Source organism: Ursus americanus, chromosome 22, assembly GCF_024610735.1.
Source record: "Ursus americanus isolate L20-20 chromosome 22, mUrsAme1.1.p, whole genome shotgun sequence".
NCBI lineage: Eukaryota > Metazoa > Chordata > Mammalia > Carnivora > Ursidae > Ursus > Ursus americanus.
Window position 1 is genome coordinate 9,536,965 of NC_142148.1, and position 72,089 is coordinate 9,609,053.

Below are 72,089 nucleotides of genomic sequence, written 5' to 3' on the forward strand. Positions count from 1 at the left end.
GAGCACATGCCTCATTCACACGCACACAGGATCATCGATTGAGAAGTCCAGAATCCCCTTACTACCACCACCAGCTGCGGCACCTGCCCTAACACTTCCACAAATCAGTAGGCTACTTTGCATTTTCAATATCCATTTGCTCAGACCCCAAATACGCCATCTGTCCCCACGGTTCCCTCTGTTCATTGCCTTGTTCCTTTTCCTCTGATTTCTCCCAGCAACACGAAACAATGAAAGAGACGCGTGCAAAGCCATATTTCTAGTAAAGAATCCTGTTTTCCTGTATGGTGTATCTTTCCCATCGGAGGCACGCGGGGAGCAGGAATGGGCTTAATATTTTTGTATTAACAAAACTCATAGTAGTAACATCCCTCTGCAGCCTTCGCAGTCACAACAAAATAAATCACCATCTTATCAACCCATCCAAGCACGCCAGATTCCGTCGGCCTGTACAACACTCCTCATCTATTGTTCCAGAAAAAGTTTCAGAACTACAACAAAAGCCCCTCGTTTTTCTTCCCCAGGTTCTAGAGATGAATGGATCGACTTCTCTTCTGTCCTTCTCTAAAGGTAAGGATACCTGTGAACAAGGGGTCAAAATCCTGGCATCCAGACCCTCTCTTTACAGTGTTTACTGTTGACGGGAACACAAGCGGGTACGACCACGTTAGTGCTGACTTAAGGACACGATGATTTTTGCGTCAAGCCCTGATGTAACACTGACTTTAGACCCTGGTGCACATGTTAGATGTAATCTCACTGTAAGGTAAAAGGTCAGGAGAGCAATACCGGGGCAAAAGAATAAAGGGAATGGAGCAGGAAGTGCCAATGAGGCACCAGGGAGCCACCATTGTTGTTCAAAGAACATACGTCAACTTGAGCGTCAAGCAAAGAGAATCTGTGTTGAGTCCCTGCAATGTGCCAGGCTCCGTGCTAGGTTGCTTTCACCTGTGTTATTGCCTATGTTATCCCCTCACTCCTCAGAGCAAACCAATCCATTAGCACATGGTATGTCCACAGAGCAGCAGAAACCAGGGGGCAGCAAATCGCTGCCTGTTTTGCAAATGAGTTGTGTTGGAATAGGGCCATGCGATGGACTGAGCTGTGTCCTTCCAAAATTCTTATGTTGAAGCCCTAACCCCCCATATGACTGTATCTGGGGAAAGTATATTCAGGAGGTAATTAAGGTTAAACGAAGTCCTAAGAGTGGGGCCCTGAAATGACAGGACTGTGGCCCAGTAAGAAGAGAAAGAGGTCTTTTCCTCTCTGTCCTTCTCTGCCCTCCACCCCTGTCCCTCATGTGAGGACCCAGTGACAAGGCCATCATCAGCAAGTCAGGAAGAGGGTTCTCACCAGAACCTGACCACACGGGCTCTCTGACCTCACACTTCCAGCCCCCACAGCTACAAGAAGATTAATTCCTGTTGTTTAAACCGCCCCCTCCCCTGCTCTATGGTATTTTGTTATGCAGCCTGAGCTGACTACTACAGCCCCCGAAACCTAAAATATTTACTATTTAGCCCTTTACAGAAAAGGTTTGCAGAAGTATGGAGACGTTCGAGGCCAGACAGAAAACCCCAAAAATCTTCTACCCACTCTCTACTCACCATAGGGAGACCTGTAGTTCTTGCCAAGTAGGATGGTTTGGTTTGAAGGCCCAGAAAGGTGCTCATGCATTTTCCTTCTGCTTCTGTCTTTAGTCCACAGCAGTTCCAAAAATGTGGCGAGCAGAGCAGAAATCTGAAACATAACATGTCCCCAAGTGAACTCCAGGTTCCCAACCCCTCCCTAAACCTGCTCCCCCACCTCAGCCAACTGCTTCGGCCCTCCAGTTCTTGCCCTGAATCCCTTGGTGCCTTCCCAGACTCCTCTTTCTCTCTCAACCTCCCACCACCTAATCCACCCGCAGCCAGGCCTCCCTTCCAAGTCAGTCCAGAATCCAAGCCCTCACCCACGGCCACTGCCACTACTCTGTCTCCATCGGGCTCTGTGGCCAACCTTCACCCTCTCAGCCAGTACCTCACAGGGAGCTGGTGTTTTCTGTTAAACCATAAGGCAGACTGTTCCCCTGTTCTCCTCAAGGCCTTCCCCGGAACTCAGGTCCTGCTCCACGTAAGAAGTTGGAGCCCAGCCTGACCTGCCCCATCCACTCCCCTCTCCCACGTCGGATCCAGCCACTCTCCCTCACACTCATTCTACGGACCTCTTGCTGTTCCTTAGACATGGGAAGCATGTTGCTTTTGTAAGAATGCTTGTCCTCACGTGACACATGGCTCTCTCATCACTGTATCAAGTCTCCATCACCTCTATGACTTCTCCCACAAGGACCCCGTTTACAGCCACAGACTCTCCAAAAAGCCCATCACCATGAACTGCTGAGGAGATGTGAGCAACTCATCCAAGCTCTCAAACTCTCACCTACGAAATGACGGAGCGGACAACAGTAATAACATGGGACTACTCTGGGAAAGAAACAAGGTCATGTGTGCCTAGACATCCTGTCAACTATAAATCTCTAAAGAAGGAATTGGCAAATGTCTTCTGCAAAGGGCCAGATAGTAAATATTTTACGTTTCGAGGGCCATACGGTTTGTCCCAACTATGCGATTCTGTCGTTGTAGTACAAAAACAGCCATAGACAATACCTACATAAATGGGTGTGGCTATGTACCAATAAATCTTTATTTAACAAAAACAAGCGGTGGACCAGATTTGTCCTAGGGACCGTAGTGTGCAGATCCTGTTCCAACCCACTGCTTACTGGGATTATTAGTAATGATAAAGAAGATACATCAAGATGGAAAATGCCCCAGGATATAAGACATACTATATATATTTGTATTTTATTTCCTGCTTGTTTTCTCCTGGTAGAACATAAGCTCCGGGGGGGGCAGGGATTTTTATCTGTTTTTGTGGGACTTGTACGCTGCACCATTTCTAGCATCAAGAATAGCACACGGCACATGGTAGCCCTTCAATAAATATTTTTGAAGGAATGAATGAATCCTGTATTTTATCAGTGATTAAGTGTATTTTTGGAGTCCATGCGATTTTTGCTTATACTCTGATTTTAGAGCAGTGCTTCTCAACCAAGAGATATTTGGCAATATCTGGAGATATTTTTGCTTCCCATAATTGAGCAGAGGTGGTGCTACTGGCATCTAATGGGTGGAGGCCAGGGATGCCGCTAAATACCCTATATCATGCACAAGCTAGACCCCCACACCATAAAATCATCATGCCCCAAATATCAAGAGTATTGAGGTTGAAAGACCCTGCCTAATGTTCCATGAAATCCAACTTCACAGTATGAACCAACATTTAAATGTACATACTCTGTATCCATTAGAAGCTTAAACAAATAAGGCATATTTTTCCTTCCTATAAATAGAAGCCAGTGTTGGAGAGTCCAGGGCTGCTAAACGTTCTATGTAATATTCCACAATGTCTCCTGCTCAGACAACTGACGACCTGTCACCTCATGTCCACAAGATGGCTGCACCACCTCCAGCATCACATCTCTGTTCTAGGTAGAAAAAGGAGAGGGTCAGGAGGCAAAGGACATGTTCCAGGTGAATGTGGCTGCCCCTGCCTCCCACTCCTATGGAGCTCCATCCAATGACTTTCACTTACATTTTGTTGATCAAAACTGTGTCTCTCTCTTCAAACTCATAGTTCACAGAATGTCTACCATGCATTATTCCATCTTTAAAAGTATGACTTTTAAACTAGGAATGTTGATGCAACCAACAAATTGTGGTTCTGTCAGTAAAGAGAATGGAAAATGGACACTGTATTGGCATCTAGCATTCTCTGCCACATCCTCTGGTTTAGAATGTTCCCATCTTAAAAGAATCTCTCACATCACACAATGACATGAGAATGTTCATCACAATAAGTAAACTAAAAAAAAAAAGAAAACTGGCAACCACAAAAATATAGGGAGCCAACGCTGTTGGTGTCCCACCCAGATCCCTTTAAGGGTCTAGTGTCCCTCCCTCCAAACAAAAGTAAAGATCGTCCACTCATGATTCAAATGTGAATCTTCTCTGGAGGATTGCCTGGGTTCCTCTCCACTGATTAATCATGTGTGTACAAATGCTTATCTTAAGCACTGCTTCTAGGAAACCCAGGCTAAGACAACATTCATCAATAGAAGACTGATCATTTAAATTAAGAGATAAGCATATAATCATGAATGCCAGTCAGAATTAAGCAAAGCCATATACAATGATATTGACAAGATGTCTACGATTGTTCATCAAAAAAAGCAGGCTGAAGAACATTATATATAATCTGCTCTCATTTTTCTAAAATAAAAAAAAGAATATGCTTCAATATGTTTAACTACATTTAAATTTTTTTCTATTAGAACATAAAATAAACTGTTAGTGTTTGTTTTCTGCAGTATCTTTTTTATCTTTTATTCCTCTGTATTGTTTAAATCAAGAAAAGTATGCTTTTCTATTATGACTTGAAATTTTTCACTTAAAACATCTCCATGATCCAACATGAGCAGAGGTGGCAATTTTTGGTTAGCATAGTCTTTGCTACCAAAAGATTTCAAACTTTAAAAGAATTAAATTAAAGGCTGAGGTTTCAGTCCTGCTCTGCTATTTACTAGTTAACTTAAGTAAATCATTCTACCTCTCAGATGCTAACCTACAAAATAAGAGTGAAAATCAGTATATTAACCCACAGTGTTATTCGAGAAACAGATGGAATAATGCCTGTGTAGGCATTCTGTGAACTATGAGTTTTTAAATGTTAGTTACGGTTGTTATTGGTAATGATACTGAAAATACGTCAACACCTTAAATGTTCACAGATACAAATTAAATATTCTACTGCTACGCAGTAGCCCCAACCATGATTCTGGGATGCAAGCAAGAAAAATTGACTACGACTGAGTCACACGGGAAGGGTGCCTGAGAAGCTCACAGAAACATGGAGGAAGGCTGGAGGGAAAGCTTATAAAGACGCAAGTGCAAGAGGTGGTTTTTCATCCAGAATTACAGAAAATGCATATGACAGCTTTCTCAATAGTGTAATGAGGACGTGCTGTGGCCACGCATGGCTGGGACTGCAACTTGTCAGGCTAGCACCACAGACCCTGCAGCCTCGAAGTCTTGGGGAGAGGCTGTTCCCGTGAACTTGGCTGTGGCTCTTCAGCCCTGCTATTCCAGAAACAGGAATGCAGCTGTAGCATCACAGAAAGATATTCCTCTGCCACTGTTTCTTGACCATCACTGGCCACTGAGGTGAAGAAGGAGTTTTCCCATAGAGAAGTTCAGGACATGCTAGCTGCAACGGAGTCTGGGAAAGTGAGTGGTTGACATGTTCAGTTTTGAATGAAAAGTTCTGCTTCTAGCCAAGATTTATATGATGGGGAAATTCTTTTAGAAAGAAATTCAGATACAATAAACAAGCAAAATAATCCATGTTACCTATTTTGTGTAAACATAGATGTCCTTGTGAGTAGCCAAAATCCACATCATTTCTATTTCTATATTTACAAACATATTCTTATAGATTGGGTTCCCAGGGAGGCTGACTTTGAGACAGAAACCAATATCTGGGCTTTTCTTAGGAAGTGCTCTGGAGATCAACATGGGGGCGGGGGGAGAGGAGGGAAGAAGGATGGGCCAGAGGGAGAAATTGTGCTGTGATGTAAGTTCAATGCAGGATTTGTAGCATTTTGGTGAAAAGAGAGCTGCCACAATCCCAGTCATCACAACCACATGCAAAGGCAGGAATTGGAGGTATAAACACGGAAGGGACAGGGGGCTTTCTCTCAAGTGGCTCTTTCCTTTCCCAGATCCCACATTTTCCCCAGAAGTCCCTGGAAGGCTACACCTTACATCTCATTGGCCAGAACTAAGTCATGTGACAATCCTTAGCTGAAAGAGAGGCTGGAAAAGTGAGTTCCTGGCCAAGAAGAAAGAGTCAACCGTATTTGACTTACTAGCAAAATGACAAAACAGCGTGCCCATCCTCACATTGCTTACAACCTTGTGGAGATTTCGGCGAGCACCTGCTTGGGGCCAACCACGGAGCTAAGACTTTTTACAAGTTAATGTATAAAAAGAAAACTGGCAACCACAAAAATATGGAGAGCCAATGCTGTTGGTGTCCCACCCTGATCCCTTTAAGGGTCTGGTGTCCCTCCCTCCAAACAAAAGTGAATCTCATCTGTGTCTCACAATAGACCTATTAGGTGAGTTCTGTTATCATGCCCATTTTACAGATGAGAAAACTCAAGTTCCGGAAGTTATAGGTCCAAGGTCACACAACTAGCAGGTAGCAGAGCTTCAACTCAAACCCAAGCTCGCACGACCCCAGAGTCTGTGTCCATAACTGCTTCCCTATGTTGCTTCCCAGCATGTGATAAGATGTGTGCCTATACAAGAAAAGTGGAAAGGGGACACATCCAAGGGACCCAAGAGACCAGAAAGACTTCGTGAAAGTCTGGGACCTGGGTTGTACCATATATGGCAAAGAAGAGCAGACAGAAAGCATCAGTTTTTGGAACCTGCTTCTAGATGCAAGGAGAAATTTAAGCTGAAATGAAACTGTGTGACCCAAACCACTTAGTGCCTTGCTACTCCACATGTGGTCCACAAGTCCGCAGCACAAACATCACCCAGGAACTTACTAGAAGTACAAAACCTCAGCCCTGTCCTAGACCTACTGAGTCAAAATCCGCTCTTCAGCGAGGTCCTTAGGTGATTCTCATGTACTTAGAAGTTTGAGGAGCACTGTTCTATAGGGTCCATTGACAGCTCAGGCTATGGAGTAAGCAGAGTAAGCCCTGAATTCTGATTTTGGAGCTAACTCTCTCTGCAGAATGGACTGGACATCATAATAATAAGCCAATCACCATGCTTATACAGATGATCTCATTCAGTCATCATGGGCCATCAACACAGCGATGGGTGACCCACCATTATTACCGGCCGATGAGAAAACTTATCTGATTTAGTAACTTGAACCAATTTCATATCACTAATAACTTGGCAGAAACGAAGGTGGGAAACCACCACAGTTTGGTTCTAAAAGTTTCATTCTTCAACCAAACAATCTCCCCTCATTATAGATAATTGGAGGAAGGCATGAGATCATCTTCTTAAAGGGCTTAATACAGTGCCTGGTGCTTAACATACATGAACAATGAAGAGAAATAATCTGCCTCACTGTAATGAGATTTGAGCCAGTGAACTCTCAATCACCTAAGTGTGGCTATCCGTCGAAAACTTCTAACGCCAGCTTCTACCGACACCCAGAATACATTTCAACAACTTTCCTCTCCCATCAGTCCTTGGCTTTATCAAATGAACAGGAATTTTCCTACTAGCCGAAAACAAAATGTAATTAGAAAGGTGAGTCTGCAGCCCTGAGTCAAATATGGACCGCCAAAGTCTCACATAAATGATTTTGGGTTTTCCACTGTTTTGAATTATCCATGCTGCTGCTCCCCTTATTGGCGCTGATAACTGAGTGTTAACTACATTACATGCAATTAAATTCAAAATATTTGTGCAGCAATTATATGGATTCATCAAACCTAATGGCGCAGTCACAGTTTCGTGGGTACTCATCAGTACTGCTCAGAAAGAAAAAAAATTGGCATATAGAAATATATTCCCACAAGCTGATAATTATAAAACAAACATTGTGTCTAATGTCCTCGTATGTGCTGGTATCTATCAATAGTAAACAAATTAGAAGATTCTAACAATACTGACCCTCCTACTTGGAGTATTTTTATGCATTCTTCGTTAGCGACCAGATACGTCAAAGAGGGCATTTGTTCAGCTATCAGTGCATAAACCACACTTGTGTTTACTCTTTTGTTTAGAAGGTTATTTCTTTTCTTTCTTCTTCTGAGGTCTTCTCAGCCCCCCCTTTTGGGTTATCAGCCTACAAACCCATTGTAGCAGACTTTAGGGATTCCCGCCGCCATATCCATGCCCAATTCCAAGTTTACCAGAAACCAAGAGGGACATTTCCTGTACACAGCGACAGCTCCCCACCTCAAGTGTCTATGGCTCTTTCTCTCCTGGGAGCTTTCTCGGTACCAGGAGAGCTCACTCAGCTCTCAGGGGGCAGTTAGGACCCCATAAGTACCACCCTCAACCAGTGAAGAATAGGAGTTGGTCCAGCTTTCCCACCACTTGGTGGGGTAATTCTGAAGCTTGTTCTACATCTACACAATTCCTCAGGCTTGAGGCCCAGACACTCCCAGTGGAAAGGCACTCATTAATGCATCCGCCATTGATGTTCCTCTTCCCTGTCACATTTCCCCACCCCTTCTTGTGGGCTTCCTGAGATCATCTTCCAAATATACTCCCTGCACCCAAGCTCTTGGAAAAGGGTCTGCTTTAGAGAGAAACCCAGCCAACCCACCCCCTTTTGTTTAGGGACTTGACCCTCTTATGAAACTGGGTGACAGCAGAGACCCCAAGGTAGAAGATTTCTTCTCACTTCCATTGTAGTTAGGATGCATAGTATAGGTTCCAACAATCAGGTGAGTCTTTAGGAGTTTACAGCACAAAGGAGCAGGGCTTGTGCATAACCAACCTGGCAAACGCACCAGCAGCTGTGGCAGAGCTGCAACTGGTTTCCAGAAATGGTGGTGGCAGTGGTTCCCACTGAAGTTCCCGTCTCCGGGGAGCGCCATGGTGGAGGCGGCAGCATCTGGGCCCGGCAGCGTTGGCAGCCATGTCTGGGCGGTACCACTTCCTCCCACAGACTGATTCTGACCCTTTTCCTGGCTTCTCTGGTCCTCTGGCCCTCTGGCGATCCTCTAATAAATTCCTTTTCTATCTCAAGAAGCCAGAGTTCATTTTCTGTGGCTTGAAACTAAAAAGACCAACTGATAGGGGTTATGTTCTTCTACGTAAAAATAACAAGGATACCCATCGTGACATTGTCTGTCAGGGGCAAATATTGGAGACCACCTGAATAGCCACCAGTAGGAGACTGATCAGTCATGAAGTATCAAGTCAATGGCTAAAAGCTAACAAGATAGCTCCGAATGCACATACATGGAATTATTCCAGGATTAAGTTTTAAAGATTAGAACCACATAATGATATATATAGCACAATACAATAAATGTGAAGTTTACAATTAAAAAAAAAAAGAACTACATATATGGTGTGCTACCCTTTCTGTTATAAATATCTGTACTTACAGACATACATGTGTATATACATGTATATGTAGGTATGTGTAGTCATATATTGTCAAGAGAGAGGGAAAGAGAGAAAGAAATTGCCCTATATGCTAACACAAGCATCAAATGTCTGCAGAAGAGTCTGGTAATAGGGTTTGCACCTTGGAGGCAAACAAGGATCCTGAAAACCAGATATAGGCCCAAGTCTTATATTTTCCTATATATTCTTTTAAATCTTTTGAGTTTATGATTGGGAACATATATCATCTATGCAAAAATAAATAAAATTTCAACTTAAAACAAACTCAACAGTCTGAACAAGAAGAAAAGGACAGATTCCCAGACTCTGACACACTTGGTCTTAGGCGGGGCCCAATACTCTGCATTCTTAGGAAAGAGCTCAAGTGGCTCCAACACCAGGACATGCTTCTAAAACCCTGGTCTAACCTTACACCAGTTAGAATGGCAAAAATTGACAAGGCAAGAAACAACAAATGTTGGAGAGGATATGGAGAAAGGGGATCCCTCTTACACTGTTGGTGGGAATGCAAGTTGGTTCAGCCACTGTGGAAAACAGTGTGGAGGTCCCTTAAAAAGTTAAAAATAGAGCTACCCTATGATCCACCAATTGCACTACTGGGTATTTACCCCAAAGATACAGACGTAGTGAAGAGAAGGGCCATATGCACCCCAATGTTCATAGCAGCATTGTCCACAATGGCTAAATTGTGGAAGGAGCCGAGATGCCCCTCAACAGATGACTGGATTAAGAAGTTGTGGTCCATATATACAATGGAATATTACTCAGCCATCAGAACGAACAATTACACAACATTTGCAGCAACATGGACGGGACTGGAGGAGATTATGCTAAGTAAAATAAGTCAAGCAGAGAAAAACAATTATCATATGGTTTCACTCATTTATGGAACATAAGAAATAGCAGGAAGATCGGTAGGAGAAGGAAGGGAAGAATGAAGGGGGGTAAACAGAAGGGGAATGAACCACGAGAGACTATGGACTCTGGGAAACAAACTGAGGGCTTCGGAGGGGAACGGGGTGGGGGACTGGGATAGGCCAGTGATGGGTATTAAGGAGGGCACGTATTGCATGGAGCACTGGGTGTCATACGCAAGTAACGAATCATGGAACACTACATCAAAAACTAAGGATGTACTGTATGGTGACTAACACAACATAATTAAAAGTTATTATAAAAAAATAAATAAATAATAAAAAATAAAGTATATTCAAAATTAAAAAATTAAAAAATAAAATAAATAAAATAAAACCCTGGTCTACATTCCCAGGGATCAGGAGTGGCTTCTGTAACATGCTGCTCCTTACTGTCCAGGTCTCTGTACTGAGCCCAAATTAATATCGTATTTTTAAGTCAATATTTAAAAAAAAAAAAAAGAGTTCATGCCGGAAAGAGCCACATTTGTTGACATCCAAAGATTTCACCAGGTGTGCAAAGGGAAGCATCAATATATTGACAACCTGCAGAGTTTCCTAGACCAGCACCAACTGGCCAAGGGCAGATGTTCTTATTTTTACCGCGTCTCCCATCTTTCCTGGAATATTAAGCAAAGAAGATCATATACTCCTAATGTGGTTTTTATTTCTACATCAGTGTGTACACACACACACACACACATGCACACGCACATCTGCACACTCAGCTTATCTCTCAAAAACCTGAAAGTTCTTGGAGTGGTTTCGAGCATGAGGACAAAGGTCAGTCTTTGAAAGTTGAAAGGTCGCTCTTGTCACTGAATATTGTTGTGGTCGCCCTGCTCAGGGAAAACTCTTCCTGCTCTATCCCAATTTTGGTCTCTTTCCTACTTTTTCACTCTCTTTCTCTGGGCATGATGCCAAACATGGAAGGAGGTGACCCACTTTATCAATCTATTATAATCTTTTAAAGCCTCTGCCATTTCAAACCAATTTATTTTTATGTGGCATCTTCCATAAAAATTAACTCAAAATACTTTGTTGAGACCAAGTAAAATTATGATAAAACGGTTTAAGCATTTTAAAAATTCTTGGTTGTGAAGATCAAGAGTTAAGCACATTTCAATAATTTCCTGTAAGTTCACAGCTCTTAATGTAAGAGTTTTATTATTCTTAGCAATTCCTGTTTTAGAGAACAGTGGCTGGCAAAAACTTACACTTAAGTCTAGATTATTCAGAGTGTAAGAAATGTGGAAGAGCTGAACTGGGAAAACATAACCGCATTCACTTCAGACCTGCGGCCATTGTGTGAGGCCGGCGTCCCACCCCGCTCCCCATCGCTCATGGTTGTCCTCTCTGATCCCTCTAGTCCTCTCTTTGGTCTCTTCTTGCAACCCTTTCCTGCTCTGGCCTCTGTGACTCCAAACGCTACAAGTTCTTCCTATATCTTGGCCGTCTCTTGTCCCTCATTTTTTTCCGGAATCTTCCACCTGTCCCTCAGTTGTCCCCCAAACTTTGTTTTGAGGGATTTGTGGGAGATCTAAATTTACATCAGTGCTATTCCTGATTCCCTGTCCTCTCCTTCTCTCATTTGCACCTTCAAGTTTTGGGGGTTCTCTTCCCCCAGTGGAGACATTCATTCTGCTGACCAGCATGTGGTTAGTGTATTACTCTTCTTTTTTCTGCTCAGAATTTATTCTCTTCTGTTTTGGTAATTGCCCCCCAAGGTCCCTTTTAGAAAACAAGCGTCTGCCATTTGTGGTCCATGTGTTTTAAGTGGGGTTTACCCCAGGTCCAGGTTGTAGAGGTTAACAGGATCCTGGCTAACCCAAACAGACGTCTCCGTCCCCCTGGCCAAGACTAGTTCAAGGATGAGTATATAGCAGTAGTTCGTTTTGTATGGGACCCAGGAAACACCAATAGGGAAATGGGAACGTGAGACAGGAAATGGAAGCAGCCCATACAGAATTTGTTATCAATGTGGTTACCATGTTGGGCCCTTCTCAGCAACTCTGCCATCCAGCATAAAACAGGCCAAAGAAAGACCTTTGACAAGGAAACATAGGCCTTGGCTATTGGGATTTGGGCCAGGGTCCAAGAAGTGATGAGGGCAAGGGGTTAGGGATGGAAGAATGAGCATACAGCTGCTACAGCTTATAAGATGCAGTGACCGCCTGCCATGCTTCTTTGCCTGTCCCAAATATGAACCCTCTTCCATACACCTGGGTGAATTCCTACTAATGAGTCTTGATGAGAAATAACAACCACCTCCAACCGTAAAGGCTGAAATCCTTTAAATTCACATAACAAGCCTTCCTAGTAGTTAGGGTACAAGCATGTGACCCATCTCCAATCAATCGAATGCACCCATTTAAATAGTGAGCTTTGGCACTCAGCAGCAGAAATCTGTTTTAGCAAGGTTATCTAGGTCATGGTAAATGCTCAACAAATGTTAGCTGTTATTATGATTAACAGGAATATTTGTAAGTATTTTCTTATATTTTAAGTATAGGAGCCCTCCCTTTAACAACAACAACAAAGTAATATGCCCTCTAAAAATGTTATTTAATATTCAAAAAGAATTTAAATATTGTGAAAAATAAACCAAAACAATTAAACAAAGCACTACACTGTTGGCAAAAAAACACGCACAGCCAATCCTTACTGATGTGCCTGCCTCTGGAGGCTCTCCCCCACTAAAAAGTAGAAGCATTTGGAAGACAACTTACTATGCAGACTAGAATATCTACTTGGGCCTCACCATGTTCTAGACTCTGCTGGTTGCTGGAGATAATGAGATGAAAGACAAAATCTCTGCTCTTCAAACAAAAAATAGATTAGATGGGGAGGTGCGCTGGTGGAATAATAATTACCAACATGTCACCACAGAACAATTTCTGGGGGGCAATGAGAATGCCAAATGTGGGGGCACCAAAAATCAGCCTTGGGATGACTGATGGCCAGTTGCTTCAGCTGTGTCTTGAAATTCAAGTAGGATTTAGCCGGAGGGAGAGAGAATGCAGAAATGTATTCCAAGAGGAGGAAACGGCCTGAGCAAAGTCAAGGAGATTTGAGAGGGAGATGTAAGAATCTGCTTATGACCGGAGGGCAAGTGAGTGTGGAAGTGTGCAGAACTGCCCAGGAGGGCCCTGTATCCAGCCCATGGTAGACAAATGCCACCACGGCTTTCTTCTTCCAGAAATTAAAGGGAGGAAAGAAAGAAAGGAGGAAGGGAGAGATGTCAGAGAAAAGATCAAGGCTGTTGCTTGCTGGTCTCGTGAGAACAAACATTATTCAATACTAAACACTGCCTCTGAATCAACATGTATGGCCCATGTGACTGAAAGGTGACTGAACAAATGGATTCCATTCATCAGGAAGTAGAGGAAAAGTGTGTGTGTGTGTGTGTGTGTGTGTGTGTGTGTGTGTGTGTGTGTTTCTAAAGAAGGGTTCCTGGGGTGCCTAGGTGGCTCAGTTGGTTGCATCCCTCTCTTGTTTTTGACTCAGGTCACGATCTCAGGGTCGTGAGATGGAGCCCTGCGTGGGGCTCCGCGTTCAGTGGGGAGTCTGCTTGAGATTCTTTCCCTCCGCCCCTCCCCCCACTCATGCTCGCTCTTTCTCTCTCACAAATAAATAAATAAAATCTTTTAAAAAGTAAAATAAAATAGTTCTTAATTATAATTAATTTTTAAGGGAAACCAACATAAAAATGTATGGATTACAAAGTTATTCTTCAAACTAGTCCATTACTTCACAAATGGAAACCACCATCATTAGAAACACAGTATTCGTCAAGATGACTTCAGCTTTCTAAGAAATACCTAAGCACCACCTGGAATCATACTTTATTCTAGTACATGTGTAAGCGAGTTATTATTAAAGAGATGAGGCGGCAATTTCCGTGTCATAGATGGGTACTCCCCGTATCGTATTTGGAACACTGCTGGTCGCATGACTTCAAAATTCTGAAGTTTGACCTTTATTCGCCTGCATCAGAAATTTAATTTTGGTCTTCACAGTAGTCACCAATATAAGAGATGCCAATTATTCGTTTCTCTTCTCAATTTACATCAAATCCACAAGGCTTATTGAATCCTGCTGCCTCGTACCGCACTTAGTACTGAGAAACTAAATTTCCTTCCTGTCTTTTTGTATTTACCACTACTTTTTTAGCTGTGAAATCCACTTGGGAGTAAAAATGAATTCTATCCAATTTCTTATGATTTGAAGTAGGTAAATAATAGATGGATGTTTTAATTCTGAAATGCCTGGTATGGTTCAGCAAAGAGATCATACGCAAGATTTTGTTACTGAACAAAACACATTCTGTTTGGAATCTACTTAGGATCAAAACTTACACGGGGTATTCGGTTCAAAATCAAATTTGGCCAAAATATTCAAGCCAACACATAAATGAATTAAAATGGAGTCGATGCCTCTATAATAACCCTTGTTCTGCAACTAATTTAAAATTAGTCTTCTCCTTCCAGACTTGTGCGACAATTTATCGGGATGAAAGTCTAATTTAAACTCCTAGGTAATTTTGGGTTTGTTTGCAAGTGGGAAACCCAGATGTTAAGGGACCGAGAGATTCATCCGGGAGAGGCAGAACGGATGATCCAGATGTCAAACACACAATCCACGTTATTTCTACTCTACGGACACAATGCTAGAAACCGTCAGAAACTTGGGATTTGCCGAGATTATTAGAGCAGGAAGAGGTAAAATGATGAAATGGGAGGATGATTTGGTCTGGAAACCGCAGGAAACACACAGGACCTTAAGAAGAGAAGCCTTTTGCGTGATTTTAGGATGACTCTCATTTTCCTAGAAGGCAGCTTTGCAAGAGTCTTCACAGTTAAGCTGTGCTCATTACCGGGTACAAGATGCAAACACAATGACGTGGCAACTGGCCCAGGAGTTGGATTCTAAAGGCAGCACGAAAAGTACAAATTATATATAGTCAAATTATCCTTAAAAGGGTGTGATGTCTACGCCTACACGCCATCTACACCTATCCACCTTCTCCCAGCAAGCCCAACACAGACCGTTTTTCCCATGGAATTAGAACAGATGGTGGCTTCTCTGGTTCACCCTATAGCTCACTTACATTTAAAGGCTGTGTCATATGACCAATCTGCCTCTTTAAATGCTAGAACCACAACAAACAGGGTGAGCTGCCCACTCTTGGAGCAAAATGCAGAAACTGAAGGAACCGCAAATTCCCATTTCCCATGTCAAGCTCCACGGGGAGCATGAAGTGTTAAGCAGACTGGAGACTGTATTCACCAGCTTTATTTAGATTGTTGTTTTCTCTTGTTCCCCTTTGTTTTGTAGAGCTTTAATTGATAGATGTTAGAGGTATACATGACAGACCCCACTCGTCCCTATCTAAGACCGCCCTGTGATTCAACGGTCCACGAAACACACAAGCAGCATGGAGTACATCTAAGACCGCAGTCAGCTGGTATACCCCGCAAGGCAGTGCCAACGAGTTCATTTCTAGCATCTGTTCTCATTGGCTAGGCTTGTCTTCTGATCAGTTGGTGCCTTTGGTTTAGTGGTTTTATTACCGCCACTAGATATAGGTCCCTAAATCCAAGAGTACAAAAATTTCGACGGACAGAATTTTCAGGAGAAGTCTAAGTATGTTCCAGCCTAGCCAGTATACAAACCATTGAAACTTAAAGAAGTCAGGACTTTGAAAATAAAAGGGATTTTCTGCCCTGACTATAAGGTGTGGTCATGTGGGTCCCTGTTTCCCAGCTCTCCCCACCCTCAGAAAGCCATAAGCTAAGGACACCTGCTGCTCGTCAGGTGGGGCTTCCACAGGCCTTGTGACATGGCCTGACGAAGAGCTGTGTGGTGGGAACCTCCAACAGTGGGGACATGCCCCTCACTAGCCGCAAACAGCCCCTTTGGTCAGGGAATGCATAAAGTAAATGTCGCGTGCAAGGTGACAGATCCCTCTCCTCCCATTGAAAGCTCAAGTCTGCTTTGGCAGCCACACAAAGGAGCAGCTGGGGAGGAAACAGATAGAAGGGAACTCAAAAACTGAAAGAAAAAGGCTGGAGCGAAATGAGAGAATAGAGAAAGGTAGAAGGTAGGGAAAAAATTGCCAGATACTTTCCAACTGGTCCCATCAAATTTGGCAGGAAAACAATGGGGCCATTATCTCAGGGGCTTCAAGCTGTGAGGAGCACACTTCACCCACGCATTTCTGATGTTCGGAGGAACAGACAGGTTCCTCCTATCTCCGTGGTCATGCCGAGTTTCCGGAGTTTCCAGAATGTTACAGACCTGGTCTGGGGCAGAAGGCACAGGCTGGGTCTCCAGCCTCAATCTGAGCATGGAGGCCGGAGGAGGTGCTGCCATTATCATATTCAATAGGCTTCTGGTGCAACAGCGATCTTTTTCACTTGTTCTTGCTAATGAGAAATTATTAGCTGGCTTCCAGAGGGAGGCATGCACACGTGATACCTCTGCTTCTGTTGTGCTGTCTGCGTCCCAGGGCTGTATTTATTTAGAATCTAGGAACCAGCACCGGAAGTAAAGAATACTTAAGTTTAAACTTCAGTTAACTTTTCTTTTTGTTTTCTTTTTTTTTTTAAGATTTTTTAAATTTATTTGACAAAGATAGAGACAGCCAGCGAGAGAGGGAACACAAGCAGGGGGAGTGGGAGAGGAAGAAGCAGGCTCCCAGCGGAGGAGCCTGATGTGGGGCTCGATCCCAGAACGCCAGGATCACGCCCTGAGCCGAAGGCAGACGCTTAATGACTGAGCCACCCAGGCACCCCTTCAGTTAACTTTTCTTCCCAACCACCAAAAGCACCCTGCACGCTCTTCTCTGAGCTAAGAGGATGGTCCAGGGAAGAGCCTGCAGTGGGGATTTCCTGACTCCCCACCCCCACCCCCGTGTCACAGACCTATGAAGCCATCCTGGGCGATTCATGAAGCCACATCCTACGTGCCTTAAACTCCTGCCAAATCAACGGTATATGCTAGGCGGAGAGAGAGAGAAGGGAAGAAATCCATGCATGCTGGCGAGCCTGGTCCCTGTTTCCCTCAGGGAGTGTGTGCCCAGACGATGTGAGAATGGGATTTAAATCTGAGCCTCCCTCTGTCATTCACCCCTGTGTCCTTCCCACAGGTAAGCACCTCATCTTGCTGAGCATAGATTCGGTGCACATTTTTCCTCCAACATGGCCCCTAAATGCAAGCCAACTCTTTCATCTGGAGTCCCCCAGAGAAGTTAGGATCCATACTAACCTGGTAGAGGGCCTGGCTCACTTGCACTTAAATAAATACGCCATGTTTTTATATGATAGTTTGGAAATTTTGTGGGGGTAGTTTCGACTCTATGAGAAGTTTCCCTCTGGTGAGGACTTTAGAACCAACTCCTGTATGAGACAAGAGTCCTCCTAGCAGCCGATGAGAATGTAAAGTGTGGAGCGCGGGACCTCCACTGGTAATGCTTCCAAAGCAAGACCCAGGACCCATCCCGTGCAGTCCCCGATCTGTGTCACAGTTAAAAGGAACGTGCTTCACTCAAGCAAAAGAGATTCTAGAATCATGCCAGCCCTTCACTTGTATTTCTTAGCTAACCATCTAAATATTTGTCCTGTCTCCCTCACTGCCTGGTGCAGCCCTGCTTCACGCTCCAGACCACGCTGGGACGCTTCTGCCGTTCAAGCGCTCAGACACCTGTTCTTACCTCCCTCCTTTTTCCCTCTTTATTCTCCACCGCAAAGATCCACGTGACACAAGGCACTCTTCAAAGGGCAGGAAAGGGGAAAAGAGAGAAGTGAACCAAGCCAGGGTCTTCTTTAGCAGGCAAGGAACGTGGAAAGGAAGAGGAACATTCCAAAATTAATATCACACTTTCCTGTCACACATTTGTGGGCTCTTGAAAATTACAATTTTTTAGGCTCTGAAAACTTCAGCTATGACGGTGGAATGCCAGGTGGCAGAAGTTTCAACCTGGTGCCTCCCCGAGCTTTCACTCCAGAAGCTACTGAATATTCCATCTCATCAATGCAGTTGGTTTGTTAAGTCCCAGTTCCTTAGTGTGGCATGTGAGGCTCCCCAGAATCTACCCACTTGACCTCATCAGCCTTCTCTCTCACTGTCCCTGCTATGCTCTCTCATTCACACCTGCAAAACTCCCTACTTGCTGTTTCCCACACACACTCAAGCTCTCCTCCCACCACCTCTCTGCCTGTGCTGTTCCCTCCACCCAAATGCTCTTTCCCTCATTCCCACATGTTGAAAATCTGCCCAGTCTTCAATACTCCATCCAAATGCCACCTCCCTCATGAAGCCATTCTTGGACTCCCAAGGCCCTTTTCGTCCACCTATTTGACGGCATTTACCACTGTCTGGCTTGTGGTTTGGGGGATTTGTTATTACTGAATGAATATGGCTGAACCCCAGCACAGACCTAGACAATTAATGGGCATCTGTTAATGGGACAAAGAATATAGAAATAAATGTAAAGGGAGAAAATAAAACATGCACCCCGCAAAGACAAGCAGAGAATGTATTTAAGCCATCACGATGCCGTGCTTCTAAATTAGAGTTTGCTACCATATAACACATGTGCTTTCCTGTATAACTCCTACCCCCTTAAGAGATATTAACAAGTCACGACTCAGGGATGGTACATATGTAGCATGCGTGCCGGCTTGCATAGCTTCCACGCTCATGGCAGACGTTACCAATAAATCAGGACTCCTTCTCCCTAAATCTTCACACAACCTCAACACCCCTCCAACACAGAGCTCCTAGCAGACGCTACAAAATAATTTGGATTACCATGAGCTGAAGCCCATGGCCCTACCAGCTTTCCTTCTCTAGGTCAGAATCGCTTACTCCAATTACTTTATACAACAAGCCATTCTTCCCTCACTCCCACTGGCTTGCAGAATTGCGCTCATCCCAGCCTTAGCTTCCATACTTTAGCACTGGGCATTGTTTCCCATGCAACACGCTCACCAAGGCACTGACCACAGTTCTAGCTTCCCAGGGAAGCGAGTGGCCTCAGGTAAGCTGACCTCTGAGTTCAACCACTTGGAGGATCTTCGCCCCCAGTTTGGAACTGTTCCTGCCCTAGAAAAAGAAACTCCTCCTTTGTGCCCATCGCAGAAGCAGGAAACAGACACCTTCATTCAGGAAGGTCACATCCACAGCTTATAAACTGCAACTACCCTTTTCCGTGCCCACGGCAAACATTGCTGATTGAATATGGTACTCTCTTAGAGATACTAATAAGGTCCTACCTTAAAGGCACCCTCAGAAGTTTTCTTTTTTTTAATATTTTTTATTATATTATGTTAGTCACCATACAGTACATCCCTGGTTTTTGATGTAAAGTTCGATGATTCATTAGTTGCGTATAACACCCAGTGCACCATGCAATACGTGCCCTCCCCACCACCCATCAGCAGCCTATCCCATTCCCCCACCCCCCTCCCCTCTGTAGCCCTCAGTTTGTTTCTCATAGTCCATAGTCTCTCATGCTTCATTCCCCCTTCTGATTACCCCCCTTTCTTTATCCCTTTCTTCTCCTACCGATCTTCCTAGTTCTTATGTTCCATAGATGAGAGAAACCATATAATTGTCTTTCTCTGCTTGACTTATTTCACTTAGCATTATCTCCTCCAGTGCTGTCCATGTTGCAGCAAATGTTGAGAACTCGTTCTTTTGATAGCTGAGTAATATTCCATTGTATATATGGACCACAACTTCTTAATCCAGTCATCTGTTGAAGGGCATCTCGGCTCGTTCCACGATTTGGCTATTGTGGACAATGCTGCTATGAACATTGGGGTGCATATGGCCCTTCTCTTCACTACGTCTGTATCTTTGGGGTAAATACCCAGTAGTGCAATGGCTGGATCATAGAATAGCTCAATTTTTAACTTTTTAAGGGACCTCCACACTGTTTTCCAGAGTGGCTGTACCAACTTGAATTCCCACCAACAATGTAGGAGGGATCCCCTTTCTCCACATCCTCTCCAACAATTGTTGTTTCCTGCCTTGTCAATTTTTGCCATTCTAACTGGTGTAAAGTGGTATCTTAGTGTGGTTTTGATTTGAATTTCCCTGATGGCTAATGATTTTGAGCATTTTTTCATGTATCTGTTAGCCATTTGTATGTCTTCATTGGAAAAGTGTCTGTTCATATCTTCTTCCCATTTTATGATTTGTTTATTTGTTTCTCACGTATTGAGTTTGAGAAGTTCTTTGTAGATCTTGGACACCAGTCTTTTATTTGTAGTATCATTTGCAAATATCTTCTCCCATTCTGTGGGCTGCCTCTTAGTTTTTTTGACTATTTCCTTGGCTGTGCAGAAGCTTTTTATCTTGATGAAGTCCCACAAGTTCATTTTATCTTTTGTTTCTCTTGCCTTTGGAGATGTGTCTTGAAAAAGGTTGCTGTGGCCGATGTCGTAGAGGTTGCTGCCTATGCTCTCCTCTAGGATTTTGATGGATTCCTGTCTCACATCGAGGTCTTTCATCCATTTAGAGTTTATCTTTGTGTATGGTGTGAGAGAGTGGTCAAGTTTCATTCTTTTGCATGTAGCTGTCCAATTTTCCCAGCACCATTTATTGAAGAGACTGAGAAGTTTTCTTAACACAGGACCCCAAACAACCATGAAAAACCAATCTCAGTTTGCATTTGAGGTGAAATTTATTTGCCAGTCATGACACATGAACCAATGAGGACTCCAGTTTCAAAAAGATATAACCCCATAGAGTGGATTAGACTGCAAAGACCTCTCTCCATTTTCCTCTTAATCCCAGGGACATTCTTAGAATGAATCTAGAATCCAAATGGACCATCCAAGGGCCACGCAAATAGGACTAAGGCCTCAGCCGGAAACTGCTACCTCTTCCTATGAGCAGTGACACACCACGGTGGCCAACTGAAACGTGGCCAGGATTCTGAGCTCCTGGGCAGCGAAAATTCACTTCTTGTTTTACATGGAGGAAATCTTACAAAAATAAAAATTACAACCTGTCACATTACATTACATCAAAGCATGATGTAACATCATAATTTTTTAAAAGCATTTGTTTTAATTTATGGTGTTGCATTATGCCGCAGAAAGCTTGATTTTCCCCTGAGTACCAATAAATTTTGGTAGTGATGGTTTATCCCAAAACTTTGGCAGACTAAAACACAATGAAGGTTGGCCAAAATCAGGTGTTTAGCTGCTCCTGAAGCACTGCTATGAGTCACTGGGGCGCTATTCTGTCTCATGTCCTGAACTCAACATTATGGTCCCGTGCTGTCCAACATAGCAGCCGAGAACCAATATGGCGAGCGAGGATGTCACATGTGACTTTATCCAACTGGAGAATCACTGCGAGTAGGAATGCACAGTGGATTTTAGTACCAAAGACTTAGTATCCAAAACGGTGAATAATATCTCATAAATAACTTTGTTATATTGATTACATTTTGATATTATATTTTAGATCTATTCAGTTAAATAAAATACATCCTTAAAATTAATTTCCCTTTTTTCTTTTTACTCTTTTAATATGGCTGCCGGGAAATCTCAAGTTGCATTTGTGGCTTGTGTTACATTGCCATTGTTACTGTTACCACAGAACGTCCCCCTGCCTCCCCGAGCAGAAAGACCAAACAGGTGAACATTTTAAACAAAAGAAAATTTAAATCCCCTCTGTGGGTTAAGACAAGAGATTGCGATCTGATTCCAAAGAGCAAAACAGTAAATATTCTTATTATTTGCTGAGCACCTACTGTATATCAGGCACTTTTCTAAGCACTGGATACGATAGCAGTGGAAAAAAAATTAAGAAGTCCCTTCCCTCATGGAACTCTCATCCTAGGGGAGAGGTTGAAATTAAAAACACATGACAAGAAATGCCATGAAGAATAACAAAGCAGGGTGTGGGAATGGTGTGTACCAGGACGAAGGTCCTTGCTGTCAGGTAGACTAGTTAACAAAGACATCTCTGAGGAGCAACAGATGAACCTGAACACAGGGAGAGGTGAGCCATGGGGACGGCTGGGGAAGAGGTGTCCAAGCCATTGCAGTAACAAGTGGCAAGCCCCGAGACAGGTGCATGTTTGGCATGCCTGGGGAGCAGCAGAAGTCCTGTAGGGACAGAACAAATTAGAAGAAGAGGTAGAAGATACATCAGAAATGGGGGAGATGGCATGCTTATATTGTGTAAGGCAGAGGCCAGCAAACCAGGACCAGTGGGCCACATCTGCCTCTCTTTATAAATAAAGTTTTATTGGGACACAGCTATGCCCATTCATTTATGTGCTGTCCACAGCTGTTTTCAAAAGGCAGGGCTGAAGAAAAGGGGGGGCAGGGCTGAGTAGGAGCAACAGAGATGGTGTAGCCAAGAAGTCAGGTATTAGCAGACCAATTCCTGTAGTGATGATCAAGTTCTCAAGTCTTCGGGATGATATGTTTCATCTTAAAGACAGAAAAATGGGAATTTGTGGGATTCCTTTTGGAGAGGATAGGGTTTCCCTCTCGTAATATTCTATGTAAGGGGTAGACAGAAATCAAGCCCACTGCCTGTTCTTGCATAGTTCAGGAGCTAACAAAGCTTTGTATATTTTTAAAAGGCTGAAAATAATTAGGAAAGAATAATAACTTATGGTATGAAAATTACATGAAATTCACCATCCATAGGTGAAGTTTAATTGGAAGGTGGTCATGCCCCTTTGTCTCTATACTGTTTCAACCTATAACAGCAGCATTGAGTGGTAGCCACAGACACCATATGACCCCTAAAGTAAAAAACACTTGCTCTCTGGCCCCTCACGGACAAAGGCTGCCAACTCTGGGCAGGGCATCACTCAGACTATCGTGTTTATTTGGAGTGAGATAACGATGCAGTGCAGACCCATGATGTGACCAGACATGGTTTAAAGGGGGCTACAGGGGGCGCCTGGGTGGCTCAGTCATTAAGCGTCTGCCTTTGGCTCAGGGAGTGATCCCAGAGTCCTGGGATTGAGCCCCGCATCGGGTTCCCTGCTCCACTGGGAGCCTGCTTCTTCCTCTTCCACTCCCCCTGCTTGTGTTCCCTCTCTCGCTGGCTGTCTCTCTCTGTCAAATAAATAAATAAAATCTTTAAAAAGGGGGGGGCTACTGATAGAAGCAGGGAGTCCTGCTGGTCACGTGATATTTCTGGGACTTCCCACCCATCTGCAGTCATCTCGAGGACAAATTTCCTGTCTGACTAACCTCCAAGCCTCAACAAGCCCTTGCCTTATTCATGAGACATCCTCAGTGTTTGCGGAGCAGCTGAATGACTGAATGAGACACTACTCCCCCTATTAGCCTTCGGACACCATGAGCTGGGCTACCCTAGTGTGGCTTTTCCAAGGACAGAAACACTCTGCATGTGTGCCTGTGGGGAAAGTTCCCCCCCCCACTTGCCACACAGCTGTTCACAGCGTGGACAGGTCCTGTCCCACACACCTGCCATGTGGACTGGCCTAGGGATTAATGTCTCCTAGACGAGATTTAGCCTCCTGGTATCTGGTTCAAATGAGAGCAGCCTCCCTTGCCACAACAGGCCTGGCCCATGACGAAAAGTAGAAAGCAGCTCAGGATGAAGCAAACACCCTTCAGGCAACTCCCGACGGCAAGTTTTTTTTACCCCGGTTTCTTGTGGTCTTTATTCTTCCTGCCTGTCTGTTGACAGGTTATCACGTTCATTCTTTCTTGATATTTCTGTCAAGACATGTCGCCTTCCGGTTCTTGCAAAGACTGGCCCTGGGCCTTCTAAAAATTAAGTGAGTTACAAAGACCACTGTCCTCAACCTGCTTCTTCCTCTAACTGCCCACCTCTGGGCACAGAGTTGTCCCTTTCAATGCCTGACCACCACACGTGACTCCGCCTTACAAACTCCAGGCATGCGACTCCCACACTTGGCCCCTCCAACCAGATCCTCTGCGGAATGTTTGAGGACAGGACATTTTCACAACAGTGAGACTCTGGAGTCTGGGGTAGGAAAGAAAGGCGAATGTTTGATGAGATGTTGCATGGGGCCAGGAACCATAAAGCAAGCTTCGTCCTCCTTGGCGCTATGGAGACTGTGGGCCCGCAAATTCTGTACTGGGGGGAGTGGAGGCCTTTGTCCTGTGTGTCGTGGGGTCTTCAGCGTCCTTGGCCTCCTACCCAAGAGATGTCAGTAGCACCATCCCGACTTGTGACAACAAAAAATGTCTCCAGACATTGTCAAATGTTCCCCTCGGGACAAAGTCACCCCTGGTTCGGAACTATGGCTGTAGAAACACCCAACCAGGGTCTGCCATTTGCAGAAGATCCATTTGGAGGATCTCCTTCCCACTGGCTCATCAGCTGAACCTGCCGTGCAAAACACACGCGTGTCTGAAGGCCCTGCTTCTAGGGAACGGCAGCGAAGACCCACCCCATGTTCACAGCAGCACAAAAAAGGGCTTTTTCCACCGCTCGGCAAATCCCCCGAAATGTCCCCTCTTGCCAAGTGTGCTCAGATTTGCTTGGGTCTCAGAACTTAACGCTTTCATTAGGAAGCGCGCGCATACACACACACACACACACACACAAAACAGTTCTGAATATGACAGACTTCCTGGCTTTTCATCTTCAGAGCCTAACACACTGAAAATAAAACTCGCTTTTCCTTAGCTCCCTGTGATCGGTTTTCACATTTCCTTCCTGGCTACCCGATTGTCTCTCTCCGGAGCCCCAACCCTCCACACTATTGACATTTGGGGCCAAATAACTCTTTGTTGTAGGAGCTGTCCTGAGCCCTGCAGCCTCTTCGGCAGCATTCCTGGCCTCTACCCACAGATGCCAGCAGCATCCCCCAGCTGTAGCAATCAAAAATGTCTTCAAATGTCCCCTGCAAGCAACGCTGCCCCTGGCTGGGGACCCCTGGGTCATCGGGATTTCTCTTTCCCAGGTATGCCGTCTGGATGAACGATTCCCGGCTTTACCCAGCCCGCAAGTCATCATCCCAGGAGCCATTTAATTTTTAAGACCATTAATACATGTATGTTGTAGGCGTAGCTATCTATTAACAAATCCAGACATTTCTTCTTGAAAAGCAGGAAATTGTCACAAAATATCGTCTTGGAGGACATAACAGGACGCAGCGGTGGCTCCTTTCTGGAGTGCTCGGCAGCTTGCTCTGGCCAGGAGCTTGTGCTCCCCCCCAACGTTGCAGCTGCACAGCGATGATCCGTCATTTCAGAAAAATACGCAGAGAACCTCGAATCCTTACTGCCCTCTAGAGAAATTCTGGCAGAAGAGCTCAATCTGTCGCAGTCAGCAGAAAAACAACGCTGCCAGCCACAGCCATGCTTGGCAGTTGTAAAGCAAACAATTTATTTGCTGAATTTTTTGAAAGACAAGTCTACCAGACCCTTCCTTCCCAGTCTCTCGCCTGAACGGGAGTGGGGGGGGGGGGGCAGGTTGGCTGCTGTGTTGACACAATCGTAATTTCGCCAATTCCAGGTCCACTTCCCAACAGGATGATTTTATGCCCACGGATGAATCAAATTCTAGTATTCTACAAAGTAACAGGGGACCATATTTTAAATGCGAAAACTCAGGTTTGTACAAATGTGTTCTCTGGCCTTTGTCTACTGGCCTACCAACAGTCACATACACAGAGATTTCTTTTCTTATGCATCTCAGAAAAACCAGGCCTGAAAAGGTAATCCACTAATTCCCCATCTTTGCATTAGGTTTTGGCAGGTGTTGACAGAACCTTCCAGCACTTTTTTTTCTTTTACAATTTTTTTTTCAATGTTCGATAAAGACTTCCCTATTACTTAGTGATCATCTATATTCTAATGAGAGCTTCAATGCCAACATTCAAGTGAGCTTTCCTTGCCAAAGTCCGGAAAAAGTTATCCCAGGTCTAACTCATGTCTCTTTAGCACCACTGGAAATAAAAAAAAATAAAAATAAATAAATTTTTTTAAAAACTTTGAAAAACACATGCTTGAAGACATACACTAGACTGGAAATCTTGCAGGTTTAATCAGAACTTTCAAGTCATTGTTTCCCTTGTGACAAGCAAGAGAAAAAAAAAATGCTGCATGTTTATGCCTAATGGGTTTGCCCTTTGCCAGACAAATCCTTTTAGCTATGGCAGCGAAACATATAATTTTATGGGCTCTTGGAAAGAGTGCACACTGCCCTCTGATGGTTACACATGCTCATAATTTTATGGGGTCCCTTGATCAGGTTCCAGAAGGCTGTAGAATGTTAGTACCAAAGGTAGGTCAATAATCCTATAGATTAATGGGTGCCAATGGTTACCTTTACCTTTCCGGTTTTTCAACCCTCTTGACAAGGAAGTAACATATCTGAACCTTTCCTTTGTTATCAATAGCTGTGAGAACTACTTTGTCAAGACAGAAATATGTCAAAAGGTAATACTTAGACTATTTGAACACTATCAGACACAAGGTAATATGCACATACATACCATAGACATGAAGCCTCAACCAAATAATGGATTACTGCTGAACAAAAGAGGTTGTTCTCTGAATTTGAACTATCAATAAGTAGGTCCCCTATGGTATCAGAAATTCAGATTCAAAATTAGCACACACACACACACCCAAAATTAGAAAGATTCTGAGGGCTGGAGGATGCTTTCGCTGGAGTCTCTAAAGGTATTTTTTTCTAATGATCGAGACAGAAAATGAAATGTAGGGTAAATTTTCCCCCAAGCCCTTTTGAAAGTCAAGATACTGCACTGTGACCTCTTTAAAAGTGTACGAATTAATCATATTCGACTATTTTCGCCTAGCAAATTAGAGATGCCTCCTCATTTCACTAATTCCCAACAGCTAAGAAAGGGGAGCAGGGAGAAATAAAAGCCAGCATATTCACTGCCGCACAAAGCTCTTGGAACTGTATCCAAACGGAGCTGTTGATCTGTGGAAATGTAAATGTCACTTCTAAATATAGCATTAGGGAGCCAGAGAATCAGCATTTCTGTTGACGAAACACCTTTTCGGGAAGTAGCATGTGCAAGGCAACGCTTCTCTCCGACACCTGGGAGCGTCACGAATCTTCCGCCCAGCCCTCCATCCCGGAGGGGCCCTGAGCCGCTGGTTCGTGCGCAGAGCTGAGCGCGTTCTCGCCCGTTTCCTTAACCTGCTACTGCACCAGATTGTGATTCAAAGCAAATAATTTCCTGTTCCTCTCTTCTCTTGTCTTAAAAATAAAAAGTAGAATTTCATTCTGCCTCATAAGGATTCCTTATGGTTAGGGATGCTTGTGAACTCAAAAAATGGGTCCATGGGCTGAACCATGAAAGTGAGCTTATCCTGAGATGTGGGGTTGACAACCGGGCACCAGCTGCAAGGACTCTATCATGACCAGCTGTTCAGCTGTGCCTCGCACTGTTCATCCCTCCCTCAATCCTTCTGGAATGCTTTCGGGTTCTTGAATAGGCCGTCCTCTTGCCCACCTTGGGTCCTTCATACAGGCTCTTCCCTTTGCTCAAAATCTTCTGCCCACTTTGCATTTCCAGCTCTTGCTCATCTTTTCCCCAGATCATCACTGTCTGGCAGAAGCATTTGTGACATCCTTCACCACCACCCCCCCCCCTTGGTTTTAGTCTACGATAGTCGGGCTGAGTGTGCATCTTTTGCACAGAAGGGCCCTACAGTAGTTTAACAAGTGAGGGCCCTGCATTTTCATTTCCCACCCGGCCCCACAAATCATGGAACCAGTCCTGATCACAGCCCTTGCTTTCCTTCATAAAACAGAATTTGTAGTTGTTTACTTATCATTTATGGGGTGGGGGGCAGTAGGAGCTGATCGCTGATCTGTTTGCTCTATGAGGGTGGAAATGGCATCTGTTTTGTTTACTGCCTAACCCAGTGCTGTCCAAAAGAATTGTGAATTAGCAAAATGTGGAGGCATCTCTAATTTGGTAGGCGAAAATAGTTGAATACAATTAATTCGTACACTTTTAGAAATTAAATTAAATTTAAATTTAAATAACTTCATGTCCCCAGTGGCTAATATACTGGGCAGGTGTAACCCCTAAATCCTAGTACAGCTGGTAAATTCATCTAAGATATTATTAGGGCTTTCTCAAAGAAGCTCTATAGAGGTAATATGACACATTGGTAGAATGCATCAGAATCCCCTTAGGAGCTTGTTAAATATACAGGTATCACTGCTCTACCCTCTAAGACTCTGATTAAGCAAGTATATAGAAGGTCCAGGCATCTGGTATACCCCCAAATTTGAGAAGCACTGTTATAGTTTATGGAAGAAGCTTGTCCTTACATCAAGTATTTAAATCTCTTTAGTTTTTCCAGGTCAAATAATGTTAACACAAATACCATCTCTAGAAGAATTTTATTGCCCCGAAAATATCCCAGCAGCAACCCATGGCTATTGCAAGCAGTGTCTAACCCAGTAAAATTTTAGTGGAGAAAATAGGTTGACCATCCCTTCTGGTTTTGTTGCAATGAACTTTGACCTATTATTTTGACTTTTGGGGTCCAGGAATGATGGATAGCTTTTTTTTTTTCCAAGTCTCAAAAATTATTGGTTTAAATGTGTGTGTGACACCCAGTATCAGGTGAGTGGTAGGACTTTATCAAGGAGATATGTAGATCTCAATTAGGAATTATTCAAGGTGGGAAGGTGGAAGGGGAAATAGCAAAATCTTTTTTCACAAATGGGGAATATCTCCTTTTTTTAATGAGTTGATCTAATCGTATTCCTCCTTCTCACACACAGACACACAAAAATGCAAAGGCTGTTAATGTCCAACCCTCTCTTTATGTACCTTTGTCTTTAACCATTATTGTAATTCAGCCCTCCAACACGAGCGTTTTTTCCTCCACTGAGCTATCAAAGACACCTTCCTAATCAACATTACACACAGTAGCATAATAGATAGCACCACAGTGAATACAAGGATAAGCTGTAATTCACTCTGGGGCTCTGCTGATGTCATAAACCGCACAACCAGCTTTATGGAGAGTGGCTGAGCCCAGAAAGCGAATTCTGATCTCGGCTCACTCTGGGAGCCATCTGTTAAGGAAACAGATTTAAATGCCGACCTTTTCATCTCTGTCGTTTACAGAGATTTCAAACTTTTGCTGTAAAATTTAAACTTTTCAGCCATGAACAGATTAAAATTCCTTTCTGGAGTCACATTTGGTTTTGTGTTCCCTCTTTTAACTGACAAATAGACTAGTGGTCTTACCACCCATTGCTACAAAACTATGTTTAAAAAAGAAAAATGCATCCTGCTACAGTCTATGTTGTAACTATGCGTGGCTGTTCCCAATGCCAGACCCATCTCCCATCCCAGAGGCTGAAAATCAGTGATTCACCTTCCCAGCCTCCTTTGAGGAAGTGCGGGCCATGTGATCCAACTGTACCCAATGAGACATAAAGGGGCGCCTTCCGGGATTTATGTTTTTCTTATTTCAAGGACAGACACATGCTGTTCCTTCCCAGCACTTCAAACTTCTGATGCTCAGGTGAGGGTGAATTATTTGAAGTGGCAGTGGCCATCTTGCAATCATGAAGGACATAACAGAAGATGAAAAGCTGGGGCGCCTGGGTGGCTCAGTTGTTAAGCGTCTGCCTTCAGCTCAGGGCGTGATCCCAGAGGCCTGGGATCGAGCCCCACATCAGGCTCTTCCACTGGGAGCCTGCTTCTTCCTCTCGCACTCCCCCTGCCTGTGTTCCCTCTCTCACTGGCTGTCTCTCTGTCAAATAAATAAATAAAATCTTTAAAAAAAAAAAAAAAGAAGAAGATGAAAAGCCACCTGCTGAGGAGGGAGGAATGAAAGGATAGAAAATTCTGGGTGCTTGATGGCCTTGCTGAGATGAGGAATTGACCAGCCCTAGCACTGTCTACCTCAAGCCTTCTCATTAAGTAAATACAGTTGGGCGCCTGGGTGACTCAGTCACGTAAGTGTCTGCCTTCGGCTCAGGTCATGATCTCAGGGTCCTGGGATCAAGTCCCACATCAGGCTCTCTACTTATCGGAGACTCTGCTTCTCCCTCTCACTCTCCCTCTGTGCTCTCCCTCTCTCTCAAATAATAAATAAATAGATAGATAAATAACTTAAGAAAAAATAAGTAAATACTTAAGAAAAAATAAGTGAAAACAATGCAGGTTTGAACTGCGTGAGTCCAGTAACACGGATTTTTTTTTTTTTTGACAAATGAAATACATCCTATAAATGTATTTTCTATTATGATTTTCTTAATCACATTTTCTTTTCTCTAGATTACTTTATTGCAAGAATACAGTATATAATACATGTAACACAAAATACATGTTAATCGACTTTATGTTATCAGTAAGGCTTCCTGTCAACAGTAGGCTACTAATTCTTAAGTGTTGGGGGAATCAAAAGTTATACATGGATTTTCAACTGTGCAGGGGTTTGGCATCCTTAACCCCCACGCTATTCAAGGGTCAACTGTATATTGGGCTCTGGTATATATCCCAGGGCAAAGCCTGAGCTAAGCATTGGGTGCAAATAATTTACACGGCAGGCGATCCCAGGAGGCACGAGCAGGGCAGCGGAAAGTGAGACAGGCAAGGGAAGGAAACCAGTGCAGAGTGTGTTCACGAACAGGGAATCCCCGTGGGCGGGCATTCGAGACCCAATGGAGAGAAGACCCTGAGGCAGAGAACCTGCTTTGAGTAACAAGCCAGTGGCCTGCATGAGAACACTGTGTATGTGGGAGGTTGAAGGGATGGGGTGATGCCACTTCGAATTCCAACAGCTCAACAGCTCCTTCTACAGTCAACCATAAAGGTCTTACATGTGGAGTCACTCCTTGTCGAGAGTCTGGTACGGTTGCAGACGTGTACCTACCTGACATCACTGTGGAACTGTGCCCCTAAGTCACTTGCACCCCTGAAATTTCTAATTCCACACCAGTGAGATGACATGAACGAGAATTCGTTTGGCAGGTTCCTCCAGAGCACTGGTTCTGAGTCAGATACCAGCAGTGCAGCGGTGAGCCCATTAGATGCGGTCCCTGGCCATGTAGGGTTTACTCTCCAATGGAGGAGATGGGCACGGGACAAATGAGCCCTCTCATGCTCCCAACCGGAACATGACAGGTGGCGGTAAGTGCTCTGAAGAAAGCGTGAAAGGATATATCGAGAGAGTGCCACGCGTTGAAAATGCGGAGTCAGGGACCGGTTCATGAATCAGAGCAGAGGGGCGAGCGGGAGACAGCCAGAAGGGGAGAGAGAAATATTACCGCTAATCCTTGCACAAATGAGGGGAGGAACACCACCAGCGAGGGCATTATAAAGGCCCCAATAAGAAGGTTGTTCAAACAACATCTTTCATGGGCAAAGAAAATAAGAATTTGACCCTCACGCAAAGCCTTGTCACTAGATTGGTTTGACGGAAAAGTAAATTGAATCATTACAAGAGCCATCACTTTCTCTTGAAACAAACAAGAAGTCACAGCGAAACTAAATAAATTCTGATCTTCCTGCTTCTTCCAGGCTGGAAGACAACTCCTGTGGGACCTTACCCTTACAGAAATAATAAGCAGCTATTCACAAAAGCTTCGTTTTCCCGTGGAGCAGTATCACCACACTTTACCACACTTGGGCTTTTATACTCATGCACGTATAAAGATCTGATTCCAAAGATGTGTGTCTTCCAATGTCGGTTCATGAACACACCCACTGTCTGGGGTTAATCCTCCGTCTCCCCAGCTTCTCGTCCTTCTCTCACCTCCTCGGACTTCATGCAACCCCATGGAAAGCCCAGGGGACTGCAGAGCACAGTTTGAAAATCACTGCTTTAAAAGTTCTTGTTTTAGAAATGGTAAGTGAAGGCATATATATATAAAGATATTGCTGATCCTCTAAGTCAGGGCTCAGCAAATCGTGGCCCTGGGGCCAAATCTGATCCACCAGCTTTTTTCTAAATAAAGCTTTCACAGAACTCAGCCACCCCCACTCGTCTGCATGTTGTCCAACGGCCGAGGTGAGTGGCCGTGACAGAGACTCGCAGAGCCTGCGAAGCTTACTTTATCTACTCCTGGCCCTTTATGGAGAAAGGTAGCCAACCCCAAATAATGATCTAAGTGGTTAATTGCAAGGAAAAAAAGCATAAGATACTCATTCAAACTCTAATGCTGGCCCGTGATAATGACTGGATTGATGAGAAAACGCGGAAGGGAAGGAAGAGTGAAAGGAATCCAGCAGGGGAGCTTGAGGCCTCTGGGAAGGAAAGGTAGAAAGACGTACCAAGTTCACCTGGAGGCCAACAGCCACGCCTCCTGTCTGAGCGAGGGTCCCAGGGGCCGCGCCCGGCCTCAGGGTGTGCCCCCGTCACTGGACTCTCTGGCAAACTCGGGAATCACCTCCGATCCTGGTCGTCACCTCCCAGGTTTGCCCTTGCAGCCCCCTCAGCCTGCAACCCACGTCCCTCCAGCTCTGCACCAGCTCAGCCTGCCTCCTTCCACTGCCACCTTCAAGGTCACAACCCCTAGGCATCTTCCCAAGCCCCCAGGCCTGGCCAGCTTCCCTCATCTCTGCTTCCACCTTCCTTTCCCTTTTCCCACACCCCCACCCCTGTGTTAAACCAGGGGATTCCTTGCCCTATGCCTCCACTGAGCATAAGCTCCAGGAGGGCAGGGCTACACCTGTCTAACTGACTGTTTCATTATTGCCAGACTCTAAAACAGCCCCTGGTACCTGGTAATATCTAACTGCTTGTTAAGTGAATTATCTTGTATGAAGCTTTTTGGATGAAATCACGGCTTTATGATGCATATGCATCAGGAAGAATTACACATTGTCTGTCTCAGGCATCAATCCCCGGCCCTATCTTATTAACAATTTCCATGGGATGAAGTGTGAGTGGAAGACGGCCAGACAGAGAAACCAGCATGTGCAAAAGAGCTGAGGGAGGGAGAAGCATGGGGCGTTGGAGGCATGGAACCTAGCCCAGTACGGCTGGAGCAGAGAGAGAGCGAGAGCAGAAGAGAGTCAGACCATACAAGTCCTATACATCATGGTAAGAATTTTTCCTTTTTTTTTTTTTTAAGATTTTATTTATTTATTTGACAGAGATAGAGACAGCCAGCAAGAGAGGGAACACAAGCAGGGGGAGTGGGAGAGGAAGAAGCAGGCTTCCAGCAGAGGAACCTGATGTGGGGCTCGATCCCAGAACGCCAGGATCACGCCCTGAGCCGAAGGCAGACGCTTAATGACTGAGCCACCCAGGCACCCCAAGAATTTTTCTTATCTTATCCTAAGAGCAATGGAAGAACCGCAGAAGGTTTTAACTAAGGCAGTGGACGATTTAATCTGCACCACCAGCCTCAGAAGTTACGAATTCACAGGGAGTAGATATACTTCATTAAGTACCTACCATTGTGCTAGACGTTAGGGATCACTGTCCCTGAACTCAAGATATTTCATATAAAGAAAACATAACTACGGTTTGTAGGGCTTCAACAGAGGCAAGCTTAGGGGGCCATGGCAAGCACCTAAGAGGATCCTCTGTATTTTGCTCAGATGCAGGGGAAGAGTGGGTTCCTACAGGAGACCTCTAGTGCTGCTCTTTACTTACTTGGGGCAGACTAGTAAATGAGAGTAATTCAACCCAATGGAAGTACTCTGTGGCCAAAATATATAATTATGAAGAATCTGAAAACGTGAAATTGTTCATAAGAAAGCATTAAGTGAAAAAAGCAGAATTCCAATCCTAATATATACCAGAGGATGGCAAAGTCTTTCTATAAAGACCCAGATAGTAAATATTTTTATGTTTCACGGACCATATGGTCTCTATCACAACTACTGAACTGTCTGTTGTAGCATGAAAACAGTCATAGACAATATGTGAGTGAATGGGCATGGCTGTGTGCCAATAAAACTTTATTTACAACAACAGGCGGTGGGCCAAATTTGGCCCTTGGGCTGTAGTTTGCTCCTGCCTAAGCTGTTCTATATTACAATTATAACCAAATAAAGGTGTAATGTTTATGACCATAGACAAAAGGGAACACAGAAGAATGGAAGGGCTCTTTGCGCTCGGTGACTGGAATTTTCAGTTTTGTGGCTCTCAGTTATTTTTGCCTACTTGACACTTACTTATCCTTCTGGGAGCAACACCCTGACTCAGGAGTGGAAGAAGGAGAGAGAACTGCCTTTCCACCATCTCTAATCCATGTGGTCCCTGGAGTTAATGCACCCCAAAATCCAAAGTAAGACACAGTCCCCAGACCTGGCCCCCATCAGTGATTTCTTGGCCTTGGCCATGGTAACTCATTCAGAGAGGAACATGGGCCCACACAGACCAATCAGAATCACTCCCTTGGATTTTTTTTTTTTTAATGTTAAGAAAGAGAAGCCCTCCTACTGCTGAGGTTGCTAAAATTACAGTGTAGGAGGCTGGAGTTGCTCGTGACCATCGTGCCCCTCCAAGGCTTCGTCCTGCTGAAGAATGAGGCCCACACATTGCACAACAGAACTACAAAATGAAGAAATATGATGCCAGATGGACATTATGTGAGTCTCTGGATGGAACCTGATCTGAAACTAGCCCTATTCCTGGATTTTTCTGTGACTTAATCCCATATGTTCTTTCTCCATCTTTGTTTGTTTCAATTCAGTTTTTGTTCTGTCAACCAAAAATCCTGAATGAGGTCATCGCTCATGGGGTTTTTTTCCTTATTTTATAAAGTCCTTTCATATCCTCATACTATCACGTTAGCAACAAATAAACTTGAGAGAAGATGGATGAAAAGGCACCATATTTTAAAAAATCATTTCTCAAATGAAAGTCATGCTCCATTTTTGCCGTTTTCCTTATCAGTTGAGTGACTTGAGCCCGTCGTAGTTCTTAAATTTGACCAAGAGAATCTAAGTCCTCTCTCCAAAAATTGACTGGAAGCCTATTTTGAAGAAAATATATAAAGACAGGGCTCCAGTGAGGATCACAAATGATGACAATAGAAAATAATTCAGGAAAGACCATCTTTCTCTGCAGAAATATAGTGACATATGTAGGACAGCTAAGAGTCTCCATGAGAGGATGAAAATGATCCGTGACCATCACGTGGCCACAACCTCTAGAAAAAAGACTTTGGAAGAAAACACAAATCTGACAGTGTCACTGCCGTGCTTAAAACTCAGCGATGATTCCCAGTTGCCTTCTTGAGCCTGAACTCCCACAGTGGATATGATTTTCACAGAACACAAATTTGAGTGTGCAAGAAATATAATTATCTTTTATTTTTCTATAACTCAATTTAATTTCTTTTTTTCTCAAGTCCCCAATCTACCGACTAGCAGAAAATTTAGTCACTTCCAGGTAAATGCCATCATTTTGAGTTAAACACAATTCAGGATTCTGCATGCACACACACACACACACACACACACACACACACACCCGTTCCTTCCCCCTTGGGCAGCCTCCAAGGACACAGATATTTGGAGTATAATCACATCAGGAAGCAGAATCTGGTCTGTCGCTACGCGCTGCTCTCTGCTAGTGTCTGGTAATAGTTTCTGGTCTTTGGTGTTGTTGGCATTTATCTCAACATGTACTGAGATGCCCTGTGTCACCCTGTGTTTCTGGTTATCGGATCTACCAAGGTCAACACACGGCTTCCAGTCCAAGTCCAAGAGAGTCGCTCTACTGCCAACCCCCACAACACGTTCGGCAAGAGAGCCGATGACCTCTCTGGGTAAAGATGTTCCCAAAGAGTGGTGAACAGTGCTTCTACTTACCTCCCGTTGGCCGGAAATTGGTCGAGTGGTCACACAAAGCCGCAAAAAATGCTGGGAGATCTCATTGCTATCCTCAGCGACACATGCCTGGATAACCTTTGGGGGGAGAAAGAAACCTAACACTCTCTGTCTCGGGTGTTCAAGATACAGCTCAAAATTGTTCAAGAAATAAAGACAAGCACAGAGAAGCCATAGGTCAGATAGACTGAGAACAAAGCACAAAGGAACAAAGGAAGACAACAAAAATTAAGAGCGAAGTTAACATTTGTCATCATAAAGTGAACGTTTTAAGATTCACTATGGCCAAAAGCTGAAACAGGACGGCAAAAGCATTGTCAATAGCGAGCGGGGTGGGGGGGGTGGATTCCAGTGAACAGAAGCGTAAGAATTGAGGCCACCTCAAAACGTGAACAAACTTTTCACAGTCATTTTCTTGATCTTTAAGGGAAATAAACTGAGCGTGAAGCGGAGAAGGTGAGAAAAACACAGCTTATAAATGGAAACGCACCAAACAAAGTGGAAAATTCACATCGAGCCTGCAGATAAGGTTCAGAACAAAGGGAAACTTTTTCGGGTCAAAAAAAGGAAAATGAGTCTCTCACGTAAGAAAATGTGACTGTGTGCAGGAGGTAAGCTTCGGGAAGAAGCCAAGCAGGTGCTCCCCACCTAAAGCTGACCCACGGATTAGTACGACTTGGATATTTGGTTTTTGGAAAATAGAAAATGGCACGCGAGCATTGATACCTTGCATTTTTCATTCGCTGCCTTTGTGTGGTTCTAATTCTCAGGAAGAGAGAGAAGAATCTGCCTGCTTTAAACAACACGCAAATTAAGGTGTGACTTTTGGCTCCATTCTTTATTATATATAGCTATCATCTGCTCTGGAATAGCTGGATTTCTTCCACTGAGTTCATATCTCCTTCTGTCTTTTTTTAAAATGCATTTTTAAAGCTTCACGTTTCTTCTGGAAAATCTACCATAATGTAACAACAGATTTTAAAGCTTAATGTATATTAATCATGATGCCAACAACCAGGATCTAATATAGTCCTTACCTTTTACTGACAATGTGAATTTTAATTAAGTGCATAATGCATAATTAAGATCCGAAATGCAGAATATATTTTTGGTCCTGTTTACTGTGTATAAGAAATGCTAGCATGGAATGAAGTTAGCCTCCCTGCTGCAAAGATTTCACGTTTTACAAATTAAACGAATGATGGCTACAACCAGGTTTTCGAAGACATTTTGACGACTCATTCAAGATGGCTGACAGAAATGCCAAAGAAGCTTTATGCTTATCAATGGAATAGGGAATGATCACATGAAGTATTGTACATCCATACTATGGAATTACGCTTTCCTCAAAATAACAAAATAGCCTCATAGGCACTGATATGAAAAAAAATCTCCAAGATATATACATAGTATGACTTCATGTAGCTAAAAATATATATGTATTGTGTGTACACATGTCCATGTATGTGTGTGTGCAAATATACACATATACATGTGGGTGTCCGTGTGGAGAAATGTGTTTGTGTAACTGCATGCGTACATACTCAGACATACTCGAAAACACAAAAAGAGCCTGAAACAACAGACAAAATGTAAACACTGATTAGCCCTAAAGCAGGAATTGGCAACCAATTTTGGTAAAAGGACAGATAGTAAACAGTGGCGATTTTGTGGACAATAGCCCACACAAGCCATCCGGAGTGAAGGGAAAAGCCAGTCCCAATAAAATATATTCACAGAAGCAGGCAGGGTCGGGGGCAGCTGGAGTCACCGTGGATCAGAGTTGGCCAAGCCTGGCTTTGGAGAATGAGTCACCAGGGCAGGAGTCAACAGAGGGATGAAGACAGACTTCCACTAACACTTCTGTACATGCCTGATTTGTCTTATAAGCACTCTTACTTAGAAAACACTTTTTTTTTAGTTGAAAGACAACACCATACATTAAAATTAAATAAATTTTAATTTTAATTTAGATTTTTAAATTTAAGTTTGAATAAATTTAAACCTATCGCAAAATAAATAAATAAGTAAACAAACTGCTTCATGTTCTTCCCCAGGCTGGCACTTCACATTTTCTCCTGCTAAAGCAGGAATTTGTACCATGGTGGACATCATAGGACACCCCTGACTGCCTATCACCCAGGTCTTTAAGTGAGAGAAAATGTACCTTAGTCAAAGCATGTTAAAATGGGGTAATCGCAGTAAAATGAGGATAACAACAGATTTGCATTAGTCAGAGAAACTCTAGCTGACGGCATGAATTGACCCAAACAAGATAAAATGGCTCAAAAGTAATTGAATATACACCACTTCTCAGGGATAGACCATATCGAGTGGTTCCAGACTGGTGTGTCTGTGGTTGGGAGAGGAAGGCTCTCATCCCCATGCTGTCATCCAGGGCCAGGATGACAGAGTGCTGTCACTGTCAAGAAGTAGCCTCCAGCTTACTGTGGTCATCTTCATCCAAAAGGCAGAACCATGGAAAATCACATGGAAGGAATTTTTATGGGCCAGACCCAGAGGTGGTCCAAATTACTTCTCCTCACAGTCCCTTAGCTAGAACTGTCATCTGGGCACACCTCACCACAAGAGACGTGAGGAAATGCAGCAGAGGCATTGCCCAGAAGCGGTTTTGAACAGTCAGCAATCTCTGCTCCAAGTGCTCAATGAGCACGAGGAAGGCAAAGATTTTTGCTAATATTTCCCACCACTGTTTTCCCAGGATCTGGAACAGGGGTCAGCGAAGTTTGCCCTATAAAAGACTAGATCGTAAACATTTCAATGTTGTGGGCCACACAGTCTTTGTCCCAACTACTCAACTCTGCCGTGGTAGCATGAAAGCAACCATAGCTAACATGTAAACAAAGGTTGAGTTTCAATAAAACTTTATTTACAAAAACAGGCAGAGGGCCATATTAGATCCATGGGAGCTAGTTTGCTGATCCTGATTTAGAATAGTGTCTGACACAATGGTAGGGTTGAATAAATGTTTGCTAAGTGAATGAGAGGGAATGAAGCAAAAAGCACTATATCGCAGGTTTGTCCTGAGGAATAAATAAAACATTGCATGAAAATTTTTGGCAAAAGTGCCTGATGTATAGTAAGTGCTCAATAAATCCCAGGGACTCATTATTTGAAGATATAAAACAAAAAATATATTCCTCAAGGAGCAGCCAACATAGTAGAGGAAAGAGATGTTCCCAGGAAAATATCTGGGGCACCTGGGTGGGTCAGTTAAGTGGCCGACTCTCGGTTTCAGCTCAGGTCATGATCACAGGGTCCTGGGATAGAGTCCAGAGTTGGGCTCCACGCTCAATGGGGAGTCTGCTTGAGATTCTCTCTCTCCCTCTGCCTCTGCCCCTCCCACCCTCCCACCCCTGCTTGTGTGCGTGCACTCTCTCTCTATCTCTCTCAAATAAATAAATAAGTCTTTAAAATAGTGTTCTTGGGAAGTTGTAGAGGCATGTCCAGGGCTCAGATACCATACAGGGTGGTTAATTCTGGGAACAGAGAGGAGGCCAAGAAGAAGTCACAGAGCAGGTGAAATCTACAAGGGGGGGGTTGAAGACAAAAAGGGGATCTGTACAGACATTCTAAGAAGTAGAAGTTTTTTTCACCTTTCTGAGCCAGAAACTCATTAAAGGAAAGCTGATGACAGACATCAGAGTCTGGGCAGATGTTCTGTCTGCCCGTGACAGTCTTCCCTTCCCGTCCTTCTACCTTTAGTTTCTGCTGCCCTCCCAGGATCAGCTCAAACATCCTCTCCTCAGGGAAACTGCTTCTACCCATTGTTCTCGGCCCCAGGCCTCAAAAACCATGAGCTCCTTAGCATTTTTCTCTTGTATAATTCTATTCTGGTAGATTCTGTGTGTGTGTGTGTGTGTGTGTGTGTGTGTGTGTGTGTGTGTGTGTACACAATGTCAGTTGCCCCTAAGGACAAAAAGCAGGACTGCTGTAACCCTGGTTCCTAACGCCGTGTGAGGCACACAGAAAGCACTGGATCATTATTTGTAGAATGAAAAAATACATTTTGCATCGTGTTCTGTGACAGGACCTTGAATGTAGCTAATCGGAGCCTCTAATTGGGGTCAGATCTACACTCACTTAAGAAGCTAGATGAGGCAGTGATAAAGATTTGGTAAAATCTTAGAGTCTTAAGAGACAGCAAAATTCAATGGTTAATTGGTAGGCTCACACTCTCTCTACAACTTTTCTGTAAATCTAAAATTATTCCAAAATGAAAGCTTATTTTTTTAAATGTCAGGTTCTAAAGCCGACCACAAGGACTGCAATCTTGGCCCTGCTATGTATTCATTCGACACCATTGGATGTTCACACATGTCAGTTTCCTCATCCATCAACTGGGCATGTCAGGAACGGGAGCTCCAACCCCAAGGTGGGTAAGGGAATGTGCGAGGAAGCGCTCGCACATGGAGAGTTCTTAGCAACTGTTAACTTCTGTTCTGTACTGTTAACGGGTTTTTTTCCCTCCTACTACTTTGAGAATTAAAGAGGAAAGCCATTCCCCTTCCTCCCAGAGGTGAGCTCCAGCCACTAATGGAGGTGAAAAGAGATTCAGTCCACAGTAATCATCTCATTGCCTTCTCCGAAAGTTACTTTGCCTTCCTTTCCTTCAGAAGATTCACAGGTGGGGAATGAAACTACTCAAAATAAAATTAGGTCAGTCTTGATCAAGAAGGCCAAAAGGGGGGGTGGCGCCTGGGTGGCTCAGTCGTTAAGCATCTGCCCTCGGCTCAGGGCATGATCCCAGAGTTCTGGGATCGAGCCCCACATCAGGCTCCTCCGCTGGGAGTCTGCTTCTTCCTCTCCCACATCCCCTGCTTGTGTTCCCTCTCTCACTGGCTATCTCTCTCTCCATCAAATAAATAAATAAAATCTTTAAAAAAAAAAAAAAGGCCAAAGGGGGCTCAGACACACTGCCATGTGCATCCATTAAGCTGTGATATAAGTAACATTCCAAAATTAAGACTTTAGGCACAGGGATGAGGACATGACTCACAGATACTGTGTGCATATACATTTGTTTGCCAACTCTGTGTTATATAAATATGCACACCAGCCATGAATCAGTCACTTGTTAATTCAAGGATAGATGCACAGACTCACAAGTCAACAATATCACTTCTATTTAAATAAAATGTGTGTGTGTCGGTGTTTTGTAATGAAAGCTTACATCGATCAAATGCTTTACCATGTTCTACACATTGGACTAAGCATTTTATATACAGTAAGTCTATTTACTAAATATAAGCTGGGTTTTATCATCATGTCCACTTTATAGAGAGAGAAATTGATGAGAAGTAAAGCAACTCACCCCAAATAACACAGCCAGAGAGGTAGGGCAGGGAATTCCAGCACTTGGAAACACGCAGCACTATCTACTACTAGCTACTGTTGGTGTTGGTGTTAGCAGCTAGTGTATAAAAAGGGAAGACCAATGAATATAATAGCAAAAAAAAAAATTGTTCAGTGTTCAGATACGAGAACTGGCATGATTCCAAAGAATAAACTTTAGCTCCATTTGCTGTGGGGATCCATTTACGTGATCTGTGAAATGAATTCTAGCCCACAAGACCCAGGCCTAGACGGCACACAGCATTTGACTGAAAAAAAGAAATATTTCTAGTTTATTAGAGACTCTGTGAGTTCCTGAACGCAGCTTATAAAAATGCTACGAAATAAAATAGGTTCAATAAAAGACTAAGTTCTAATTAAAATAAATAGAAACACAATAGCAAAGACAAGAAAAAAATTGGGGGAATAAAAGAAACCCGTGTGATTTAATTTTCTTATCATCACATGTAAATAGAGAAAACATGATGAATGAATTGAGGGGTATCTCCTGAAGGTAGGGGGAGGGAGTCAAGAAAATGTCCTTTTACTAACTTGAAATATTTGCCCCAAGATAGTTAAAGAAAAATAACCAAACACTATTCTTGGTAAAGCATTGATTTGTATTCACATTTTCTTCCAGTATTTTCTAGACACTGAAACAGGAAGATGGGTGATGGGATGGATGGAGTTTCTTGAGTCAAAGCCTTTGTTAGAGGAGCATGTAAAGCTCTCTCTGATAAGGAAGTGGAGTGGGCAGCCTGGTGGCATCTGTCCCTGCCACTGTTAAGGCCAGACCCTTATCACCTGATGGATGAATGATCCTGACATCAAAGCCCGGGGCACCTGCATTTACTTGTCTGAGTATTTCTCTGGCCTCTGGAGACCAGTTGGCCACTGACGTGGTAGAACAGAAGTACCAGCAATTAGCCCACTCCTCCAGGAGCAGCCTCAACCAACAACTGACAGTGTTGGTGTATAAATACCTCAACTTCCTCCTTCCCCAGGGGAACAACTGTGAGGTATTTTCTACACAGGTTTCCATGAGATTTCCAGGAAGCATTAAATTCCAGTTACCTATGGTGGCAGCTGTCTTGATGATGCAACTTTCCTTCCCTGTCTCACTCCCTACCCTTCTCTCAGTATTTTCTGGTACCACCTCCACAGTAAACAACTTGCACTCAAACCTTATCTCAAGTTCTGTTCTGGGTAGAACTCTACAGAAGACAGAATCCAGACACACGTTGAAGAGGAGGAAATTTGCAAGGACCCAGTTGAGTTCAGGTCCCTGATGGGAGTTGAAGAGGAAGGAAATTAGGAGGGGTGACAGTTGATTTCTCACCCCCACATCCTCTTGTCTAAACCCTCCATGGGTGTAGTTCCCCCAACAGAAGCTGGATGAATAGTGCCCCCGTCGTTTGTACACCCGGAATGCTCCACATGGAGGCTCTCAGAAATACTTGAGGGACATGGGGTTGCAGGAGCTGCAGGGCCGTATCGTGATACAGGTGAGTGATTAGCGTTCTATCACTCCCCCTGCTTGCTGAGGCCTGGGAAACCAGGAATCCGGGGCAGTTGAGAAAGCCAAGGCTGACAATTGTCCTAAACACACAGACATGCTTAAAGTGCCATATTCTAAGCGACGTTTTTAAAGTTCTCAAATCCTTTCCATAACAGATGGTAAACTTCTGGAAATCACATCCCAAAAGGTAACTCTGCTTATAAAGATAAGTAGTTATGAACTTTTTTTTAACTCTTGGATGCTATATACATAGGGAGTGTTTTTTAAGCCACACCATAAGAATTAGACAAAGAGGTCAATATCAAGAGCATAATGATTTGTCCCTCAGCATGACAGCCTAAAGTATATATTTTGACACATATTTAAATGTATTTGTAGGGCTTTCTGGGGGGCTCAGTTGGTTAAGTGTCTGCCTTCAGGTCAGGTCATGACCCCAAGGTCCTGGGATCCAGCCCACATTGGTCTTCCTGTTCATCAGAGAGTCTGCTTCTCCTTCTCCCTCTCTGCCTCCCCCACTCATGCTCTTGCTCTCAAATAAATAAAATCTTTAAAAACATTTTTAAATGTACTTTTAAACTTTCTAAAGTTTCTAAATGTATTTTTATATTTTCTGTTTTCTAAGAAAAATTCAATTTTTCAGATGATGATAAGCCTGGTACCTGGAAATGGAGATCAAATGAAGAATCTGGATCGAAATCCTGGTTCTACCACTTATTGGCTCTGAACACTAGGCAAGTACCTACTTTCATTAGGTCTCAATTTTTTAATTTTAGGATGGGAATTATGGTAGGATTATTTCTCTCAAAGAGTTGTTGTGACCTTCGGCAACTTATTCAACCTCTCTGAGTCATCCCATTGTGCTGTTTGAGGAAGAATGTGATCCCAGGCTAAGATGTTCACTGGAGATATTTACCACCCACTACCGCATTTCCCCAGTGCGCTCCTCACTTAGGGCACGGATTCCACAAATGCACATCCACGGAGAAAACAGTTACATGGATGGGGTTAAGTGCTTTGAAACCAGATGTTCTGTGGGCTCTGAGCCTGAATCTCTCACTCTCCCAATATTCTGTGAGAAGCCAGTATTCTCTTAAGAAATCAAGGCTTTGTCTAAGTTAACCAGAGTGGGTTTCTGTTGTTAACAGCAACAGAACTCTAACTGATAAGATGTTTCATTCCATTACGAGGCTGAAGTCTCAGGGCAGTTTCTTTGCCTTCATCACCTGTATGACCAAGGACTGAGAAAGTACCAGAACTTTGACCATGTTTGTGTGTATGTGTGTGTGCGTGCACACATCAGTGTCGAGATGGAGAGAATATAGACGAAGTACAGTTTGAAATAAACATATCAAGTTTACTTCAAACTTTCATAATAGAGCTTTATGTTTATAGAATAAACAATAATTTTTTTTATCATACAAAGCAGAGCAAATAAAGTTCTACAAAGCTTCCTGGCTCTTCAGACTCCATAGAAGTCTACAGGGGAAATGCAAGACTGGGGAGAGCTTAAGAGCTCAAAATCTAGAATGAGACAGATGTGAGTTCCAATACAGGCCCTACTGCTTGCGAACAAGAGGATGACGGGTAATTTACTTCTCCGGTGCTCGGCTTCCCCACTAGCAGAAGGCAGATAATCATTGTTCCCACCAGACAAGGTTATGGTGAGGATTCAATGAAAAATGGCCTGCTCTGCACGCAGTAAGTATAGACCCACAGCGAGGAAGGGGATGCAGACAGTGATGGTGTCCGGTACACACAGGTGGCAAGGCCTGCTGGGAGCCCATTCACCTGCAGGTCTGAAGTAGATCCTGGAAGAGAACAAATCCCAAAGGAATGGGCATTCAAATACCTACGAAAGCCTTAGGTGCCTAGCAGAAGGAGTGATTCTGAAAAGAACATGGTTTGGGGCTCTTGGGTTTGTCTCCCGGCCAAGACCCCATTGGACTCCTGTCCTTGAGTCTGACGGACAACTGGGAAGATACAAGCAACAGGGGGTCAGCAGCCTCGTCCGCCATCCTGGAGCCCAAGGCAGAGGGAAACATCAGGTTACAGACCCTGCCTTCCTTTCAAACATTGATACTTTGTTCAATGTGGATTTTGTTTTGCATTTTTTAAGATTCTATTAAAATCTTTATCTTGATTACTGAGTTTTGCGGTGCCCCCTTAAATTCTGTGACCAAGACAAGTGCCTCACTTGCTTCACCCTAGAGGGGACCCAAAATTACTTATGGGGGGAGTACTTGACAGTGGAGACCCAAGGCAGAAAAATGTGGGCTATTCCCCCCCACCACCACCATTCGCCCTCACCCACACAAATGGACAATATCCACGTAGACACCAGTTCAGAACCACCTACATTTTGCTCTGAAGTTGGAAATCGACCTTGAAGGTTCGATTTGCTTTTCCGTGTTCAAGGCCTGCTTCCCTTCCCTGCCCTGGGCTGCCCGCTCCTCCCCCCTCCCCCCCCCCACCCCCTGCCACCACCACCACCCCCCCCACACACACACACACAGGAAGTTTGTCAGCAGCTAATCTGAGCCCATCTAGGGCTCTTTTGTCAGTAATGGCATATCTCTGTGTGGGGACACAGCGCTGCATACGAAGTAGGGCCGGCCCGGCCCGCCCTGCACGCTCGCGCTTCGGGAGGCTGCGGTCGGCGCCGCAGACAGAGGCTAATTGGCAGGCTCCGGCAGCCGGTTTCTGATGACACAGTAGAAATAATAAAAGACAGAGATGGGAACAAAGAAAGTTTAGAGGGAATACTAAAGGAAATATCTATACCACGAACAGTTGCCGATGAAGGGAGAGGCCACTTTGAAAGAGAGGGACGACCTGCCCTCGGTAAACAAGAAGAAAAAAGAAACAAAGACAGAGAAATGCCTTCCTGGATAGATCGCCTTGGAATAGATCAGCGCCCGGACAGATGCGTAAATCGACAGAAATGCAGATGAAATAGATAATTTGGCATTTTATACTCCGAGCCCTGCCATTTGCCAGAACGCAGCGAGAGACACAGGCACTGGCATATACAAGTTAAATTTAGTAATAAGCAGAGAGTTCAAATTATAAAGTCAAATAGTAGAGCCCCTTGAAGGAATGGCTACAATATATGTTTATATACCCACGGATGCCCTGGAGTGTTCAGGAATATTTTTATCTTCTCATTTGTTACTCCACCCGTTATTAAATTCTCTAAAATGAGAAAAAAAGAAATCCCACAAACATCCGGAAGGAAAGGAGGAAAAAAAAAATAATAACAAATAACCGTGTTCCTTGAAGAGGCCAACGCTGTCTTAAGGGAAACTAGGCAGCTGATTGCATTCTTGCAAGATAACCAATTTAGGGTTTCTGCTTAAATTAATGTGATTAAAAATTTTAAACTGCTTGAATTCAGCATTTTGGTCAGACTTGGTTTTATTGTATCAAACTGTGTGTCAGGTTGTGGGGGAGGCATGTATTTCTTTAGCAGGAGAGTGATCAATTGTTTACTGCTTTTGTTTCGGAGAATTTCCCTGTCCGAGGAAATGACCTAGTTTGGGGCTTCTCTGCATTCAGAGCATGTTACCAGTGTGCTCACAAAGACAAAACCTATATAGCAACAACAGGAATATCCGCTGGATTTTTTTTTTTTTTTAAGCACAAGCCCAGTTTTATGTATGGAAAATACTGCAGAGTTCTCTGACCAAAATTCAGTTCAGTTCACCTCTACTTGCCCATCTGCTGTGAGCAGCCCGCATGTAAACCCTAGAGGAAGTGGTAAGAGAAAGCAAAGCTTGCAGCCTGGTGGCCTGGGGGCCACGCTGGGTTACAGCTGTGCTCTAGGTGACCCTCTTGCTGTAGCACTGCCGAAGACATTAAATTGGCTTTTTTATCTAGCTGCCAACATTTTAAAAATTAGGAGACTTTATCTACCATATATGGAGTTTGGGCTTCACTTTCCCAGCCTGAGACTCTGATAACAGAAGGTCTGCATTCCCACATGACAACCACCAGCCTGAGTAGTGGTGGCCCCCAGGTAGATAGCGCAAGCTCTCCATTTTTTCTCAGTCCCCACCACTCCCTAATGTCCCCTGACATAGACGCTGAGTCTCAAGTACCATTTATCATCACGCGCATCTTATTGTTTTCCTCAAAGTGAATTTAAGAAACCTGCAAAATAGTCCTTGTACCCATATCTCTAGCAAAAGTGGGAAAAGTAAAGTCAGATCAAGCTATTTGTGTGCGTCTGGGGGAAAAAAAGTTTCTTAATTTCAGCTTGCTTGATTCGCTTACATAGTAGATCCCCGTACAAGCAACAGCTAACTCTTACAGCCTGTACTGTGTGTCAGGCAACCTCCGAAGCCCTTCACATAGTTCAACTCATTTAATCTGTACATCTACCCAAGATGTAGGTATTATGAGGATCCAATTTCACAGATAAGGAAACAGAGGCTAAGAGAGGCTAAGTGACTTGCTCAAGGTCCATCGCCAGAATTTGGCAGGTATTTGACTATGTGTCCCTTGGCACGCATATATGATACAAGCATGAAATAAGAATAGCTAGTATGTGCTGCCTTCCTAGGGTGTTCCAGGCACCAGAAGAGGCTCTTAAAATATAAATCCATATAGAAGGAAACTCACATGGATGACAAAAAAAGACTTCAAAGGTTGGAAAGAGAAAACTATTATATCAAGTGCACAGAAGCAGCTCGGGAGTTTTCACTGAGGAAGCAAAAAATTGCAATGGACCCCGAGGGCTAAGGAATAAAGTACACAGAGATGGGATGTGGGACACAGTGGTCTTCAGCTGGAGGGATCTGAAGAAATGGCGGATTGGCAGTGGGAAAATATAGGACACGGCCCAGGAAGAACAAGGGTAAGACCAGGGCAAATCTGGATCCAATTTCTTCATATTTCTTGCTACTTCCTGAAGGGCCAGCAACGTGTCATGCTTTCTGGAGGAGACACGGATAAACAGAGCTTGGACGCTGCCCTCAAAGAGTTTACACTCTGGTAGAGTAGAATAAAGTGTGTGGAAGCATCTGTAATTTAAGGAAGAAGTCAAAAGTGGCCTCGCAGAGCCACCGACTTACCCAACTGCCTGATGGACGTCTTCACCTCATTGTCCTGCAGGCCCTGGGCCCCAGCATGGGACAATGAGAACCCACAGCCTCTCGCCATGCCTTCTTGGTCCAGCTCATGAAGGGTGCCCTCCTCCCAAAAGGACAACTTAGACAATTGGGTCTTTCCTCTCTTCTCCCTCTTCCTCCCTCCCCAACATCCCAGTCACCAAGCCCTGCCAACGCTCCTTCTTACAGGTCTCCAAAACCTACCCTCTTCTCTCCTTGCCCTCTACCCCAACCCTAGTCCAGGAGACCACCTTCTCTTGTCTAGACTGTTCCCACCGCCTTGTCTCTGGATGCTCCCTTTCCACAATCTTGCCATTTTCCCTGAGCTTACCGTACATATTTCAATTTAACCATAGTATATTTTTCTCTGCTGGAGGCCACTTGATCTTGTGAATAGGCATATTATGAGGATATACAAACTGACAAGTTCTCAACATAGAAAATCTATTTAATGCAAACAATAGCAATTCAGATAACATAATAGGCTGCTAATTATCTCTACAGTTAGTGGCCTAATGGTTAAATCAAGTTTTTGGACTCTAACAGGACTGAGTTACTAGTGGTGTGTGACCCGGGGCACGTTAGCTCCTTGGTATCCCCTTCTATAAAGTGGGGCTAATAATAGTACCAGGCTCCCAGGCGGTTGTGAGGACTAGATTAAATAGTCATAATGCGAAGGACCTGGCACAAAAAGCAAGTGTTCAAAAGTTGTATTGTGTTTATTACAAAGGTTATCATTATCATTATTAGGTAGTCAAAAATGCTGGTTGCTAAATAGGCCAGGCCAGCGCACTGACATATAATCAAGGACTCGAGCACACCTAGAGGTCCTCGGGGCCTTGGGAGCTGTGAAAGCAACCAGTGTGCCTTGCCTCAATTAAGAGCAGAGAAATGGTTTCTTCTCTGTGTTGTGATTTTAAGTAATATCAATGTTTCATAAAACTTATTAGCGTAGGTCTAGGTGAAACAAAAATAAGATAGCACACTGAGAAATTAATTTTAAACAAATTACATGTAAAATGCAAGGACTCATAATATTGTCTCTAAAGCAGTCTAATCTTAACATCATGTATTTTATTGTATGAAGCTCCCAGCTTTAGATTAATCATATTGTTTCTTATTTACTACTCCATGTAATAATTGGCTTATCTGTGATATTAATATGCATGAATTTTTTTTGTTTGCTTCTTCAAGAAAGCATTCAGCCTGATGTTTATAATATGTTGATTTTAATATGCAATGGATGTGTTTATATGCAGATTAAATTGGATTGCATTTATACTAAACAAGAAAACCAAAATGCAGAGAGGTGCTAGGACCTGAGCAACTCTCAATGAAGTATAAGAATCCATGACAGGGGGCGCCTGGGTGGCACAGTGTTTAAGCGTCTGCCTTCGGCTCAGGGTGTGATCCTGGCATTATGGGATCGAGCCCCACATCAGGCTCTTCCGCTAGGAGCCTGCTTCTTCCTCTCCCACTCCCCCTGCTTGTGTTCCCTCTCTCACTGGCTGTCTCTATCTCTGTCGAATGAATAAATAAAATTAAAAAAAAAAAAAGAATCCATGACAGAATTTTTAGCTCATTCCCTTCTGCTAGCATTGCCATAGATCAAAATTTACCCTATCTACCTAAATATGATGCTACATGTATTTTTAGGAAGACAGAGGGGTATTTGACTCTAGGTTTCTCCCACAGCAATGGTTCTCAGTGAAGGGAAGGGAAGGGGAAGGATGTTGACCCCCGGAGGACATTTTGGCAATGACTAGAGATATTTTTGGTTGTCACAGCTGGTGGAGCGTGGGGAGGGAGGATGTTAATGGCACCTAATTGGTAAAGGCCAGGGTTGCTATTAAACGTCCTACAGTGCACAGAACAGCTTTCAAAACAACAAATTATCCATCCCAGCACTTCAATAATTCTGAGGCCAAGAAACCCTGTCCTATAAGAAGAAAGACTTCAAAAGAAGAACGACCGAAAATCTTTGAGCTTCAATAAGTTGGGGCTCCAGAACCTCAAATATTTTCTACCACTGAACCCTGACCTCACAAAAGCAAAATTGCTGTCTGTGTATAGGTAAATGTTTTCTATATATTTACTCATTTACTCAACAGATATTTATTGAGTTCCTATGGTGTGTCAGACACTCTAGGCAAAGTCTTCACAGAGGTTATATTTGTAGACTGAGATAGAGAGATGACAGATAGGTGGTTGATAAACAAATGGTAGATACATGCATGATGGATGACGGATGGATAGCTAGATAGACAGAGACAGAGATGATAGAATGTAGTGAGTAAGAGCTATGAAGAAATACAAAGCAGGTTAAGGAGATGGAAAGGCCTTTCTGAAGTCATGACATTTCAAAGAGAACTAAATGAAGTGGAGAGGGGACCCATGCCAATACCTGGGTTCACAGAGAACAGCACATGTGAGAACTGTGAGGTGGAAATGCACCTGGCCTGAAGGAGCAAGGAGGACATGAACAAGAGGAAGAGAGGAAAGAGATGAGGTCAGAGATAGTGAGGGGCTGAGTCCTGGAGGGCCATGAGAGCCCTGCTGAGGACTATGGGTATTATTTTTTTTTATAATAATTTTTTATTATGTTATGTTAGTCACCATACACTACAGCCTTAGTTTTTGATGTAAAGTTCCATGATTCATTACTTGCATATAACACCCAGTGCACCATGCAATATGTGCCCTCCTTAATACCCATCACAGGCCTATCCCATTCCCCCACTCCCCTCCCCTCTGAAGCCCTCAGTTTGTTTCCCAGAGTCCACAGTCTCTCGTGGTTCATTCCCCCTTCTGTTTACCCCCCTTCATTCTTCCCTTCCTTCTCCTACCGATCTTCCTATTTCTTATGTTCCATAAATGAGTGAAACCATATGGGTGTTATTTTAAGTGTAACATCTTCATGATGTGTGTGTGTGTGTGTGTGTGTGTGTGTGTGTGTATTTAGGGTCTTCTCCGCTGGTTCACATACGCATTGTTACAAAAAAAAAAAAAAGAATATATATATATAGTTGACACTGCAGATACAATACTTGAAAATGTACCAAAACACTAACGTTCAGTTTGGTGTCTATTCCTCCAAAGTCTTCTCCAGGCACGTACTAACACCACCACATTTACTATTTATTTCTCTATTCATTCATTTATTACAAATAAATATACAAATATATATATACTTGTTGGCAACTTTCTTTCATCCCATTTGTGTCTACAGCCCAAATGGTCTGGTCTTGTTTTGGTTTTAACTTTTCCAGCTCCTCACCGGAAATCAACACGGAAAGGGGAGGGGGGGACGGACATTTAAAGTTTTATTTAAGTTCCTCACATTTCCACATCAGCAGAAAAGCAATCAAGAGAAAACATAGGCCAGACCATCAAACCAACAAATACCACAGTTGTTGGGACAGGCAGCCAAGGGCTTTCAGGTGGCAGGTCTCTCAGGGCTCCTGGGTGGCTCAGTCAGTTGAGCGCCCAACTCTTGAATTCAGCTCAGGTCATGATCTCAGGTCCAGAGATAGAGCCCCCATCACACTCCATGCTCAGTGGGGAGTCTGCTTAAGATTCTCTCTCCCTCTTCCACCCCCGCCAAAAAGATCTCTCTATTTTTCAAGTGCCTGTCTGATTCCTTTCCCTAACGCTCCGTAGCTTTCTCCACAGATAACTCACACACCTTTTGTTAGTTTTTTCCTAGGCGGCAATGTTCCTCTAGAATACATCACTTCCCTGTTTAAAATCTTCTGAAGCGAATTTGCGGAGTACTGGGGAAAGGTCAACCTCCTTAACTTGACATCCGAGCTCTTCTTCATTAAGGATTTTCCCAACCATGCTTTCCAAAGCTGCAACCATTTTCACACGCATTTTATGCCCTTCCAGACACCTTCCCTTAGGTGTCCTCCTGTCAAGAATATCTTTTTTCTTTACTTTACCTCAAAGACAAACTTATCCTTTAGTACCAGCTACAAAACAACACAAAAAAACGCACACACACCTCTTAGCAAAACCTTCAATGACCCTTTAATCAAGGTCTGGGGCAGGAATAGACCTGGAGCCATTTTGCTGTGTTATTTAAGCCGAGTTCCCCCACCTACTATTCTCCCTCTGGTGCTTTCTCCTAAATCAAAAACAGAGAGTCAGAGAAGCCACAGGAGTAACTCTGAAACAGAAAAATGGTTAGCTGTTTATAGGGAGAGTTTGGGGCTCCCACTGACGAGGGGTAAAACTTGGACTATAGGAAAGGAGAAGCAGAACCAGACTCATGTTGGGGAAGAAGTAAAGAAACTGGAATCCTAACACTGCAAGAGAGAGTTCATTACCAATAGGATTTTGTCTCCAGGAGCACAGAGCAGAAGGTAAGAGATCTAGCACCAAATGTCCCTGTACAGATAATGCCACCCCGTAATCTGAGATTCCTATAAACCCTCTGAGCAAACAGTGAGGGACCTATCTATCTTGAGTAGGGAGCAGGACATCAAGGGAAATCCTTGGCCCCTGAGCAAGATGTAACAGAAGAAAAACAGAAATGTTCTGATGCATGCTTCCCAACAATGGAAGAGGAATCTCAAAAAAACCTCGGCTTACCCAACTGCTAGGCCCAGAGGCTGCAGAGGAATAACACAGAAGTGTCAGTAGAGTGGACACATCGCTGCTCTCCCCACCTCTCCTCCAACCACATTCTCCTTTGAACAAACTTGCAGACACTGGGTGATGGGGAAAAGAAGGTGGCTACATCCCTACTTACTGGATGCAGGCTTTCCTGGAAAGCATGGCTAAGAGAAGGAGAAATCTCATTTTAAGTCAAGTTCAGAGGTTGGCTTATTATATGGCGGAAAACATTCCAGTCTCTGAACTAAGACTGTGTGTAGTAACTTAATGTAACTGCAGAAATTTCTATTAAAATGAGCGATCCAAAAAAAATCATCGAGGGTCAGAGGAGAAACCCTCCCAGTTTAATAAAGTTTTAAGTGACAGTGGAGATAAAATAAAATTGTTTTATGTTTACACCCCATTATCCCTAACTTGTTTAATGTTCTACTATATACATAAAGCCTCTGCTTAGCATAATGTCTTATACATGGTAAATTCTCAATAAATGTCCTTGAAAGAATGAAAACATCCTTGAAAATTACTATTTCAAGATAAAAGAAAGCGGGAGCGCAAGAGGACAAAATCCCTGTAGGTAACTTCTAGCCCACTTAAATTTAAAATGACATTAAAATTATTATTCCATTTATTCCTGGGCACTTAAAACTTTCTCCCCCACACCCATTCCAATATATAATCAGTGAATAAATGAGGTTGACAAGAACCCAGGGTTCCAGGGACGCGAGGGCTTAGGAAATGAATCTTTTCCTTGGAGGAGAGCCGTGGGGACCTACCCAGAGTCTCAGAAGCTCAATCAGTCCTTCCACCAAAACACAAGCCTCCAAAAAATAAGGACTTTCTCTCTATGAATTTCCCCAAATGGCCAAACTACTTGTTGAAATATTTATCCAAATAGTATCTATGCCATCAGTGTGGATTCCCTCCCTCCATGTACACTTGAAGCGTAGTTAGGACTTGGTCTCTAAGAACTGGGGAACGAGGGACATCTTAGACAGAGAAAATGATTGTGCACAGAGATCTGAAAGCATGAAAGATAATCAAGGCACGTTAGCTGGTTTGGTTCGTTTTGTTATGAAAATGTGTCCACGTTAGCCTGCCAGAGATTGGGGGACATGTGGAACAGAGACCAGACACCCATCGCCCAGTAACCCCAACTGATACCTAGATATATAAGCAATCCAGGCAAAGGCCACGTGGCTGACCACCCGCAAACAAGGTCAGTCAATGCTTATGCAGCATGTCACCGAGCTTTTGGAGCTTTTGTTACGCACCAGTAGCTTAATGCTACAGAATAGTTAAAAACCAGCTTAGCAGAGCGTCTGGGCGGCTCAGTCAGTTAAGCGTCCGCCTTGGGTTCAGGTCATGATCCCAGGGTCCTAGGATCGAGCCTCAAGTCAAGCTCCCTGCTCAGTGGAGAGTCTGCTTCTTCCTCTCCCTCTGCCCCTCCTCAAGGCTCATGCTCACTCTCTCAAATAAATACATAAAAACCTATTAAAAAAGAAAAAAAACAGTTTAGCAAAGAAACAAAGAAAAAAGAACTAAGCACATAGTAAGAACTCCATCAGCATTAACGAACATACTGAAAAGAAGGCATCTTACAAAATGCTAGCAGCTGCGTATTTTGACAGAGCAAGGGCTGATATTCCATATAAAATTATCAACGAGATCCATCAGCCAAGGGCACCGTTCGGACATAGATATTCCTAATGTCACAGGCAGAAAATGTCAGCCCTCTCCCTAAAACACGGATCTAAGTGAAGGTTAAAAAATAAAGAACTCGCAGACCCCAGCTGTCGAGATTTGATGTCTAGTAGAAGCATATTTGGCCTTGCTGACTCGACACATAAGTTACATGTGATAAAATAGACCACTGCGGCTCAAAGCCCTATTTAAGCCTCAGATCAATGGTTTAAACTCTATGTCAGGACAGGTAGACACCACTACGTGATGGAAATGTTGTTTGGGAAAAAATGATTTTTAGTGGAAAAAGCCAAGACAACCACATCTGTTTTTACTGGTTTAATGTCAAACCAACACTTCGAGAGGTAAATTCCGGATGCGTGTGAGTATATTGTGATGCAAGCAGATAGTTTTAATTCTCTGTGGCTCTATGTCTTATCTGGCCATGTCCATCCCCTTAAAACTTAAGTCTTGCCCCCAAATCACTGTAGTAATCACAAAATAGCTTTACTTAGCAAATCTACTGAGATTATCAAAAAATCCGTTCCCTGTGCTTCCAAATAGGTGATGCATAATGAATTCAAAAATTCAGTAAATAGAACTCGGTGGGCCTACTTTTTTCTCCTGACTCCTATGATTATCATAATTTAATTTTATAGTTTTCTGTCCTAAGCTACCAACGAGGGAGTAATCTTTACTGAGTCATGAACTTTCCCGTCATTAAATGTCTGCACCTATTTTCAGCATATCAGAAGTGTCCAATAACTACATTTTATCTGCCTTGAATAAAGTCGAGTTGAGACCCTGGGGAGCATACCATATAATAAAGTTTCCTTTATGCTTTAGCGAAGTCCTTGTGGCTTGGAGTTCCAGCTTTGTCTTTGACTCCTTTTCTGGAGGCATAAAGATTGTAAAACACATCTTCCATAGAGACCAGGACATATGTTTACAAGGACAGAAATCTGAGTAATTTCCCACTGGTCCAAAGGGAATATTAAACTCTTCTGTCATTCTGTAGTATATTATTTATGGTCCCTTTTTTGTTGGCTTTTTTTTTTTTTCATTTGTAAGTTCAACTCCATGTCCTGAGAGAAGGTGATAAAATGCTCAATATGTTAAAAAATCTTATCACTAAATCAGGAACAAAACTATAAATTTTGGCCTTTGAAATCAAACTGACTGGTGAGGATCATTTTGCTCCTGAAATATTACAGTAGTGATCAATTTGCTGTAAAACTAAGCAGTTTAGCTCAGCAATCTATAGTTGGAAAGCAAGTTGTTCAAGAGGAAAGTTTATGCCCGGCCCGAGGGATAAATTAAATTTTATGGGGAAAATATGCATTATTACATGCTTATCTGTTTACATATTATTCTTTTCCACATCAGTATAATAAATATTTTTAATCGTATATTTTATCTCACATACATATCGTGATGTGGTAATTTTATTCCTCCTGTATTGGCCCAAACATGTTCAATTAATCACAGAATAGAGAAGAGCTTTCAAATCTTTTTTTAAAAATTCTGATGTGCTTAGCAAATGTACATTCCCAGTGAAATGGAGTGACTTTGCAATAGGAGAATTGTTCAAATTATATTTCCTCAAAGGGTGAAGATCAACTGGTCTGCTTTATCCTTTCTCCCAAGTTCAAACCCCTCCTCCTCACATAGCAGCTTTCAACTAGACATGCTTTGACCTTACTTGATTCCATTCATAAGAGTGATTCTACATTGAAGATTTTGCCTCAGAGTACAGGTTAGTTATAAGAAATCAAACCTGGGGAATAGGAATTCAGGGCCTGTGCCTAAAGAAGTAATAAATCATGAGAGCTAACATTAGTTGAGCCTCAGTACTTGTCAGGCTGCCTTGCACCGTTCCACATAATGCCCACAAAATTTCTACCAGGTAGGAATGTTGCTATGTCCATTTCAGAGATAAGGAAACAGCTTCAAGAGGCTAGCTAAGCAGTGAGGGGAGCAGAAGAGGAGAAGCACTCAGGAAGCCTTTACTATAATCTCCAAGGGAGAAAATGGCAGCCTGAAACAAGATGGTGGCTATGGAGGTGGAGACGAATGGATGAATTCAAGAAATATTTGGAAGATGGAATCAACAGGACTTGATGATTTGGTAGCCAGTGCCATTCCAAGAGAAACGCATTTTCAAATGTTTGCCAGCACATTCTACACATGTATGAGAATACTTTAATACAGAACCCCGGCCATGTTTCTACATTTTCTCTTCATCCCATCTATCTTGCATGTAAATGAGTATACAAGGGAATGTTACCTCATACTTCAAATGGTAGAAAAGAGATTACGTTTAAAGCTCATTCTAAAAGCATTAACAGTTCAGGGCATCATAGTGACTCTGTGCAATTCTCCATAGCATTTCTACATGGCTCGTGACAGCTTTTGTCCCAGACTATCTTTTCAAGGATGTTTGTATAGCATATAGCCTTGGAAAATAGAGGCAGTGTCTCCCTCCAGGGCAGAACATAGGTTTGTCTTCTGACCAGGGTAGTAAAAGTTATGCCTCCCTCTAGGGCAAAGGTAGGGCAGGTTGACCAGTAGCCCTTTTGTAACATTGAAGGCTTGTTGAATTCAAGCATCCTCAGCTGTAACATAAACCTGCTGGGTGTGCAGAATCTACCCCAGGTCCCTCTACATTGCCCACGCGGGACCTGACAGCAAGGGGAAGAGACACAAACATGAAGCTCATGCCACCTGCTGTGCTGTGAGTAATAAACTCCTTTGTCTCTGACCCAGCAGTCTCGTGTCTTCTGCCAGCATCCACGAAACCATGGCGGGCTCACTTGTTAGCTTGTGAGCAAAGTGAAATCTTAGACCTTTCACAGTGTTTGACAGCGACATTGCCCATTGCCTAGTGATTTTTAAAGTAATTTATTTTTAAATAAAACAGGACTCCTCCATCTCCTGCAAAGGATCTAGAACAGCCTATTAACTGACATGGCTCAAATGCCACCATTTCAGATTTCTACTTCCTCTCCTTATTTGTCAGTTGATAGGACTGCATGGCAAATCAGTATTATCACAACCTAGAAGTAGGAACTGTCACATCGATCTACACTTGTAAATGTCTTAACACTACTCTGAATTCACTGCTTCATACAAATAATCTAACATAAGCACTTCATTCATCAACAAATATTTACTGAGAGACTTTCGGGTGCCAGACACTGCACATGTAATAGTGGGGGAAAAGACACAATCTTTACCCTCAGAGAGCTTTGAGTCCAGAGATGCAGATCGCTGATGAAGCAATTACAACGGAAGGGATTAAGCATCATGTTGGAGAGATGATAGCTGCATAGAGAGAAGTTAATCTGTAAGCTGATATCTGACAGCATTCATGCATAGGAACGGACCAGGAAAAGGTGAAGAGGGTTCTGGAAAGGTTGACTCAGCCTTTGGAAACAGCTTATGCCAAGTCCCGACAGGTGAGCAATGACATCATGCATTTAGAAAGTAGGAGTAGGGGGCGTCCAGCTGGTTCAGTTGGTAGAGTGTGCAACTCTTGATCTCGGGGCTGTGAGTTTGAGCCCCACGCTGGGTGCAGAGATCACTTAAAAAGGAAGGAAGGAAGGAAGGAAGGAAGGAAGGAAGGAAGGAAGGAAGGAAGGAAGGGAAAGAAAGGAAGGAAGAGAAAGAAGACGAAAGAGAGGAGGGGAAAGATAGGTAAGAAACAGGCATGGGGGGGTTCATAATCATGGATAAGGACTCAGATCTTACCCTACAAGCCATGAAAACACAGTAAGTGTCTTAAGCAAGGAAGCGATATGATCAGATGTACATTTCAGAAAGTAAAAAACCACTCTGGCTGCTGAATTGAGAATCCATGGGTGGGAATGACTGCAGCGGTTCCTCAGTCATGGCACGATTTGACATTTGGGGCTGCCGAGTTCTTTGACGGGGACAGTCGCTGTCCTGTGCCTTGTAGGATCCCCCCCCCCCCCCCGCCGTACTCACTAGATGTCAGTAGCCTCCTCCCGGTTATGACAACAACAACAAAAATCCCCTGGGGAGCAAAATTGCCCCTTTTGAAAACCCCTGGTGCGCAGAAGACCAGGTCGGCAAGCCAGAAGCCGGGAGAGAGATAAAAGCCTCCTGGACCAGAGGTATGGTGGGAAAGAGATGAATTCAAGAGACATGGAAAAGGCCCTTTACATTTCTCATGAGTCTGTTAAAACATCTGAGAAGGCTGTGCTGGAATGACCCAGCACTCAACTTGTGTAAGGAAGTGAATCTTACTATTTGCTTCTACCTCTTTTTCTAAGCAAAACCTACTGTTGTGCTCGGCTGTCTCGTCCCCGCTAAGTTGTATACTTTCATACATATGTATGCATACGTTAAGTTTTTGCAAGCATAATTTAGACTTTTCAAAACAGTGGCACAGTTACAAAGAAAAATTGAGACATGCATGCATTTTGAATATTGATTCCAGTTTCTCACATGCTACCCCTGACGTTCTCCACGCTGCTTTGTTTTTCTGCATTTGTTTTTTCGGCTTTCCCATGTCTTCCCCAACTTTAAAGGAATCTGCAGCTTACAGGCAATTAGGCTCACCATTACCTCTGGAATGCACATGCTCTCCCAGACCAACCCACCAGAAAAATCCTGCTGGTTACTAAGGAGGGCCTTCACAGGCTAGGAGACAACTTAAATCACAATATTTTCATAAAATGTATTTTGGTGGAAATGGAAATTATGTTTCTGGGAGGTAAACTGTGTGCCCAGAGCTTTGCAAATATTCCCTCAAATGTGAAATCTTCAAAAGTACTGTAGGGGAGCAATTATTTATCCCCATTTCGCATTTGCAAAATCTGAGATTCAGAAAGTTAGTAAAGAAACTTACTTAAGGCCACCCAACAACAATTACAAAGCTGGAATAAAACGGCGGTAGAACAGGCCTCAGCAAACTTGTTCTGTAAAGGCTTGCAAATACTTTTGGCTTTGCAGGCCATTCAGTTTCTGTGTAACAACTCAACTCTGCCATTGCGGCTGGAAAGCAGCCACAGACAATATGTAAATGTATGGGTGTGGCTGTGTGCCAATAAAACTTTATTTGTGGACTCTAACATTTCAATTTCACATCATTTTCACATGTCAAAAAATACAATACTTTTTTATTATTATTATTTTTGACCATTTAAAAAGGTAAAAACAATTTGTAGCTCCTAGTCAGATGGAAACAGGCAGTGAGCCAAATTTGGCCCACGGGCCTCGTTCGCCAAAGTGTGTGGCAGAATGTGGGTAAGAATACACACTCTAGAGGCTGACTCTCTTGGTGAGAATTCCTGATCTGCCATAATATCTTAAATGGATTAACTCAATGACTTACTGAAACAACATCTCTGTGCCTCCGAGACTCTCAGGTTGGGCTCTCCCAAAACAGATCCTAAGACAGGTTTTGAGCGCAGGTAGCTTATCTGAGAGGCGATCCCAAGAAGCACTGGTTGGGCTGTAAGAAGCCAGACACGGAAGGAAGAGAGCCCAAGATGGAAAGTACCAAGAAACTGTTAACTCAGGGGCAAAGGAACTCATTCCTGCTGGGGCCTCCAGAAAATTACAGCTGGGGTCAGTAATGCCCCACCTAGACGTGAGGCTGGAAGATTTACCTTTTGTCAGTGGGGGAGGGCTGCCCCCAGGGCATTCACACAGCTGTATTTCTTCAACCTCTCTGTTGACAGAACATTCTCTGGGAACCAAGCAAAGGCCCTGGGGCGGAGAGTCACAGACACCAGCACTAAGCCTTTGGCAGACCGGGGAATGCCTCAGGATTGGGTTGGGGCACCCAAAGGTGCTACCACTCCACTTCCTCATTTGCAAAATACACAGCCCTCCTCTGGGTGTATTGAAAGATGAAATGAGGGGCGCCTGGGTGGCTCAGTCGTTAAGCATCTGCCTTCATGCTCAGGGCGTGATCCCCGAGTCCTGGGATGGAGCCCCACATTGGGCTCCTCCGCTGGGAGCCTGCTTCTTCCTCTCCCACTCCCCCTGCCTGTGCTCCCTCTCTCGCTGTGTCTCTCTCCGTCAAATAAATAAATAAAATCTTTAAAAAAAGAAAGAAAGAAAGAAAGAAAGAAAGAAAGAAAGAAAGAAAGGAAGGAAGGAAGAAAGAAAGATGAAATGAAGAGTATGTAGTCCCTTAAGGCTGGAGCTAGGTGAGGTGGGCAAAGTACTTGCCTTAGGCAAAGAATTTAAGCCAAAAGCTGAGTAATCAACATAAATCATACTTTGATCAATATTTTTTACAAGTCAAAATTAAAAGATTCATGATGAACAAAATACCAAAATTCTCCACAAAAATAGCATGAGTAACAGTGCTGCGTGAATACATGTTGGAGCCTGAGGCAAAAGAGAAAATGTGCATTTCATATGCATCCTTGTATGTATTTTTGTAATTGTTAAATTTTCTTTCAGAACTAGATTTTGAAAACATTATTGATTATTTTTGCTTCCATTATAGGCAGAAATGTGAAATTATGATCAATTCAGTTTGGGATAAAAATAAAACATTTAAACTTAATGAGTTTTAATGTACCTATGAGTCAATTTGTCCGTTTTCTTTCAACTCCTTTAAGAAGAAACTAACCATTAAAAAAACACATAAAAGCATGCGTATGGAAATGCACATTCTTCCGTTTAGCCTCGGGCGCCAATATGGAGCCACACAGCACTGTTAGTGATCCTGCCTTTATTTAAAATGTTGATATTTCGTTCATTATGGACTTTAATGTTAATTTTGATTTTTTTTAAATATTGCTTTGAAATATGGTTTACGTTGATTACTGAATTTTTGAAATGCTCCTTCCTCCCAAATTTTGTACCCACAGTGGCTGCTGCACTTTCGTCAGCCCAGCCCTGGTTAGTATATGCCTGGCACGTTATCAGCCAAGCACTTAATAAATGCTAGCTTTGCAGCTCATCTTCGAACCCAGTTTATACAACACTATCACCGGTGTTCTGTTTTACACCCCACACTGCTTCCTTGGTCCATCAGGAGAACCACATACTCCCATCTTCCCAGGTAACCAGTCACCACCATAAATTATATCTTTTTTTTTTTCCTATCATGGCATGTGGGAAAAAATGCAGCCTTTTATTGAATATTTCTGAGACATATGTGTTGATAACTACTCACATAACCTGTTAGGGAAGGGGGGAAAAGTTAGCAAAGCCAAGGCAATTATGGCTGGATAATTTGAAGGGCCCACTTTTTCTTGACAGCAAATTAATTGATGTTATAATGGGTATGTCACCCAGTCATCCATCAACATTTATTGAGTTCTGACAATGTGCTGGGTTACACATGAAACAGAACACACACACACATGCGTGCGCGCGTGCCAAAATCCCAACTTACTCCTTCTCAAGTGTGATCCATTGATGATACCGTTTCTATATAATTTTTCTGTGTAAAAGGAAAATAATATTGCCTGTACCCACTGTTTCTTAGTCTTTCTCTCCCTCTCCTCCCTGACTCCCTCTCTCTCTCTTTCCAGACCATTTCCCCACCCCGTATTTATCTTAACCCAGTGGCTCTGGTCGGCTTTGAAAATGAGTTGAAATCAACTTATGAAATGGAATGAAGAGAATTCTGATTTGTGGGAAGAAGTAGATTTGTCTGGTAGATGCATTTTTATCACTCCTGTTTATTAATGACCAGGCTTTCTAGAACCACGTTCAAGAATTGGAGCTGTGATGGGCTCTCTGATTCGGTCTCACGATCTATCGTGAAACTAACTAGCTAACCCCACCCTGCTCTCTGGGCCTGTTAAGAGGAAGACGCTGGGGTCTGGAGAAGTACCTAAACAATAGATTTGTTGAAAGTGCTCCTGGGGAAAAAAAAGAAAAAGAAAAAGCCCCTGAGTCAAAAAAAAAAAAAAAAAAAGCCAAGTAATTAAAAAAGAAACTTCATTTCCAATTGCCGAATAAGACATTAAAGAATTACAGGAAGCAAAATCAAACGGGAAAAAAAAAAACAGCAATTTAATTTCTAGAGTTCTGTTAGAAATTAAAAGGAAAAAACACTCTGGAATGGATTTATGACTTTGTCCATAATTCCACGTTACCATTTACTCACTTATTTATTTGTGTCTGTGTATTTGCTTTTGGCAGGACATTCCGGGATTAGAGCAAGACCTACAGTAGTGAAATTTCATCCTTAACCCCACATTTCCTTTAGTACAGCAGCTCTAGTTACAACCTAATGTTATTTTAACAGTTTTCCTTTAATTTCACGATATTTAATTTGCATTCGCCCAAGTGACATACAATAGATCATGCTATTACCGTGACTTATATCAGACGAACTGGCATAAATTCAACATTATAAATTGCGCCTGTAAATGAAACTATTATTTTACAGGAATTACTGTAGCAGAAAGGGTAAGGACCCTCCAGTCAACCTTAGTCAAACCCACTCTTTAGAGTTTTATATTTTATGCCCGCAATAAATGCTTTTGTGAAAGCCCATAACCCACAAAAAAGTCATTCGAAGTACATTAATTACGATAATACTATCCAAAAAGCTGCAAGGGCCTATATTTGTGACATCATTCTCTGATTTCTTGCTGCTTTAAATTATCCCTTTGATGGCTGTGGAGATTAACAGTCATGCTTTTGTCATTAAATATAAGGCATTTAAAGCTTAACCCACCTAAGTTCTAATTGATATTGCTTTCAGTTGGCAGATAGCGACCTGATTTATAATTTAAATATGCGGCATTATATGCATCTCTTCAGTATAATGAAAAAGCAAAGTTCCTCTCATCTTTCTTGGCAATGTTAACATCAAGGAAAAGTCGCTTTTCTTTTCCCTTTTATATCCTAAGCCTAATTGAAAACTGTTCATTGAATTTCAACATGATAGAAAAGTCTTTTTATCTCTCAATTTGTCCATTAGCGATTATAATTGAAGTATCTGCTACACAGCTGACTTGATATTGTTCTTGTTTAAATTCTGAGTTTCTCTAAATCTTTCAGAAGACATCAAGAACTATGCACGCGTGCAGATGCGGGCACACGTATGTATGTGGCTCAGGCGGTAACCAGCGAATGACTTCGCTTACGCAGAGCGTCAGCCTCACGGACTCTCCACGTGGGGAGAGCCACACAAAGAAGCAAGTCGTCTGATTTTGCTGGGGAGCGTGTTGCATAATCATCTTACCGGCATGACCATAAGGTTTGCTAATTGCCACATCTGCTTAACAGCTGTCAGAGGCTTCCCACATGCGGCCATCAATATTACAACACAGTACATTACCAGGAGTTTTATTGTTTTCAACGGTTATTTATTTGTCATAGACATTACTACAGCTAATGACGTCTATTTATGTGAATCCGCTAATTATTTTCTGGAGTTTTTTTCTTCTTTTTTTTTTTTTTCTTTTTTTTTTTTTAGAAACCTCTATTCAATTGAGTTTCACAGTTTGGAGGATGCCTTTCTTCCCTGCCCCCTCCTGCTGACCCTTGGCTTTCTGTAACCTCCCTGACAACTCCTTCGTCTTGATGATACTAATTTTTCTTTATCCACAGCTATAAATATCCGAATAGGTTTGTAGAAGAAAAAGAAAAAAAAGGAAGTTTGCAAAATGTCTTCATTCCTTAATGGCACTGCCGAATCCTTTCACTAATCTCTAAGCCGAGTTCATGTTAGTTATGATAAATGCACAAATATACCACTGTTTAGGCTGCCTTTATGAGGGCAGAGTTAGTCTTGCCGATTTTTTGTAATTACTTTTATATTTCACCTGGTTCCTCACTATATTGCTTTTTTTTTTTTTTTTAGCAGAGCAAACCACGGCATCTATTAAGTAGAAAGCAGAGCCTGACAAACTGCAGACTGAGCGAAATATGCATGACCTGATTTAAAATGAATTGATAGGTGTCACTGATCTCTATTATACATAGAATGTGTGAATTCCATATGATGTATTATTTATCCATATTAGATGCCTTTTTGTTTCATTAATAAACCTGTATATCAGAGATATACAGTACCGATGATTAGTTTGAGGCAGTACAAAACGACATGGTATTTGCCTGCCATTGCTCAATTATTTTCCCCATTTTCCCCTGTGTCTTTGCATGAATTATTAAGATCCGGGCTGTTTATTTAAGAATCTAATTTTAGTGCATGTGTCCAGCTGAATTCTGTTTTCTCCTCTAATGAAATGAAAATAGTGTGAGAATTTCCAATCCTGGTCTCAAATTTTAGATTCGCAGTGCACGGTGCAAGTTGTAAAGGTCACTCTGCTTTTGAACCAAATAGCATCGACGTTTGACGAGCCTAAAAATCCATTTGGGTTACGCATCACATCATGCCGCAAATTAAAGTAGAGCTGCTTGGTTAAGTCAAGCACAATTTGGATGTGCTCAGAGAAAAATAAATTAAAGGAGCAAGGATCCAATTTGAGGAACCCTGCAGAACATATCTTATCCAAAATGAAGGTAGGTTATTGGAGATAACTTCTGGAAGTTGTCGTGAGGGACTGCCATTAGTATCAGGCTGTCTAACACTGCCTCTCCTCGTCACCAGACTTGGATATCTTTAGATCTCATGTCTAGTAATGCATATTCATTTATAATCAAATCATGCCACAACCCGCATAAAATTCTTTGAAAAGACTTATTATTGAGATAGTGGATAAAGATGACCTTATACATAAAATTTTCTTTGCTTTTCTAAATATGGAGTGAAGGATAACATTTTGTTACGGATGAAAAGTGATTTAGGATGATATGTAGATATACAGTTTGGGGATTTTCTTGGATTTTTTTTTCATTAAATGACTTCCTCAAAGAGAGGTCTGAGACAAAGATTCTTTAGCTTGTTTGTTCAGGATCTGGTGGAAGGAAAATGTTAAGATATCAATGCATCCTTTGCTTTGAGAGAGTAGTAGGTACTGTGGAGTCTGATAAGAAATCTCAGATGGCGTGAATCGAGCAGCATCTGGAAGCATACAGTCCTGCAACAGTCACATTTAAATTAACTAGGGAAGTGGTAAAAAAGAAAAAAAAAGTAACATGGCAAAATGAAAAACATCACAGCACAGTCAAAAGCACCTTTTTTCAGAACCAGGCACACTCCGCCACTGGTGGGGTATAAATAAGTTCAAACTTTTCTAGGGCAATATGGCAATAGCTCCGAAACGTATAATGTCTTTCCATTTGACCCCCATGTTCTCCTTACAGGAATATGTACAGTCTAAATATCTCGCACATAGGTACCAAGTTAATGTACAAAATCAATTTTGTAAAGTTGTCTGTACAATAAAAAATTTTTAATAGAAAGCTAGGAACACTTCAAGGTCGATCAATAGGAGAATATTTGAACAAATCATGCTTGATCCATTGTTTGTAATAGCTGAATATTGGAAATAACCTAAATGATCATTATTAGGAGAGTAGTGAATAACGCATTCATATAATGAAATGTCATGCAACCATTAAAAATAATAGAAAAGATCTAATATGGAAAGATGTACCAGATGACAAGTGGCAGGGGGGGAAGGAGCTTACAGAACACTGTGTATAATATGGTCCCTGTGTGTGTGCGTGTCTTTGTGGAGATGGGGTGTGCCTGTGTTGAATGTTTAAAGTTTAATACGTCCACTAGAATGTACATCCTTGTGAGGGAAGGAATTTGGCCCGTCCTGTTCACCAACATGCTGCCACATTTCCACATCAGTGCCTGGCACATCATAGAGACTCAAAACCCATCAATGAATGAATGAATGAATGAATGAATGAATGAATGATCATATGTTAGTACAAACGTAATCTAAGAGGTATGGAAGGATGCACATCAAATTCATAACAGGTAGGCATAGGAGCAGAGGACAAAGAGGCTAGGAAAGTGTATGCTGATCCTCTACAATGTTGGAGTATTTTTAGAATGAGTATTTTTTGAAAGGTTTTATCAGGAAAGAATAAAATATTTTTAAAATATAATAAAACTGCAAAATGGAGAGCCATGCTGTGGCTCCCATTTGCACTTGTGTTAAGACCGAAGAATCTGTCACAAAGATCTACATAACCTCTTCCATCCTGCCCCGTTTCCCCCTTCTCCCAGCTCCTGTGGAAAAGAGAGGGGTGAGGATGAGCTGGGCAGTTACGAGGAACGAGCTGCTCTTCCAAAGCTGGTGTTACTGTGCGCTTGGGGCGCTGACCTTAGCACCCCTGAATTCTGACCTTGTGAAATACGCAAGAGGAAAAGACTTGCAAGAAGTCATCAAGGACAGCTCAATCAAGGTGTCCAAACAGTCTGGAGCAGCGGTGAAGAGAGAGGTGGGATGGATGGACACATTAAAAATGAATAGAAAGTATATTAAAGGACTTCCGGTTTAAAATGGTGGGTTGAATTCACCCGTTTGTCTCCTCTCCTTCTCAAAACCCCACTAAAATGACAGTACAGGGATTAAAGAATTATAAACTCACAAGGACAAAGAAAGGGGAAGAATAGACAATGAGAGGAGGGAAAAGTCAGCCAAATTTTGAAAAATGGAAGGGAATTAGATGAACTAGTGGCTGAGATTCCAGCACTTTCCCATCAGCCAGAGTCTGGGCGGTGGGATGTCAACGTGAAGGCAATTCAAGCTCCAGGATCCTGGAGAGCTTCAAGACCAGGAGGCACCAGACAGACTTGGAGTGAAATCAGGAAAACTCTAAGGCATTCCTCCCCTCACCTTCCTCCTGCAGAAGGGAAAGACTACGGGCACAAGTTTAAAGGCTCTGGACTGGACAAAACCAGGCACAAAAGAAAGTGACAGTGAGGGCCCTTTATGATACAAGCAGACACACTGATACGGCCTTTCTCTGCTCAACTGCCAGTCTGGGCTCCTGGTCAATACCCATCTCCCTCCCAAATGAGAGATTCACTGTTTCCATTTTGAAAACAAAACAAAACAAAACAAAACAAAACTGTTCTGTCCAAGAGGAAAAAAAACCACTACAGATACTGACATTTTGGGGTCCTTCAGTGAAACAGGCAAATCATCACCCATTGTCCCCACTCAGAGCCTCACCAGTCAACACGATCAATCCCAGACATAAAGTATGGAGTCTGCGTTTAGTGCCTCACTTTGAAACAAAAGGGGTACCCAAGCATCACCATATATTTGATCAAAACCTCTAAGATGAGGGGGCGCCTGGGTGGCACAGCGGTTGAGCGTCTGCCTTCGGTTCAGGGCGTGATCCCGGCGTTATGGGATCGAGCCCCACATCAGGCTCCTCTGCTATGAGCCTGCTTCTTCCTCTCCCACTCCCCCTGCTTATGTTCCCTCTCTCACTGGCTGTCTCTATCTCTGTCGAATAAATAAATAAAATCTTTAAAAAAAAAAAACCTCTAAGATGAAATTCAGAGATGAAAACAAATAGAGGAAAAAAGGAAATGTGAGAAAACAAAGACTATATGATATGCAAGGAAAAAATTGTCAAAAATAGGGGTGCCTACGTGGCTCAGTCAGTTGAGAGTCCAACTCTTGATTTCATCTCAGGGTCGTGAGATTGAGCCCTAAGTCTGGTTCCATGCTCAGCATGGAGTCTGCTTGTCCCCCTCCCTCTGCTCCTCCCCCCACTGTCTCTCTCTCAAAGAGATAAATAAATATTTTTTTAAATGTCAAAAATGCTGAAATATCTTCAGAAAGATATGGCGTGCATGACTTCAATGCCTAAGAAGGAAAAGCCAGAGGACAGTAAATAGTTCTGGTAATTAGAAGATACAGTGCAGCCATGAAAAACTGAGAAGAGCATTTGAAGATGATGATGAGAAAGCTCCCAGAAAAGAGAATTTTTAAAAAAGAGATAGACAATGAAGAGAGAAAACATTAAGAAGAAAATTAAAGATATGACATCCAATAGTTTTAGAAAACAATAGTAACAAAAATTAAGAAGAGAAAGGGAGAAATAACATAAGAAATTATTCAAGAAAATTTCCCCAAATTGAAGAACATCCGTTTCAAGGACTCATCAGTTACACCCCTCTGTGAGAAAAGTCCCACATCAAGTTATACCATCATAAAATTTCAAATCCCAATAACTTTCCAGAGAGAGATTTTTTAAAAGGTGTAAGAAAAAGCACCATGACGCATCACAGAAGCTCTGCCGCAGACTGAAAGACAACACATTTCTTCAAAATGCTAATGCAAGGGTATTTCTTTCCAGCCAAGAAGTCCATAACCAGCCAAATTATTATTTCATTGTGAACAATAGAAAAAAATGTATTTTCAAACATGCAATATGTCAAAAATTGAAATCTCCTATCCCCTTTTCCAGAGAAGGGGAGCTTTTCCTTTTTTTCTTCCTATCTGGGCATGACACCAACCCAGAGACAAAGAAGAGAGAGCCGGGGAAGGGAAGATGGCGTCCCGACATCACGGTTTGAGCCCAGGACCCAGAATTCAGAAGTCAGGTCTGCACCACAGTCTTTAGTTCACTCTGGCAAATGCAACCGCTACAGGTTACAGCCCATCCCACTCTGCTTCTTGAAGTTTTTTGGGTTTTTTTTAGTTGTGCCGACCAATATTGATCTCTCTTTCCTGACCACTAATTGTTTTCATTTGTAATATTAAACCGATAAGGCACTTTTTATTTCTAAGCCCTGGCTTCTTTGGCATGTAGGTCTTACATTTCTCTCCTGTCTTTCCCAGTGGGTTAAAACTACTCTTGAACCAAAACAGTAAGCATTCTCGTGGACTCACCTCTCCCTCACACCCCACGGGCCACCATGTTGATTCCATTCCACCTCCTTGCTCCTCCCACCTTCTCTCACCTGGATTCCTACTGATCTCCTTGTTTTCAGTTTCCTTCCTCTGGAATCAGTCCTCCACACAGCTGCCTGAGAGACCATTCTAAAATGCCAATCTCATCATGATCCTTTGCCTGATTGAAATACCTTCATTTCCCGCTCAACACCAGCAGGATAAAACCCAAAGTCCTTAACATATCACACAAGATTCAGCCCCAGATTATCTCCCTCCCCTCTCCCACCTGAATCCATCTGAAACCACTTAGAGCTATTTCACACCCCCATGACTTTGCAAAAGCTATACCCTTAGCCTGGCATATCCCACCCCACCTTGTTCCATTAGTCTGACAAATTCCCATTCATCCTTCTAGAACCAGCACAAATAAGTCCTGCTCTGTGAAACTTCCTCTAGCCTTTCCTTCCCCATTAATGCCGCCTGTTCCTCCACTAACACCGTCCCTCTGTCAGAGCATTTGCTGTATGTCTTACAACCTCGTGTGACATGCCGGCTTCCCACACTAAATGATGAGTTTATTTCTGCATCCCAAAATTAAGGTAGGCTCCGTCCTTAGTAGATAATAAATATTTGCTGAAGGATCGATGAATTCTCTTCTAGAACATAATTCCTAGTGCTTTTGTGGAAATAGACCTCAATAGGTATTTAACAAAATAAATAGAAGGTTCTTTACATTCTGCAGGAGGCATCTGTTCGATTTGCCTGCCCCACATCTATTCCCAGTTACCCTGGTGAGGGAACTGTAGTATGATGGCTTTCCTCGAGGAAATTACTTCTCCAGCTCATGAACGTTGACTGGTAAATTGTTAGCAACTTTCTAAGCTGTGTGAGATTATGCAGATAGTTCAAAATCAACCATGGGAGTATTTACACATGGAAATGTCCCCTGCCCCACCCCCACCCCCAGAGCCAGTTGTTAAATATTTACCAGCTCACCCAGTCTCAGCCCATGTGGTTTGAAAGGAGTTGACCCCCACCCAGGTGGGCACTCAACTCAAGCCTGGCCACTCAGGATCGTCCAAGCCTTCCAGGGCCACAACAATTGGTTCATAGGGGGACACACTACTTCCGCCTAACCAAAGAGAATCTCTCCTAGGACTGTTGCTGAAACCACCTGCCGTGAGATGCCTGTCTCCAAAGATGATGAAGAACCCCAGAACTGCTGGGCTGCCAGGTGGAGAAAATCCTTTGAGAATGAAGCCAACAGAGAGAGAGAGAGAGAGAAGCGGTCACTAAAACTAAGTCCTAGGTTCAGCAATGACTCAGATTGATTCTCATTCCCAGACATCACAGTTTTCTGAGTCAATAAAGTCCCTTTTTTGCTTAGGTCCATTTGTTTTATTTTTTTTTTAAGATTTTATTTATTTATTTGACAGAGAGCGAGAGCGTGCACAAGGAGGGGGAGTGGCAGGCAGAGGGAGAAGCAGGCTCCCCGCAGAGCAAGGAGCATGATGTGGAACTCGATCCCAGGACCCTGCGGTCAGGACCTGACTCGAAGGCAGATGCCTAACCAACTGAGCCTCCCAGACGCCCCTGTTGTTTTATTGTCACTTACAACTGGACGTATCCTGCCTTATAGACTGTCCTATCCAGTTCATAAGTATTTTCCTGTAATATGGAAGGCACTTCTTCAGGTGATTACCTTGCTCAAATCAGTGACCCTGCCTTGGCGACTGCCTCTAGACACAGACCACGGTCCCCAGCAGCTGCGTAGACTCCACGACCAGCCCCTCCTGGTCACAGCTGAACCTCTTCCTCCCCTATTTTTGCAAGTTTCAGCTGGAGATGTTGTCGTTAAGCCACATTATTGGGAGCACTTGAAAGAGGAGAGCCAGAATCCTCACTAAAACCCTAGCTACCCAATGGCTGCTGTGCCCATAGCGGCTTCCTTGATTTGATGGAAAACCCGAACAAATGCCTTATTTTGGCTTAAGTTATTCAGATCTGCCTTCTATTCACTGCACTAAAAGAATCATAACTGAGACTTCCCCAAAGAGCAACACATGAGCCAGTGGGAGCCAAGACAGTTTTAGGTAATATAGGAATGTTTTACTTCTAACAATTACGTATTTATTTTCACATATATTCAGAAAAATGTAACTAACACATCTAAAGAAATTTCATGGATATCATTACTTAGGATGAAGCTAACACAGGTATTTTTTTTTCAATCTGTCAATTTTAGGAAAAACATTCAATAACTGTCGGCTGCAAGCAATGGAAACCAAATCTGGTTAACTTAGGAGACATGCAATTTCTTGGCGGGAAATCAGGAAGTCCCCCAAACTGAGGGAAAATCTAGGGAAAAGGGCTGGAAAAAATGAGCGAGAGCCAAGGGAAATTGTGTCAGAGAAACCAGAGAGACATTCTCATGAAGACATTACCCCCAAGTACCATGGCCATGGCCTCTAGTAGACGTCGCTGCCACTGGCTTTGCAATATTGTCCAATGCCTTTGCCACAAATTCTTCCTAAATGAAGTATTTCTATGTGTTCAAGGTGGAAGGACAGCAGGGCATAATGGGACCTGAGTCAAGAGGTCACACTTGCACCACAGTGGGAAAGGAGAGGGAATACTTACCAGTGGGTCTCAAACATGGCTGCCCATCTCAATCCCCTCCGGAGCTTGAAAACATGCAGCTTCCCAGTCCCACCCCAGAGGTTCAGTTTGTATTGGTCTGAAGCATAGGCTGGCCATCAGGAGCTTTTAAAGGTGTCCAGGGGATTTTACTGTACAACCTAGGTGGAAAACCAGTGGGCTAGGTCATCTGGCTTCCATCGTGGGCAATTTCATTCATCGGAGGGAGCTTGGCTTTATCTGAAAGCCCTCCTTTCCTGCATTCCACAATTGATTTCCTTGCTCTCCTTATATGCTCTAGTGCTAATGCTGTTTTCAGCTCTTTCAATTATGCGATTTCCTTATCTTTATACTATTGAGAATACCTTACAAGATTTCTTAAACGGCAACTAAATTTATCTGCCTGTCATTTTGTTTTCATTATCCATGATAGCAATCTCTCGCATAGCTTATGAGAACATATCAAGTGATTGGTTTTAAACAAACAAACAAAAATCCACCCCAACATTTGTCCCAAGGTGTAGAG